The sequence below is a fragment of the Trifolium pratense genome, linkage group LG3, assembly GCF_020283565.1.
Source record: "Trifolium pratense cultivar HEN17-A07 linkage group LG3, ARS_RC_1.1, whole genome shotgun sequence".
NCBI classification, from domain to species: Eukaryota; Viridiplantae; Streptophyta; class Magnoliopsida; order Fabales; family Fabaceae; genus Trifolium; species Trifolium pratense.
This window is the reverse complement of record NC_060061.1, coordinates 4882044-4952892: the sequence shown is the minus strand read 5'-3', so window position 1 is coordinate 4952892 and position 70849 is coordinate 4882044. Positions and strand designations below refer to the sequence as shown.

At 32.1% G+C, this 70849-nt stretch overlaps 8 protein-coding genes across 9 annotated transcripts in view; 4 read left to right on the top strand and 4 right to left on the bottom strand.

The window, feature by feature from the left end:
• Positions 1 to 2648, bottom strand: part of LOC123915563 (inorganic pyrophosphatase 2) — a 3708-nt gene extending 1060 nt beyond the window's left edge. Inside the window, exons 1-4 of the mRNA XM_045966723.1 lie at positions 2630 to 2648; positions 1633 to 1915; positions 1181 to 1382; positions 1 to 79 (exon numbers count right to left, since the gene is read on the bottom strand). The exon at positions 1 to 79 is cut by the window's left edge and continues 1060 nt beyond it. Of these exons, the coding sequence (XP_045822679.1) occupies positions 1 to 79; positions 1181 to 1382; positions 1633 to 1895 (544 nt within the window). The 5' untranslated portion in view covers positions 1896 to 1915; positions 2630 to 2648. The remainder of the gene's footprint in view (positions 80 to 1180; positions 1383 to 1632; positions 1916 to 2629) is intronic.
• Positions 2649 to 14763: 12115 nt separating this feature from the next.
• On the top strand, positions 14764 to 19223 carry LOC123915561 (protein NDL1). Of its 2 annotated transcripts, XM_045966722.1 has the most exons (11): positions 14764 to 15775; positions 16836 to 16935; positions 17081 to 17178; positions 17284 to 17372; positions 17516 to 17576; positions 17678 to 17764; positions 17847 to 17924; positions 18008 to 18064; positions 18204 to 18259; positions 18382 to 18517; positions 18689 to 19223. In XM_045966722.1, the coding sequence occupies exons 1-11, from the start codon at positions 15716 to 15718 to the stop codon at positions 18908 to 18910; spliced, it is 1044 nt and encodes a 347-aa protein (XP_045822678.1). In that variant the 5' UTR covers positions 14764 to 15715; the 3' UTR covers positions 18911 to 19223. The 2 variants fall into 2 exon arrangements, with proteins under 2 accessions (XP_045822678.1, XP_045822677.1); XM_045966721.1 differs by having other exon boundaries at positions 15485 to 15775; positions 17081 to 17372.
• Positions 19224 to 20302: 1079 nt separating this feature from the next.
• On the bottom strand, positions 20303 to 26440 carry LOC123915559 (xaa-Pro dipeptidase). The gene is made up of 15 exons (XM_045966719.1): positions 25838 to 26440; positions 25698 to 25758; positions 25465 to 25560; positions 25227 to 25376; positions 24662 to 24793; positions 23943 to 24070; positions 23490 to 23532; positions 22936 to 23019; positions 22732 to 22773; positions 22394 to 22464; positions 21747 to 21800; positions 21531 to 21636; positions 21128 to 21196; positions 20814 to 20957; positions 20303 to 20653 (listed from the first exon to the last, which is right to left on the bottom strand). The coding sequence occupies exons 1-15, from the start codon at positions 26017 to 26019 to the stop codon at positions 20513 to 20515; spliced, it is 1503 nt and encodes a 500-aa protein (XP_045822675.1). The 5' UTR covers positions 26020 to 26440; the 3' UTR covers positions 20303 to 20512.
• A 4948-nt stretch (positions 26441 to 31388) lies between these two features.
• Positions 31389 to 33649, bottom strand: LOC123915560 (1-aminocyclopropane-1-carboxylate synthase 7-like). Its single transcript, XM_045966720.1, has 3 exons — positions 33366 to 33649; positions 33000 to 33271; positions 31389 to 32515 (listed from the first exon to the last, which is right to left on the bottom strand). Exons 1-3 carry the CDS (start codon positions 33534 to 33536, stop codon positions 31651 to 31653), a joined length of 1308 nt encoding a protein of 435 aa, XP_045822676.1. The 5' UTR covers positions 33537 to 33649; the 3' UTR covers positions 31389 to 31650.
• An 8886-nt stretch (positions 33650 to 42535) lies between these two features.
• Positions 42536 to 45151, top strand: LOC123915558. Its single transcript, XM_045966718.1, has 3 exons — positions 42536 to 42689; positions 43584 to 43770; positions 44578 to 45151. The coding sequence occupies exons 2-3, from the start codon at positions 43589 to 43591 to the stop codon at positions 44762 to 44764; spliced, it is 369 nt and encodes a 122-aa protein (XP_045822674.1). The 5' UTR covers positions 42536 to 42689; positions 43584 to 43588; the 3' UTR covers positions 44765 to 45151.
• A 1392-nt stretch (positions 45152 to 46543) lies between these two features.
• LOC123915557 lies at positions 46544 to 50315 on the top strand. The gene is made up of 3 exons (XM_045966717.1): positions 46544 to 46702; positions 47211 to 47397; positions 49898 to 50315. The coding sequence occupies exons 2-3, from the start codon at positions 47216 to 47218 to the stop codon at positions 50082 to 50084; spliced, it is 369 nt and encodes a 122-aa protein (XP_045822673.1). The 5' UTR covers positions 46544 to 46702; positions 47211 to 47215; the 3' UTR covers positions 50085 to 50315.
• Positions 50316 to 55669: 5354 nt separating this feature from the next.
• LOC123915556 (probable caffeoyl-CoA O-methyltransferase At4g26220) lies at positions 55670 to 57217 on the top strand. Its single transcript, XM_045966716.1, has 5 exons — positions 55670 to 55750; positions 55845 to 55924; positions 56083 to 56227; positions 56643 to 56774; positions 56863 to 57217. The coding sequence occupies exons 1-5, from the start codon at positions 55682 to 55684 to the stop codon at positions 57151 to 57153; spliced, it is 717 nt and encodes a 238-aa protein (XP_045822672.1). The 5' UTR covers positions 55670 to 55681; the 3' UTR covers positions 57154 to 57217.
• A 437-nt stretch (positions 57218 to 57654) lies between these two features.
• LOC123915555 (40S ribosomal protein S15a-5) lies at positions 57655 to 59532 on the bottom strand. Its single transcript, XM_045966714.1, has 3 exons — positions 59187 to 59532; positions 58155 to 58315; positions 57655 to 57999 (listed from the first exon to the last, which is right to left on the bottom strand). The coding sequence occupies exons 1-3, from the start codon at positions 59314 to 59316 to the stop codon at positions 57901 to 57903; spliced, it is 390 nt and encodes a 129-aa protein (XP_045822670.1). The 5' UTR covers positions 59317 to 59532; the 3' UTR covers positions 57655 to 57900.
• Positions 59533 to 70849: the final 11317 nt, after the last annotated feature.

Sequence of the window (70849 nt, the reverse complement as noted above, 5' to 3'; positions counted from 1 at the left end):
CACCTGCTCCATCTCCAACGTAGATGAATCTTGCTTCACTTTCAGGTAAAGAACCTCGGATTCGGTCTATTATCAAACCCTGAGATGGAATAGAAGACAAAATCAAAAACATTGAAGTTGAAAGGATCACATGACATGATGCAATATATAGATTTCAATTTGCAAGTTGTATATATAAGCAGGAATTTCACTAGCTGGATGGAGAGTAGAAATTTTGATACTTCCTGGACCATTTTATCAACTGTTTTAGTACAAATGCTTTAGCTTGTGTACTCAACTCAACTATGAAATATGCAAGAGTAATTAAGTGCTTAGATTCATGCCAAATTAATGTTAAAACTAATTTTGTTTTGCCTATAAGTAATTTTGAGTAAAAATCTAAATTTTGATTATTTTGATATTTTCAATCAAAATTGATTTTGACTCCAAAACTTAGTTCAATTAGTAGTTATAATCAAGGTTTTTAAATAAAGGTTCGAAGCCGTGATCTGGGTCACGACATAACAGTTTTTTATGTTGCCGAAACTGCAAGGCAACTGCAATTGAGGCCGCATCGGCCACATTTGACAATGATTATCTGCAATATCAAGAATCGTGGCGTGATTGCAACTGTTTACCCGACCACTTTTGAAACCCTGGTTATCACATAAAATCAATTTTACATACAAACATAATTGTAGTTCTTTCACCACAAGTCATATGTTTTGGTTCAAGCAGCTCAAGCTTCGCAAACATAACAAACTAGTAATACAAAGAGTCATTTTGATTTGCAAAAGGTGGGACAGAACAGCACAAGACAGAACATGACAAATATTTAAGGTGTTGAACAACTTTTTGTTGTGCACAATGTCCGGTGGACAAAAGGTCATTTTGGTATCTTAGGCATCTTATTATACTTGGGACAAAAATTTGTCATGTTGTTTAGTGAGCGACAAGAATTTCATCATTCCTCCCAATTTGTACGCCTCAGAAACAATTTTAAAATTAAACATAGGTACAACTTAAATTGTCTTGTTCAGTCTCTTTAATTTTTTAACAAATCAAATGCACTCAAAACTAAGTTCACTTCAAAACATGTTGAGCAAAACTAACCTAAACATACCCCAAGTCCGGAGAGTATTGACTAGCGAGGTAAAACACCAAAGAGAATTGGTTGAAGAATAGGGAGTGAAGTATATACCTTGCACATATTTGGAGGGCAGAGTTGACAACCATGAGGAGGCAATGTTGAATCATGAAATGGAGTGACATGAAGGCAACCCTTTTCATCAACAAATGATGGGTTTGTATTGATTTCTGAAAAACATCCTAAAAGATTATGATGTTCAAGAATAGTCTTAATATAGAACATATTAGCATCACTGATTATCCTTAAATCACACCTGAAAAAATCAAATTAAATATTTTTATAGCACATAAAGTTAAGAAATACTAAGGAACTATGAATCACGGACACTCCTCAGATTATGAGTGTCCCAGTGTCAGACACGCGCCGGTGTCAGACACCGACATAGACAGTCATGATTACACTGAATTATGTCATTTTCTCAATGGGTCAGTGTTCGTGTTATGTCTGGTGTCTGTGATTGATAGCTAAGGAAGAAGAGAAATAGTGGTAATTGAAGTACGTACCCAAGAGATTGTGCAGATTTGATGGCGGAAGCGATGTTAGGATGCAAGAAAGCACGTTGAAGGCATTGTGCGATGTTATCTGTGGTGATTCCTTTGGAGTGAAGCTCATTCATGATGGTGTCCATGAGAGATGTCCATGATGGGATGGTGGAGCGGATTTGGTTGAAAAAGTCGGTGAGACCCAATTCGTTGATGACCCATCTGTCACTGTCGTCGTCGATTATGGTCCGATCAAAGTCCAAAACCACCACCACTTTCACCATTTTCGTAACGTGCCACCTATCTGCAACTCACCGGCCAAAGTGAACTATACAATCAATAATTATAATTAAGATTTTTTATATTCGCACCCCAAAAAATCTAGTTACACTCAAATTTTATTAAAATCAAAACTAGTAGTAATTCATAATACCAAAATTACATGTAAGTTGGGATTTGGATCCTGCTTTTTATGAATTCAATTACCTTATAACTTATTAGGTGACGGTTTTTAAAAATGAGTTTATAGTTTATTTTTTAAGCGCTATTTTAAGTAGCTTATGAACTTATAGTTTATCGCTTATAATTTTTTTCCAATTTTACCCCTGTGACTTGAAACAAATAAAATATTAATTGAATGTTTTTTTAATGTCATTTCATACTTATAAGCTATAGTCGCGTTAATTTTACTAAACACTACAAATTCAATCAATTGGCTTATTAGTTATAAAGCTAAAAGCTAGCTTATAAGCTAACTTCTATAAGCTCATCCGCTATAAGCTAGTTTATCAGTTATCCGCTATTTTTTACTGAACAGAACCTTATACTTTTTATTTAGCGTCAATCTAAATCATTCTTCTTTTTTTTTTCTTTCTATTTTAAACTATTTTTTTTCCTTCTTTATGAATATGAGGTTAAAGAGTGAGAGGATATAAATCCATGTAAATTGGTAGTCCGTTTACATAGTCTATGTAAATTCATTTTTGTGTGTATTTATGCATGAACTCAATTAACGTACCTGTAAGTTGAATTCACGCTTATTCCATGCAATTTAGGAACAACGATGTAAGAATATGTATCATACGTGTAATGAATTAATGTAAAATGTGTTTACATAACCGTATGTAGAGTAAATTCACACTTATACTAACAAACCCAAAAATAAACGTAAGAGTGGAACTCAAAATAACAATTTTTGAACTCAGAATCACATCTTTCCTACTTGAAAAACCTGCAAAAACGGAGAGAATGACAACGCGAAAAGGAGAACGGCGTTATGGGTGGAGCGAATGAGAGAAAAGGAGATGAAGGTAATGGCGAAAGGGAACAAACACATAATGAATGTTTTTAGAATACAATTGGAATTTTATTTATTTTAAAGAGTATTTTAGTCACTTTATGGTGTGATTAGGTTTTTGGGGTGTGACTAGAAAAATCATTGATTAATTGTACATTTTATTTGATTTTTTTTTTGTGTCTATAGACGAAGTGACAAGTATAATTGAAACTTACACGCACTGCGGGTTTATGAGTTTGAACTCGGATAAAGGTGTCCAATTTAACAATAGCATAAGGACAAAACTTATATGCATTGTTTTAGGTGCAACTTTTCCTGTTCATCTCACAAAAATATAGTTTTTGTATTTTTTAATTTAAAAAATAAAAAAAATGTTTTTAGATAAAAATAACTACTAAAAAATAAAAAGGTGTTCGATATTTTTATAACGAATACGAATTTTACAAAATCCACCGTTGGATAGAAAGTTTATATTGTTTAGATAATCCATTAATTTTTTAAAATTTTTTTGAAAATCATTTGATATGTTATCGAGACCCATCAAGATTAACGGTATTGAATAAAAATCCATAAACCGTTAATTTTGGCGGGTCTCAATAACATATCAAATGTTTTTTAATTTTTTTTTAAAAATTTATGGATGATCTATACGATATAAACTTTCTATCCAACGATGAATTTTGTAAAATACGTATTCGTTATAGTGTTTTCGGTGACTTGTGCATGGTGCACAACCTAAGTCATTTGTGCACCATAGACTTTGCCCTTCCTTATATTATATCTAGCGCATTAAGAAATTGTGTATATTATATTATGGCACTGTATTAAATTTGGTCCATAGCATAATTACATTTGAACTTTATGATGTTTTCTCTCTAGGCCTCCCATGTATATTTTATACCTCAAATATTCCAATTTTACTCTTGCTAAAAATTTCGGTTCGCATAAACCGAAGTTTTTTCTAGTTCAAATTCAGGGAAAATTCAGTTAACAGAAACCGAATTTTTTTTTCAAGAAAAAAAAATTCGGTTCGTAACAACCGAAGTTTTTATTAAAGAGCAAAAAAGTAAAACCCAATAGGAAAAAGAACCATAGAGAACCTAAAGAAAAGAGAAAACATCTAACTTTATTCCAAAGTGATAAAAGATTATCCAGAGTTCCTCTTTTGAACCGGACTTAAACCATTAGTCTCATAATAAAACTGTGTGTGTTATGAATCGACACACATTTTACAATTATTGTGGATGACTAATACACCATGTTTGCTTGAATAATCACGATCTCTCCACCATCTATATTTATAGGAATAATGTGCTATTATCCAAAAGTAATTATGATTTTACCTCTATCGACCCTTTCATTGTTGGACTAGCAAATTAGCAATTGTTCTCGAATTATATATTTAAATTTATACTCCCTCCGTCCAATTTTATAAGAACTATTTTACTAAATGATTATTCACTTATCTTGATTTGACCATATATTTCTAATAATATATAGATATAAATATTAGTATATAAGATATTGTTTGATTTGTTTTGACGAGTATTTTCAAAATATCAAGTTTTTATAATTTTTACCAATAGACAATTAAATATATTAATGATCAAAATTGTGTGTTGACATGATAATAGTCATGCAGATACACAAACCAAAATATTCCTTTTCTCTTTTAATAAAATTCATTGCATATTTCAAACATTATAAAAAGTTGATGTATTTGTACAAAAAAAAAAAATGACCGTGTACTATTTGATTAGGGTTGTAAACAAAAAAAAAAAGGGTAAATAGTGTTATACCCCCTGCAAAATAGGCAAGTTTTGCGTTACCCCCTGCAAAATATTTTTTTGAGATTACCCCCTGCAATGTCAAGATTCTTTGCGTTACCCCCCTGGCTTAACAAGTGGGCATATGACATGGAAAAATCTTGACGTGGCATGACACGTGGAAATTAATTTATTTTTTATTTATTTTTAATTGCCAACTCATTAATTAATGTGGGTTTTTAATTAAAAAAATGAAAAAAAAACTTAAAAGTTGTTATATTTTTATGAACTTACTTAAAAAAAAGTTTTGTTTTTTTTTTTTTGACTAAAAGTTGTTATTATATATATAAAAAAAAATTCTTATATATATATATATATATATATATATATATATATATATATATATATATATATATATATATATATATAATAACTAATAATATAGTAACAAAAAAAAAACGAAGATGAAAAAAAACTAATAATAATAATAGTAACAAAAAAACTAATAATAATAATAACTAATATTATTATTAGTTAAAATATGTGATTGCAGTTTTTTTTTTTGTTATATTAGTTAAAATATGTGATTGCAGTTTTTTTTTTTTGGTTACTCTATTATTATTAGTTATTATTATTAGTTTTTTGGTTACTATTATTATTATTAGTTTTTTTTCATCTTCGTTTTTTTTTTTTTGTTACTCTATTATTAGTTATTATATATATATATATAAGAATTTTTTTATATATATAATAACACTTTTAGTCAAAAAAAAAAAACAAAACTTTCTTTTAAGTAAGTTCATAAAAATATAAAAAATTTTAAGTTTTTTTTTTCATTTTTTTAATTAAAAACTCACATTAATTAATGAGTTGGCAATTAAAAATAAATAAAAAATAAATTAATTTCCACGTGTCATGCCACGTCAAGATTCTTTCCATGTCATATGCCCACTTGTTAAGCCAGGGGGGTAACGCAAAGAATCTTGACATTGCAGGGGGTAATCTCAAAAAAATATTTTGCAGGGGGGTAACGCAAAACTCGTCTATTTTGCAGGGAGTATAACACTATTTACCCAAAAAAAAATTATTGTTTGGGTATAAATGTAATATTAACTTTTTATATTTTAAGACAAATTAATGGTATTGATTAGAGTTGTGTTGTGTCTAAAAAAATGGATTAAAAATGCTTATAATTAGGATAAAAGAATATGCGTTTGTATCATGATCATATATACATGACTAGCATATGCATGCATCACGCATGGCTTATGCAATGTTCTCGTGTATTCAGCCTCCCATGTCAATTTCAATCACTTTAAAGTGCAAATGGCGCAAAAGGTAAGTAAGTAGGTTAATACGATGATAGCAATTTTACCCAATAATATTTAAAACAATTTCATAGTTCTAAAATATCACGACCATATACTAATTAAAATCTCATAATATAAAACATATTGTTTTGTTGGTAAAGATGTCACTGCCATATGTCCATCTTTAAAAGCAATTGACTTCTTTTATGATTAGTCATACATTGAATGACAATAACCATCAAACTCAAAATTGACCAAAAGACAATTTTCTCAATATATCGAAACTGCTGATGCTAATTTTATTTAGTTGGAACTATTGTGTCATTTTTTATTATTTTATATATATATATATATATATATATATATATATATATATATATATATATATATATATATATATCTTGGTTACCAAATAAGCCATGTATGTTTTTCATTGGACTCAATATACTTAATGTGCGTATAAATGATTATTTTTTGTTAAATAGTTTAATGAGGTGGTACATATTTTTCCACGTATATTAATTTTGTTAATCATCATATTCATGAGCCATATATATTTTAATGGGCAACACATTTTCAATGATTTTGTATTTTTCACTTTAGAGATGATTGTTGGCATAGTATATAATTTGCAATCAGACTTATATAAAAAAGAAGCCAGCACAAGGAATATTATACACAACTAACACATTCTGTAAAGCCAATTACATTCAAAATATTTCACCATATATTTTTTCATAATATATATATAGTATTAAGGTTTGGTGAGACATGAAAAGAATATTGGAAAAATGAAGAATAATGCATAGTAATATATAAAATGGAAAAGCCAAAAGGAATGTGTTGTAACATGATTAGGGAAACATGATTAATGATTGGAGTCAAATGAAAGGCAAGCAACCTACCATTTTTTAACTTCTAAGCCCCTTCTAAGTTACACACGTCCAATGTAAAAAACATGCCAAATTCCTTACAAAAACTACCAAACAAAATATTTAAAAATTTATTAATTACTTGATAGAAAGAAAAAGGAAAAAGAAAAAAGTGGGGACATTTTGGAGAAGTATCCAATGACAGGTGTACATGCACAATAGAGTCAAAGAGAAAATGATGGGGTCGGTCAAATTTCCTTTTTCATTCTATAGTTTTAGAGGGAAAACAAAACAGACGCACCCCGCAAATTTCGATCACTTTAGATTTATCTTTGTGCTATAGTAAATTTTCTTCACAATCAGTGTCCGACGTATTGATCTACCAAACTGTTTAATCTGATTTGAAGTCAGCTTTAACATCAAGTACTTTCAGTATTTTCTCAATTGCACATGTAGGAATTGAACCGTAATTATTCATATTAAGTCTAATGTTAATCACCATTATATCAATTAATAATTGTTTGTGCTATAGTAATTTTTTTAACCAAAGTAATACAACTTGTATGAAATAGAAGTAACCTAATTATTGAAATTTATTTAGATTAATTGAAATAGAATTAACGAGGAGGAATCATCTGCAACAATTTGAATTGAAATTCCTACCGAAATATTTGGCCAAGAAATTGGAGGATTAAGAACAAAATAGTTTGATATTGGAATTGGATGAATTAGTATGTTTGAGCAAATAGTTATTAAAATGGTTAAATAAATGGTGAATTCTTCAGTACACATATTATGTGGATGTGTACCGGTACACCGCTGATGTGGTTAACAAGTAATACAGTAATTAATGCAGATTTGTAAAAAATAAAAATTAATGCAGATTTTGTTTCTTTATTAAGCTTTTTTATATTAAACAAAACTTTTTAATATTGGCAAATGTATCATTCCACAATAAATCAAACCATGCATCATATCTTTCAACTTATATATGATTTTCAACAAATTCAAATATTTTAATATTATTCTAATATCTTATAAAGAATATTATTTTAGTATTTTGTATTTTCTTAAAAATTAAAATATGGTTTTAATAACTTTTTTAATTATTCAAACAAAAAAAACTTTTAAAATTATTAATATGATTGATCCAACTACGATTTTAATATTTCAATATTATTACCTTTCAATTTTTTCTAATATTATTAGTTTATAAAGATTAATTTTTCATCTTCATAAGATAATGTCATGTTTTGATCCCCACAAAATGTTTATGCATGCAGTTTTGGTCATGTTGTAAAATTGATGTATACTTCTGATGATTTTGCAAATATGCATAGCGCATTATAAAAAGTTTGTCCAAAAGTAAGGAGCACAAAATTTGATTTCTATGTCAAAATATTCGTTACTTTTATCTTGATATTTTGATTTAGAAAATTCATATTTAATTCGTCTCATATTAAAAAATACTAAAATTTTGTAAATGAACTTTTGATATTGTTCTAGACATGCTTAATTATCGAAATTTAAATTCATAAGTTATTGTTAGTCCAATTAAGTGATATTGAACGACTTGATTGAGAAAAATTGAATTCTTTAATAAAGTAAGTATAATTAGTTAAGTTTGCATATGAACTATGTTTCAAGTTGAATGGTTTGATCTAAATTTTTTTATTTCTATTGACACAATTGGCATTATTAGTCGAGACTTAATAGTCATTTCATTTGAAATAAGTTTTTTAAGTCATATAGTTAATCTAACTAGTTGAGGTTGAATTGTTTGATTTTAGAATTTGAATACTTAAGTGTTTCTCATTCCCACTTGGTCAAGTTGAATAGTGAGATTGAGAATGTTTGATCTCCTTAGTTCCTTTCGGTCTAATTGGTTGTGACTTAACAATCCTTTCATAATAACTAGGTTTCTGGTATAATAATTCGTCCAACAATATGAGATTGAACTGTTAGTTAGAATGTTGAAATTCAACTTTTTAAGTGTATATCATTTTAATTAGGCCAAGTTGAATAGATTAACTGAGATGAATTGATTCCCTATGTCACAGTTGAGAAAATTAGTTGAGACTTAACACTCATTTCATATGAATTACGTTTCTTAGTCATAGTTAATCTAACTAGTTGATGTTGAACTGTTACATTGTCGACATTTAAATTCTTAAGCGTTTTACATTTCAATTTAGTCAATTTATTTCTTTAGTTCTTATCGGTAGAATTGGTAGCAACTTAATAATCTTTTATGATAACTAGGTTTTTGATTCACAGGTAATCCAATTAGTTGACATCGAAATGTTATATTGCTAAAAATTTAAATGTCTTGTGACTCGGTCCAATTAGATGGTATTGAATTGTTTGAGAAAAAATTAAAATCAAACACGTACAATACAACTGAAGTTGTCCTGTCAAGTCCCTTAAGTTTTAGCAGATCAAACGCACCCTTAATCATAGTTGGTAGAATTACTCTTTTTTTTTTTTTTTAAGAATCACAAACTACATGAAAACCTCAATTGTCTAATAAAACTGGTTGAGGGCTTAAGTAAGAAAAGCCCTCAAACTTATTAGGGGGCTTCTATGGTACATATGAAAAAATTCAATCTACCGGTACATTAGAAAAAAAATTAATTTATAATTATTATTAAATTAAAAAATTATTTTCCGATTATTGTATTTCAGAGATAATAATTTCATAAGAAAAGACACAATTTCAATGTTTTATAAGCAATACACAAACGTTTTTACATTTTTTCATAAAAAATCAATATTGACTATTATGAGTGATAAAAATTTAATTTTATTTATAATTTTGATGAATAGTATTTAGTTATTATAATATTTTAAATGATAAAAATGATTTCTTTCGGAAAAATATTCATTTACCAAATAATTTAATGATCTAATATATCGGAAAAATATTCATTTACCTAATAGAGGTCTGGATAAGGTTCAATTTGAAAGCGACTCGCAGGTGTTGACTGAAGCAATTTGAACGAGGCGTAGTGGTAATTCGGAATTTAATTTAATTGTTGCTGATATTATCCAAATTATGTTATCGTGTATAAACTTTAAAGTGAAGTTTGTTAGGAGAAAAGCGATTATGGTTGCTCATTCACTTGCTCGGGCGACCAATTATTGGGCTAGTTTCCGTAGATTTGAGATATTTCCCTTATGTATTGAACATTTACTAGTTAATGAAAGACGTTAAGTTTGTTTGATTAAAAAATTTGAAGGAATATTTTTTGTAATGGGTACTTTTGGTAGAAACTCTCAAATATATATTATACAAAAAAAAATTATTTGAGAGTTTCTACAAAAAAATATATATATATATTTGAGAGTTTTTTTTTTTTAAAAAAAGTACCGTATATATAATATTTGAGAGAGATTTTTAAAAAATATATAACATTTGAGATATTTGAGAGTTTCTACCAAAATTACCCTTTATTACAAATATTTCCTCACCTCCCATTTCCTCCATCTACTTCGAACCAAACATACCCTAAAGGAAAATGCTACTCCATCCGATCCTATATATAAGAAAAAATTTATTTTTTAGATTCATTGTAAAATTGATGTATCTAGATAACATTATAGTCTAGATACATCAACTTTATATTGAATTTTTAAAAAAAACTTTTTCTTATATATAGGATCAGAGGGGTATTTAGTAAGAATTTTTTGATGAAGAAAGAGAAGAATGATACCCACAACCTAAAACAAAAAAAATCCAACCGCCGGAAATTGAAAAACCTCGAAATTGCATATATGAAATAAAAATATGAACTTTACGAGAAATTGAAAGAAATGCTTCAAAACGAGTGGTGCTATAAGTATAAAAAATAATAGAAATTGATGAAAAGCAAAAAAAAAACACATTAAAACCGTTTTGTCAATTTCACAAAAAAAAAACCCTTTTGTAAAAAAAAAATCATTTTGAAATTTTTGTAAATTAAAAATCTCATCTCATCTCTTTTTTTTACAAAACATCTCTTTATTTTGACAAAAGGCAATTTAGGAAATTTCTTCAATTTCCATTTTAAAATTTTTGTAAATTAAAAGAGTAATTTAGGAAATTTCTATTTAAAGAAGTCTTGAAATAACATGTTAAATTATTATTACATGTGGACCAATTAAAATTATACACTTTAACAGTGTACCGGTACACGTCCACATAAGATGTGTACCGGAGTGCTCACCTAAATAAATTGTGCGAACATAGCTTAATTGGTAGAATATAATAGGTAGGAATTGGAGTTTTAAATACACCTATTTATTATTTTAACGAAGGTGAACTTTTAACAACTAAACTATATGAAAAGAAAAAAAAAGTTAAATAGCAAAAGATTACGGTACTGTGAAGGAGGAAAACATAAAGAATATACTAAATGTTTTCTATAAATAAAATATGGAGAATGTTAACTTGTGCCCTTAAGGCACATGTTAAGGAAGCAAAAATAGAAATTATTAAATGCTAATTTGTGCATTTTGACTTTTGAAGCATTAAATTTCTTGTATCATTAAATGTTGAATTTCTATTTTGGTATATCTTAACATGTGCCCTAAGGGCACATGTTAACAAGACCCATAAAATATAAACATAACTATTCACTATCTTTGTCCTTCAATTTTGAATGCAACATTAACTATTTTTTGTTTAAAGTTGTCTATAAATATAATAAAAGATTACAGTACGGTGAAGGAGGAAAACATAACAAATAATTATTTTTGCCCTTCAATTTTCAATAACTCTCTAATTAATCTTTCAGTTGTCCAATAATAATTACTCCTTTCATTTACTTTTGGGTCTTATTAACATGTGCATATATGGCACATGATAAGGTATCTTAATATAGAAATTTAACATTTAATGATACAAGACATTTAATGCTTGAAAAGTTAAAATGCACAAATTTTAAGGCATAATTTCTATTTTTACTACTTTAACATGTGTCATATATGCACATGTTAACATTCTCCTTTACTTTTTAGTGTTACTTTTGACTACCGTACACCATTCACATAATTTACTTTTACCATAATTTTTTATTAATACGTAAAACCAAATGTTAGCAAATATATAAAGATATTAGCGATCATAATTGTGCATTGACATGTGCACATGTACAATAGTCAAAAGCGACACTTAAAAAGGTACGGAGGGAATATATTTATAAGATAATTTTGTTCCAAAATAATTGTTATTTTCACTTTTAAATGTCACATTAATTGTTTTCCAACAATGTTCTCTAGCTAATATAATTTATTTTTTTTCACCATCGATATTCGGCCCACTTAACCGTCTAATCTAATTCAGAATCAGTTCTGACATCAAATGATTTAAGTTCCCTCTTATTATAATTATGAGAAATCGAACTCTAGTTCTTACTACCAAGTTCAGTGCCAAAGTCAATCATACTGAACCAACTAATGATTGATTCTCTAACTAATATTATGTGCATTGTATCATTTTTTTCAACTTTGCACTTATGACAATGAGAATCAACCAAAAATTAATGTGATTAATTTGGTAAAATTGTTATTCATTTTCCTTTAGGACCCGTTTGGTGCACAGGATAAGAGACAGGATTGGATAACTGTATAATATCCTGCCGCAATCCAGTGTTTGGTGATACAGCAGGATATGATAAGTTAATTCTGAAGCTTATCCTATCCTGTCTCTCTAGTTATAATTCTTATCCTGAATTTGAGCTGGGTTACCAGCAGGATAGGATAAGAAAAAAAAATTACTGATTTATTTTATAAAATATATTTTAAATTACATAAAATAAAATTAATAAAATATAAATAATAAAATAATTAATTTTTAAATATATATGTGATTTTCTCACAGGGGTAATTTTGTAATTTATATATTCTAAAAAATCAAAATTTTACTAAAATTACAATATTTTAAGAATTTAATTTATATGCACCGTCAGTGTAAAGTTATTTTGCACATTCGTCCAATAATATAACGACACATCATGTATGGTAATTAAAAACACGTGTCACATTCATTAAGTGATGTGGCAACGCGTCATTGGATTTATGTGTAAAAAACTTTTACACCGACGGTGCACAACAATTAAACTCATATTTTAAAGTAAAATGATTATTAAAAAATGAGTTTAATTGATATGCACTGACAGTGTAAAATAGTTTTACACCATCGTCCAATAAATAAACATCATTTTGTCATGTCATGTCAAGAAAGTAGGGTGATGTAGCAGAAAACATAGTTAGTGTTGATTGACAGTGTAAAATTATTTTACACTGTCGGTGCATATCAATTAAATTCTTAAAAAATTGACAAATAGGGATATTAATTTAAATTTTATAAAAAGTTAAATATAATTCTTTTGCAATAGTAGTTTTATTATTTACGTATGAGATATATCATATATTTATTTGGCTTATCTAACATGTACTATATTATTGAGTTATTTATTTGATCATGATTCATATGAAAAATTAAACTTGATTATTTTTTCATGATTTTTTTTTTAAATTATATAAAGTTATTTGATTACTTATTTATATTTTTTATTTATAAAATTCAAAGTATTACAAAATAATTTTAAAAAAATAACAATTGTTTTACGAGAGTAATTTTTTCATTTAAATATGTTATATATCTTATCATATTATTATGAGCAAGTATGTATTAAAAACAAAATATAATAGTTATCATGTTTGTTATCCTGTGTGCACCAAACACAGGATATGATAACTGAGTATAACTGTTATCCTGCTGTTATCATATCCTATCCTTATCCTGTTCTATATCATATCCTGTCACTATGTCATCCCGCGCACCAAACGGACCATTATTTTATAATAACTTCTCTCGTTAATATGTGTGAAATAATCAACTTACAATACTATTAACCAATCTCAATTCAACTATTTTAATTCACAACACTACTGATGATAATGTCTCAAGTAAAAATATTTGAATACAATTAGAAACACTCTCTATATTAAATTAAATATAAATCTAAAATATATCTATATATTGATTGATTCACGAATAATCGATTGAACTGCGATTCAATCTAAATCCAATTAAACCTAGTTCAATATAGTTTCCAAAATCGATAATTGGTTGCAAATTTGCGAGCGAATCAATCAACAAATTGACCCGATTCTCAATTCAACCGGTTAAACCAACCCGTCCCGTCCTATCGAATTCCAAAACATCATTTATTTAGCAGAAAAACGACATCGTTTACAACTAGCTACGGTGAAAAAAACATAAATAAAAGATGTAGGCAGTGTTTTAAAAACCGGACCGGTCATTGAACCGGTGAGGGTGCTGGGTCACTGGTTCATTGGTCGAACCACTAGGTCACTGGTCGAACCGCATGACTAAACCGAATAAAACCGGATAACTCGGTTGAATAAACCGGTCTCTATAACCAAACTATATAGGTATTAAACCGGATAACTCAGTCTCTAAAAAATCATAACACCTAAAAAATATGAAAATTTTAAAATATCATAATTTCATAAGTTTATTCTTTAAATTCAAATTCTAAATATAATCATCACACATATAATAAAATAGTACGAAATACAAATTCAATTTTTTTTTTTGGTTGATATTCAAATAAATTTTTAATAAAGTCTATTTATATTTTCTAATATAATTTAATAAAAATATAGATGGTGTAAGAAAGGTAAACAAGTTTTAATTTTTTTTTCCTATTATATTCCCCCCACTTTTTATTTTGTAATATATATATATTGTAATTATACTATATAAAAGTATATAGTGATAAAAAAATAAAAAATAAAGTACCCATCCCTTAATATGTTTTCCTTTAATTTTTGAATAAAAGTATTCATCTCTTAACATATTATTATATATGGGCTTTGTTTCAAAAATAATATATGGGCCTAAAAAAACCCAATGCCTATCTTTTAAAATAAGACAACCCTAATCTTCTTTTTTTCTTCTAGCCGCCAGCCACTTCTTCTTCCTCCATCAGATTTCACTTCTCCCTTCTTTGTTTCTACTTCTTCTATTTTCATGACATACATCATTAATACTTATGAGAAGTACTAAGATCATCATGAAACAAAGAGAATTTTGACTATAAAGTTGCAAGATTAAATCTATGTTACACTTCTAATCTTCACTTCCTTTGTTTCTATTTAATTTCTAATAAATCTGTTCAGTTTCATATATTGTTCTTTTTTTAGAAAACTGAAAAATTCTTCTAAATCTTCACTTCCTTTGTTCATTTTCTATTTAATTTCTTCTCCATGTTTTGACCGTAAAAATGTTTGGGTTATACTTTTTTTCTTTTTTTTTTTAAATATGCATTTAAACCGGCCGGGTTTGAAAACCGCCGAGTCACCGGTTTTTCCGGTTTTGTCCGGTTCACACCGGTTTGATTACATGTCCGGTCCAGTTAACGAACCAACTCGGTGACCCCTCCGGTTCATGGTCCGACCGGTTCGACCGGCCGGTCCGGTCCGGTTTTTAAAACACTGGATGTAGGTTGCATGTAAAATTCAGTTGGTACGGATAGGGAATCGTCGGTGGTTGTTAACCATAGGTTAAAAAATAAAAATCAAAGTTTCAAAAATTATTACAATAGAAAGAGAAAGAATCGATTTTTGACATTGGCTTCGTATATAAGCCATTAAAACCATACATACGAGAAAGAGAGGTTTATATTAATTTCTCCAAGAACCTGACACATAAACAACAACAACAATAACAAAAACAAAAACACACGCACGCACACGAGAGAGAAGAGAGAGAGAGAATTGTGGTGGGTGGAGCCTTCTTTCTTTGAAGTTCAGAAAGGGGTTTCTTCCATCATCAAGAGCTTAATAACCATGGCAGAATCAAATGATTCCGTTTCAGTTGATATGGAAAAGATCTATCTTGGTGGAAAGGTACAATCTTTAACTATTTTTTCATCATTTTTTTTATGGGTTTGGGTTTAAAGGTTGAGTTTTTTTTTCATTTTTGAGAATGGGGTTTATGTTTTTTTCTTGTTGTTTCAATTGGGTTTTTGAAGATGATTAAAGGGTTGTGATTTTCTTGTTTCAATATTGTGCTGCATTTTATGGTTTTTGGATTATGTTATTGATTGATGAATGAAAGGGAAAATGTGGTGAAAAGAAATCAAAAGTCAATGGGATTTTTTAGTTAGAAAATAGAAGAGAACAAGAAACGTTTTTTTACTTGGTTGTGTTGACTCTTGAGAAATTAATGAGGTTAACCCTTTTTCTTTCTTTAATCCTTTTTGTTTTGTTTCATTGAATGTAATTTGTCTTATTTTCTCAAAATTTAGTGGATCTGCTTGATCCTTTTTTTGTCAAATATTCTTTCGCACTTCCAAATTTCTCCATTTGTGAATTTTTCATTTGGTGGTTCTTTTTTTCTCTTAGGAATTGTAAAATTTGGATGTAGTAGTCTTTTTGTTTTCTTCTTTGAGGTATATTTGATGCAATTTTGGGTGATGTAGGAAGTTTTATTTGTTGCCCTTTAACTTTAAAGTTTATTTAGGGGTGATGTAAATGCTTTTGTTGGTTTCATTGAATGAATTCAAAGTCATTCTTTTCCTTTAAAAAGCCTAAGATACTGTCTTCTCTTTTTAGCTGTCTTCAACTTAATTTTCTTTCTGGAGCTTGCAATTATTGGAATGATGGAATCTGGAATAACTTTGTTTCATTATATTGTTTGATAGTGATATATTAATGTGCTTTTGCTTGTTAGTTTGGGTTATCCAATTAAAGGGTAAGGTCACATTTAGAAAAAACTAGCTTGAAAAAGTTCCACTTAGGAATTGTAACATTATCCAAATGGAGTACACACATAATGAAGAATATTCTTTGCTTTTGAAGAAGGTTTTTAATAATTTCTGAAAGTCCCGACTTCAATTTTCGTGCTTATATTCTGTATAGTTTTTCTGTGTTTATGCTATATTGAAGTATGGTTTTACCATTTCAGGAGCATCATATTCAAACTGGATGTGGTTCTGTATCTGTCATAGTCTACGGGGATCACGACAAACCAGCGCTGATCACTTATCCAGATTTAGCGCTAAATTGTAAGTGCATTATATTCATAATATTATTTTTCATCTACTTTTTCTTGTGGAAAATGTCAACATTTAGACTCTGATGTGTAAGTGCATTATACATTATATATATTCGTATACGAGCTGATGTTTTACTTGCATGGATTGGGGGCAGATATGTCATGTTTCCAAGGATTGTTTTTCTGTCCAGAGGCTGCTTCTTTGCTGCTTCATAACTTCTGCATATATCATATTAGTCCTCCTGGACACGAGGTTTGTAACTCAACTGATTTGAATCTATTCTTTATTGAATTTAGAACTGAATATTATTATTTACCTAGTTTGTCTCCTCTGGAACTTCAACAAGAGTTCTTGCAGTTAGGAGCCGCTGCGATTTGTAATGATTATCCTATCCCTTCTGCTGAAGACTTGGCAGATCAAATAGTGGAGGTCCTCAACTATTTTGGGTAATTGAAATATAATTACAGCGCTTATAATTTTGAGAGCAGATTCGATATTCTAAAGCTGGGATTCGGAGACCATTGACATTATTTTGAGAGCAATTTTTTTTAAATTGCTATATTTATTTATGTCATGATTTCCTATCCAGGCTTGGTGCTGTGATGTGTATGGGAGTAACGGCTGGTGCTTATATCCTTACTCTTTTTGCAGTATGTACCCTTTTAACTTTGATGGAAAGATATATAATATAGGTTAAAACTGCAGTAGTGAACTTTTTGTTGATGTGTTATTTTCTGGTATGTTTTTACAGATGAAATATAGGGAGCGTGTTGTTGGTTTAATACTTGTATCTCCCGTATGCAAAGCACCATCTTGGACTGAATGGTTTTATAACAAGGTTCGTTTTAAATCATTGTTGATTGTCCTTTTATGAATTCTTTGATATGATGACATAACCTGTAACCACTAATAATTTGCAGGTCATGTCAAATTTGTTAAGTTTCTACGGCATGTGTGGATTGCTAAAGGAGTGCTTGCTTCAGCGGTACTTTAGCAAGGTATTGTAACATGAGGATATTAACCCTTTTGTATCCCCTCTTTTATTTCATATTAGCTGAATTTCGTTGCTCCACTTTATTAGGAAGTTCGCGGTAATGTTGAAGTTCCAGAATCAGAGATAGTTCAAGCATGCAGAAAAGTTAGTGCTACGCTAATTTAGTTTCTTTGCCCTGTACCGCTCTATCGCTTGAACCTGACTTTTATTCCTTTTTCACGCTTTCCTCGTTTGGTGTACTCACCTTGTTTTTTGTTGGTTCTTTGTCATTTTCTTTTTTCAGCTGCTGGATGAGAGAAAGAAAACAAATGTCTTGCGGTTTCTTCAAGCAATTAATGAGTAAATCTTCTACATATTTACTTCGACAATTTTTTATTTATTTTGTAAGCGTCCGCACGGTCTTACATTAAGATGTGAATTCACAAACTTATGCACTACAACTTTGTTTTGCTAACTTGTAGGAGGCCTGATATTACAGAAGGATTGAAAAGATTAAATTGCCGTACACTTATTTTTGTCGGGGAGAGTTCTCCTTTCCATTCTGAGGCTCTTCACATGACTTCAAAACTTGACAGGAGATTTAGTGCCTTGGTTGAGGTATGTTTAGATGAATTTGAATTAAGCATGCACTGTCCTGCAAGTTGGCAGGATAGTCCATGCCTTAGATTCGTGTTTGTGTGTAGCGTGTCTGAAAATTGTGTGTATCATTATATAGTTAGTGGATTGGACATTGATAAACATACAAAAAATCGATTATGATGTTTGCAGGTCCAGGCTTGCGGATCGATGGTGACAGAAGAACAACCCCACGCAATGCTGATACCTATGGAGTACTTTTTTATGGGGTATGGGTTGTATAGGCCGTGCCACTTCAGCGAGAGCCCAAGGAGCCCTCTTAGTCCATCTTGCATCTCTCCGGAGCTTCTTTCTCCGGAAAGCATGGGATTGAAGTTAAAGCCAATAAAGACGCGTGTTTCACTGCAAGTTTGATATTGTATCAGAAGAAAAAATAGTTTTAATTTTTGTAATTGGAACCAGTTTTTTTTCTTCAAATTTTTTAATTGTTTTGAGAGGAGGGATAGAGAAAGAAAAGAGGTATGGTAGAGTTTGGAAGGTGGTGTAGATAAAGGGGAATGGAGAGAATACATGAAATATATATTAATAATAATATTTTAGGGAGATGTTGAGTTGAGTTGCCTTGATTCATTTGTAGTGTGTCTTGAATAAAGGAATCATTGAGCTGTATGTATCTGTAAATCCAATTGGACTCTAGCTTTATTTATAATATTTATGGCGACCAGCATATCATTGACCCCTTAATAAGATTTTCTTTAAGATGCACATGTTTGGCCATAACTTAGGGGAATTTCTTTAAGATTTTCTTTAAGATGCACATATAAAATGATCATACTTTAGTTACTGCTGATGGGAGCAAATTCATATTTGATTGGATATGGTGGTGATCATACTCAACAAATTTAATATTTTGGGTTATATCCCTAATTAAATTAAGTTTCTGCATAAAAACTGCAAAACCAACAATGAAGACTAATTTTGCTCTTTTTTTTTTTGTTAAGTAGTCTGGTGGCTAGAAATTTTACATATAATATGGATATGTGGGGTGTCTGTCTGGTGTTCGAACCCCGACTACTACATATATATAATGCAATGTTTCTACCAACTGAGCTAAACTCACAGTGACAACTAATTTTACTCTCTAATGAGGTTAACCGCGGTCAAAAGAAAGGTGTTTTTGACAAAAATTTAAACAGTGGTTACATTGGATCACTTTTATTTTTTGAAATGATTACTATGTCATCGTACCAGTGTTGGTATGTGGGCAGTGCTTCATAGCACACTGCAAGTCCCTGTGCTTTACTCCAGACAAGATTGACAGAAAGCAATCAAATACTCCTTACTTTTGCATGATTCCTATTCCAATCAAGGGAAAAGTCCAAGGACATGAAAAACAATTGGTCTCTGAGCACTTATAGAAGAAAGAATCTGTCATGCTCCACTAGATCAATTCATTGGAGTTAGGGACAATGCAATGCACAATGGCCAAAACATCTTTTTATTTGCATCATCACTTTATGAGCGCATTTGGCCCGGGTTTTTAAGGAAACTATTACATGTTGTAACTTTAAGATAAAATGTGGTGGCATTTTTCTAACTGAGAAAACAAACGTACACTAAATCTAATTATTTCTGCACTTGTAATTTGAGGGGCATTTGAACCTTGAGAAACAAAGATAATTACAATTTATTTTATAACGTTAATTGTTAGTAGGTTTGAAGTTTGAACTTCCTTCTTAAACTTTTTGAGGTGTTGCAACTCAACAATTTGATCTACGCTTTGCAGACAAGATTATAACAATTGGGTTTGCAATAAGTCGTTTGTTCTTGAATTTTTGCATGTAATCACATCACAAGGTACAATGATTACATTAAGCATTTTTTTCCCGGATGCTACAAAGGAAATGTTGAAAAAGTGTAGGTGTAGGGCACAAGGGGAATTATTTCTCATAGTTTAGAAGGAAAAGAAATATGAAAATGACAGCTGTTCACGTCTGCGATGCATGCAGTCACCAGTCAGGCTTTGCTTTCCAATCCATTTTCAATTTTAGTAGATGTCTTCTTGACCGGCCATGGTTCCCCTGTCATCACTGCCTCAATCTCGTGTATTTCCCTCGGACACTTGGTCATATTGTAGCAACCAGCGGCAGTAACAAGCTGAGTACATCATAAAGAAAAAAATAAACAGATAAGCTCATACAGAATAGCAATGCACTTTTGTACCATAAATTTATGTGTGCGTGAGTTTGTGGTGAAAATATGTATCCTAGGGCAAAAGATAGAAATGATAGGTTAATAAGGTTAGCAAGTGGAATACCACATCACTCTCAATTCGCACACCACCAAAACCAATAAATCTGGTAATCACTTCCTTGTTAAAGAACTTGGAAGTTTCTGGATTATTCATGGCTGGAAGTAACAAAGCTTCAATGAAGTAGCATCCAGGCTCCACGGTAATAACCTAGATTGAAGCATAAAAGTAAGTTACCCTGTCATCAAGTTCATACTTCTGCTTCCATATCACAAAAGAGAGTATTAACTAGTAGAGATCGATGCAAAGAAAACCAAACTCAACTAAGGCAACGAGGGTTAAGAAATTATAATATTGACTTATATATTTCTGTAACTAACCATTCCTTCCAGGAGCCCACGGGCTGTACGCAAGGCTTTTAATCCAGGTTCCTTTCTTCTTTCCAGGCCCTGCAAACCAAGCCAACATTTACAATACATCATATGAAAAAGTATTTGACAATTAGGAGGTTTGATGATTTATGGAGAAAAACCGTACAAGGACCGGTAATGATAGTAGTTCCACAGTTAGAGGTAGAACTATATAACCTATCTTTGGACCAAATATATAACAGGACTTTTTTATGATTGTAAATAAACACTAACTAGCCTATGTTTTACATAAAAATATCTATCAAGTTATCAGTATTTTTATATGATGTAAAATCACATTTTAATCTTAAACACACATATCCTACAAGAGAGGGAGTAGTTTAGAATGTTTGCAACAAAAATTCAAAAATACCTTTGGGTAGCCTCCAGGGTCATGTGTATCTAAACCAAGTAAATGACCCAGACCGTGCGGCATGAAAACGGAACCCAATAGTGCAACCATCGTGTCATCAACATTGCTACACCAAAAATCAACAAACATGCATTTTACCAAAAAGATCATACAATTTTTATCAAGCTGCAAGTTTGCCTCTGGAAATGATAAAACAAAATATACAACTTAAGCTACCCCACAATAATGTGTCCTTTCTTTAGCGACTCCAGAATCACTTTGTGCGATAGTCTGCAATAATAGAGAGGAAATGAGCAGAAACTAGACAAAATATCTAGACACAAGAGTAAAGTAGAAGTTTCAACAGAATTTTTTTGAAGTACAAAAAATTAGTTGGCCCATCCCAGGTATATTTGGTTGACTCATTCAGACCTCATATCATCATTGTATAACTTATCATTGTCATCACTATAATTGATATTCAACATCAGAATACAATATAAAAACTACAAAGGCACTCATTTCCATGAAAAATCAACTCAACTACAATATTAAATGCCGATGTTATCAACTTTAAACATATCTAATGATCTCTGTTGATGGCTATATTTACTCTTAGGTTCCCCCATTAAAGACAGTAAATTCTCAATCAGGCTGTGACAGCTAAAAAAAGACTTGTGACTGGACATGTGCAAATTACTAAGGCTACAATTCTGTTATTTTCCTGTCCATCTACCAATATAGTCAGGATTCAGGAAACTTCACTGGAGTGAAGTACTGATATAGTTAGAAATTATATTTTTTTCCCAACTGATATAATTTGAAAACAAACATGGAAGATAACATTTTAGCAACCTAAAAGCAGTTATGGTACATAATCATACATGTGCATATCAACCCAGCTTACTCCAGGTTTCATTGAAGCGATAACAGCATCATGAGCATCAAGGACAGCCTGTAGAACATAGAAAGAGGAAAATAAAGAAATTATGAAAGAAATGCTATAAAAACTAGTAAATTGAGCTATATGAAAGGTTCATTAACTGAGCTATCCTAACAAGCAAATGAATCCTAAAATTGGTTGAGCTTTTGTAGGAAATTATTATCTGTGCTTGTGAGAATTTGCACTGCAGTTGTTTATACTGGTGCAGTTTGCATATTAAGTAAAGAGCTTATAAATTGTTTTCCTTCGACAGAAGAGGTTTCAATAGAAACCACTTACATTATATATAAGAGATTGGTCACTAGTAAACTTCCCATTTATCTGCACCAACAAAAAAAATAACATTGAAGTCAAGCTTAAAAAGATATTCCAGTTATTAGTAGATAAAAGGATAAGTTGTATGCTACAAATATACCCCTGCAAACACATCAATTAATTATGTATAAAGACCAAAATAATTTTTTGAATAACGGAAAGACTCACAGGGTAAGAGCATGTTATGTCAGACGCATAGAAGTGGTATTCAGCTCCCATATCAAGCAATGCCATGTCTCCATCTTCCAAAGTCTACAAAAGAGCGATGTTTTTAAAATGTATTTATCTCTATCACTATGTATATAAACACTGATCATCCCATAGAGACTTTAAGCTCATCTTATTTTGTCTCTTTCTAAAGGAAATGAAGTGCAATTTCAACACTTAATAAGTTGATTGGTCATATCCGAAATCACCAGATAATATAGTTTTTTTTCCCTCTGTTTACAAGAGTTGCTCATTTTTTCCTATATTCCTGAACAAATTATTTTCTTCCGACTGATGTAAAAATTACTAATGACTAGGCATGGGATTGATGAAATTTCAATGTAGAAAGTAAGTTGTGAATAGTTATACAGCCAACACAAAACCCTTGGAGTTGAATGGACCAAAGAACTTAGAAAAGTCACCAATCTTGAAAGATAGCCAATCAACCATATGGCATTGGTTGCAATGACACTGACCGTCAAATTCAAAGGGTGCAAAAAAATACTCTGACCTACCTTGTCATTAGGAGCTGCTGCATGGCCGTAATGTAGAACAGCACTGCATTAATACACGTGTTAGCCAGCCCATTTTGTGATGGAGTTTGCTTCTATTTAAAATTAAAAGACTATAAAACCTTATCCATCATAAAGCAGTTGTTAAAAATTGCAAACAGCGCTATGGGATGAAGGTTTCTACTATTTAAAAAGAAAGATATTAACTTTATATATGTCGGGTGGCGGCAGTACAAATTTACACAAAAAGAGTTTACGAATGCTAATAGTAAAGAATGCTAAAACAAGTCTGAATGGGAAGAAAAATATGAAACAAAGTTTTTAATTTTTCTTAGGAAAAGTCATTCACATTTCATATGAATGGCCATTGAGCAAAGTTTTATTCAACCTGAAGTATCTAATCACATTTGTTTTTGTGACAAGTATGGTCACATTAGTAGGTATGTAAATGTATACCTATTATCACCAGTAGCACAGATACATGTATAGGAGCAATGCCGACATCCACCATACATGTAGGTGTGATGAAGAAAAATGCTTTCAAGCTGATACTCCTTCATGCCCACTTTAGCTTTTCTCATAACCTGTTTCATTGTAATGTTAATATATTGCAGTTATCATGTAAGCATTTTCGCAAAACATGTGGATAAGGCCATTAACAGTTTAACACTTCATCATTGATATCATAGATGATAGACCTTTCTATCTACCACCAGATAGTGTACCTTTGTGAACCCTGTCACTTTCGGATGTTCCTAACTTGACTAATTCAATCCTAAAAGTTGTGAAAAATGGAAAGTAACAAATTACATGAAAATAATACTCACTTTGGAACATTTATTAAAAGAAATGTGAAAAAATGAATACTTTTCCAAAATCAGAACTCTTTTCCATCCGTTAAGTTGTATACTTTAGCAACTTTTCCTTGGTCATATTATTATTATCTATGAAAAGTTGTTAAACTATTTTCCTTAGATTTATACATTAGCCTCATATTATAAAGATAATAAAAATTAAACTAACACAATTTTCTCTAAATTAAACTACGTAACTTAATTTCTTCTAATACCACACCGGCATCCACTACATGCATCCAACGAACATTTCACATAAATGTTGGGGAAAAGAAAGAAAGAAAGAAACAAGCAAAACTTTGGCATCTTAAGACTAATTACCTCAATATGAGCTTCAGAGCTTATATCATTTGCATACTGAATAAGTTCAATTTCCAGCTCTGACTTGATGACTCGACATTCGGTCAATATAGGATGCAAAGTCGTCAGATCCTTATCAAACTTGTCAATGCCCTATAAAATTGTTCACATCATAAATATACAACATTAATTTCCTAAGAAAGATGCTAGTAATAACATTTCATCACAAATAACACAATAGGATTGATTTGATTGGTAATGCTGAGACTTGATGCAATAGCAGTTTCAGGGCAGAAATCAGTGTAGCCAATTCAGATCATGAAAAATGGCGGTTTGTTCGAACTCCACTATGCTATTGCGGTATAGTACCGTTATATCTGCTATTTGACAGCAGTTCATACTAAATTGCATATTGTGGAAACAACAACGGTTTCTTAAAAATCTACTACGCTATTGCACTATAGTACCGTTATATCTGCTATTTGACAATATCATCCGAAATAATACACAACCTACAATTCGCAATGATAAAAAAAGGCTTTGATGAATAGAAAAAATAATGGCAGGATTATTAAGAATTATGAACCTGAAATTCTGCAGGTTTAGCAAAATTATTACTATCTGTGTTAAGGCCGTGCAAAAGAAAGAGTAATGGTTTCCCTGAACCCTGATAATGCTGTTGCAAAACAGTTACAATCTCGTCCGTAAAATAGGCTTTGGTAACCATATAGTGTTCCTGCAAAAGTGAATGCATCAATGCCTCAATTATGTCAAAAAACATAAACATGTGAATGGATCAAAAAAATCATCATTGTTTGAATTACCTTAAAATGGGAAAGTTTCTTGATTTTTCCCATCCAAACAGCATACTCATCAGGCAACCTAGGAGCAAATAGAATAGAATCGCCACTTCCAACATCCTTAAAAAACAATTAAAAATGAATAAATTAAAGTTCTTTCTTAATTTCAATTTTCAACAACTTAAAATGATTGTCTTAACGTGTATTATATAAAATAAAATTGAAGTATAAGATTAAGATGATTGAAAAGAACTAACAATAGCTCCATAAAAACCGGGTTCTTGAACTCCAAACAAATAAGCGAAGTAACTCTCTTGCCTGCAATTAGTGTTATAGTAAATCAAATTGGAAAAATTGAGATGAGAAAAATGAATTATGATTGAGGTTTGAAGGGTACCGGAAGAGTTCAAGGTGATCGGTGTCGTAACGAGTTTGTTCATCGCCACCTTGAAGGAGAACGAAGCCGTGAAGAGGAAGAGAAGATTGAGAGAGGTGTTGGCGAATGGATTTGAGAAGCTTCTCGCGATTTTTGACATGAACTTCATAATTCACTTTCAGAGGTGATAGTGAGGAACCCATTGATGCCGATCGCTAAACTCAAAACTAGCTAGTCAGTGTTTAACTATTTATTAGTCATCTTAATCCAAAAAAATTATAAAAAATGCAGTGGTTAATTTTTATTTTTTTTTATTAAATGAATTTAATATATAAAATAATTTTACACTGACATCTAATAAAAAACATTTTTTTTATGTCATACGAGTAGAAACCACCATCTCGTAAGCAATTTATTTATGATAAAATCACCAAACTTAGACATACTTTCTCTTTTGCTATGGAATCTTGCAATGACATTTTGGAAATCAAGCTCAATTGCTCAAAGTCAATATTTTTGAGTCGTAAATCATGAACTTGATTTAACGCGAAAGGGAAAAAAACATCATTGAAGGCGATGAATAGAACTCATATAAGAGGATGAATGTTGCAATCTAAACCACTTTATTCTAAGACACCAAAAAATTTAAAATAAATATAAATAGTACAGGAGGCGCAGAAAGCTATTTCCTGAATTAAAACATTACGAGGCCCATAGAAACATTACAAGCCCATATTCTTGTGCACGTATTATCACTTGATGTTTTCTCTTTAAGTCCCCAACGTATTTTTTATACTCAAAAAATTCAATTTTGCCTTGATAAAAATTTCGGTTCGCATAAATCGAAGTTTTTTCTAGTTCAAATTCAGCAAAAATTCGGTTAACAGAAATCGAATTTGTTTTTCAAGGCAAAAATATTCAGTTCGTAGAAACCGAAGTTTTTATTGAAGGGTAAAAAAAGTAAAATCCAGGAGGAAAAAAGAATCATGAGGCCTAAAGAGAAAACATCTTACGACTTGGATTACATCATCTCTCGTCATTACACCCTTGTATTTTTTCTCTCCCTGATTTTGTTTTATAGTTGGATGTATCAATTTTTTATTTTTTTTAGTTTTAGTAGAATAGTTCACCAAATTTGTACCAAAAAAAAAATTCACAAATTGTCTCTGCGAAAGGTTATCAAATTAAATATGCAAGAGCTGGATTGAAATTCACAACACTCTACTTATTTACTTTATAAGTAGAATTGAATTTTTTTTAGTAAGTAATCTAGTAGTTAGAAATTTTACCTTAAAGGTGAATAGGTGGAGTGTTCGAAGTTTGAACTCCGACTCCTGCATAATATATGTGATGTTCCTACCAACTGAGCTAAGCTCACAGAGACAATTTGATCATAAAATTTTATTAATATATAAAACCAAATGTTAGCAAATAAGATATTGTTCAATTTGTCTCGACAAATATTTCAAAATATAAAATTTTCATAATTTTTTATAATAGATAATTAAATATATTAGTGATCAAATTGTGCATTATCGTGCATGTAATGGTAAAAATGATACTTAAAAATGAACGGATTAATGAATAACATATAGTCCTTTGATTTATTATATCTTAGCCCATATGGAACAATTAATATTTAGGTGTTGTGGCAACTGGCAAGTGTAAGGTAAGCTAATGCCTTAAGAAAAATAGAAGTCGAACATTTTATAAGTGAGAGAACCCATAAAACTAATGTCTTAAGAGTGTAAAAGTTTGATGTTCAATTCGCTTGTGAAGTTATTCTTAAATATAATATGGATGATCTCCGACCGACCCTTCATGACCCAACATGGCTCTATGAAAACCTTTTGACAAAACCCAGCAACCACCGTCACAGACTGACTCCACACCAATGGTAGGAAATAAATATCTCAGTACTCCATCAAATATCTTTATCTTGGGACGCATTAGACCCCAGTTCTTCTTCACACCAGCTAGCGTCTGCCTTTAAGCATTGGATGAGTTTTTCATCTTCTTCTTTTTCTTACATTAAATGTTAAAGAAAAAAAACTTGATATATTAATATCATCAAAAGGATAATAAGAACATGTAGGACCCAAACATGATTACTTGATAGCTCCATGCAAACTTAAAGACATCCGTAGTTCCGTACTGATTTTAATCATTGTCGTACATGTATATATATAGACTATAGTGCTATGGATTTGTTGGAAAACACCTATTAATGAAGGTGTTTTGCAAGTTATTATAACTAAAAAGTGATTAAGTACTTTAAGATGAATGTTGCAAAGACACTCATTCTAAAAAATATGGAGACATAAGTTAGTAACTCCTATAAATATTTGTTAAATGCACCTATTGATATTTACAAAAATGGATTTTAACAAGTTGTAACTAAAAGTGGTTAATCAAATACACCTTGAAGTAAGTAAAATGCTGCTAAAATACATCTTCATAAACAAAAGTGGTTGTATTCTAGCAAATTACACACCACAATGAATTCATCTAAGTGATAAAGATTTTAGATCTCTCAAGCATACGACTATGTTTTATACTTCTGCTTACAAACATAATTTGATTGAGCGGAAAAACTCACATTATGTGCCACAGTTTTTCTTATGGATATTAGTGATTGCTAATGAAGATGCATGGAAACTTATTGTACCTATGCCATGTTAATAAAAAAAATAAAACGCTAAACAGTACTCTCGAATACTCATTAAACATATTAATAAAAAAGTTTTGTCATGAAACTTGTACATTCAATGCCTTAAAAATATAAAATTTATCTTTTATATTAACTTTATCTTTAATTTATTTTTTAGTATGTTTAACAAATAGCTTGAGGACACTGTTTAGCATGACCTAATATAAAAATTACCCCCCTCTAGTCCTTAATATAAGAGGAAGTTTATTTTCTAGATACATTGAAATATTAATGTATTTAGTCAATGATGCAGTCTAAATACATTAATAGTTCAATGTATCTAAAAAGTGAATTTCCTCGTATATTAAAAGATATGAGAGAGTTCTAAAATGGAATACTTCTATTATAGTTTTAACTTTCAATTATTTGTATTTATAAAAGGATAATATTTAATAAAATAAATGGGAAAAAATGATGAGATTTAGCATCTTCCTCGAAAAACTAAAACTTTTGAAATGGGCCCATATTAGCCCACCAGAGGAGGAAGAGGGGGGTGTTATTTAGGTACGGTCACTTGTACCACACACCTGGAAGTGGAACTCACACAAGTCACAACACTAATGTCAATTTCTTTGCTGAATCGACCACCCAACTGAAAACTTCGGTGCCAAATTTTACCATATTCGTTCGTTTTTTTTATTTTTCTTTTTTCAGTCTAATAACCTAGCTGCTATATTTGTACACTATAAGTTGGAAAAATTGGAGAATTTAAGTTCCTTTAATAATGTGTTTAGTAGTTGAGCTACCATCAGTTCAATTTTTATTTATTTATAAAGAAATCTTTTTGACTCCTCCTCCACATTATTGATGCAATCCCAACACTCTTTAATGCATAAATAAATTAGTTTTTTGTCAAGTAGTCTAACGATTAGAAATTTCAGCTTAAAGACGGATAAGTGAAGTGTCTGTGGTTCGAACTATGACTTATGCATTTATAACATTATGTCCCTACCAACTGAGGTAAACTCACGGAAACGAATCAATTATTTATATTATCATGTTACATTAAATTGTTATTGCATATGTGTATTCAAGATGTTATTGAGTTAGGTTCGGTCCAACATATTTAGAAGCTTAAAGCAATTTCTATTATAAGGTGTTTAAAAAGAATTATATAAGATTTTATGAAAATAAATTTAAAAATAATCTAAATTATGTTGAGGCTAAATTAAAGTTGAACAAAAGTCAAAGAAAATATAAGGTCATATTTATCAACTTAACTAAAGAAACACTTGTAACAAAATTGTATTATATATTTATAATCAAATTAAACTAATTTTTTTTAAACCTTTATTTGGCCTAAAATTTTGATTGTTTTGGTCCTTATACTGTTCAAGGACATTATAGAAACCGTAACATCTTATTTTCTACTTTTTATCGAAAATTGAGAATAGAAAACGGATGTCCTAAGGTTGATGCTCGACTGGTTGAAGAGGGATGAAGTTATTATTAAAAAAGTGAATAAAGTTGTTCATGTACTTTTGTCAACAAAAAAAAAGTTGTTCATGTACTAGTATTTGCAAAGACACCCACACCACATTTCTAACTAGTTTCTAAATTCTAATATATATATTATTTGTTGTACCGAGTATATTCCAATTAATAAAATGCTATAAGTTCATTTTCATAAAAATAATGTATATAAAATAAACTACACACTCTTCTTATCTTCCAACAATAAACTATGAGACATTTCAGTTTTTACTGCCCTATGATCAGCATTCATTCATTCATAATTATACTATTTTTTGCCGTTGAAGATTTCATTACACACCGACAATATATGAAAACCGATCTTAATTTCTTCCACATTTCTTACATAACACTAAGACGGCAACCCTGCATGTAATGTCATATATTATACTATATACTATAATTGGTCAGCGTTAGCTTAAAGTTTGGTGGTGAGATTATATTAATTTATATAATCATCCATCTTTGTAAGTCAATAGACGTAGGGGACCATAACTCATTTCTTTTTAATTTCAACACCACGCGCGACACTACTAAAAAAACCAAAACTATTTTAATCAATTAATCACCTTATAAAATCAATTATACCAAAGATGAATTTGTCGAAGTGATAAGAATCTTGATCTCCTTAAACATGTGATCAGAAGTTTGATTTCTGATTCATGCGTTAGAGAAAATTCAGTTGGGATGAGAGAACCAACCTTATGTGCCCCATAGATTCACCGATAGAGATTAGTCATCGCTATCGACGGTGTAAACTAACCAAAAAAAATTCAACTATTAATCAAGTTATTTATCCATATAATTAATAAATCTGAGAGTGTGACACATCGACTTTCAAATCAGAGTTGAATAAGAAGAGCTTTTTATTTTTTTAAACGAATATACAACCTTAATATGAAGCTAAAAGCCATATAAAGTTTGATTTTTAATGCTAGTTGTTGTGGACAACCCACACACGTGTATACACACCTTTTTGACTATTAAACTATCTTTTTTGTTTTTGTTTTCATGCTATAGTGAAGTATATGAACTTATGTTTTAGCAAATTGAGAAATTTATTTTTGATCAGGCAAATTGATGAGAAATTTATAACCAATTCAATTGAGTGAGAAATTTTGATTTTGAACTTATGTTTTAGCAAATGTGAGCGAAATGTATGTGCCACCAACCGTTGATCAATTTTGAGTTGTTGTTAGCGATACACACAACTTAGAGAAGTCCCTTAATACATTTCAGATAGTTAAAGACTACAAAAATGTTTGATATACTGAAGTGTTATTAAGTGTGCAAAACTTGCTCTTCGCAAAAACAAAAAAAAACAGCTTTTGAAAATTACTTATTACTAGTACTAATTTATATGAAAAAAGGTAGATATAATTCATAGACTTAAAAAGCAACTTAACTTTACTTCACTTTAATTAACAATGATACAACAGGAGATTACAAGAAACTTGCTTAATTAAAGCAAGCAAACAAGAACAAGATACACACACTTCAGGTGAATCTCTTTTCTTACAACTTCCCTTACATATATATTACTAATAAATAATTTACCAAAATGGCCATGATTAACCATTTAAAAAAATACAAATAATAATATATGAATTAATAAACTTTGTCAAATATAGCATATGCTATTATTCTTTCTTTATATCATCTTTGTCCTTATTCTTCTAGCCATGAAATTACGTATTCTTTCCAATGCAATTTCAAGAGTATGTTCACTCATATTTGCAAAACACACTCTAAACCAACCTGGTTGATCACAATGACAAGAACACCCTGGTGAAATATTCAATTTCACTTCATTCAAAATAACATTCCAAAGTTCTAATTCACCTTCTTTAGTTGATTCCTTCAAAAGTGGATTCATATTCATCCAACAAAATAACCCTGCATTTCCTTTCAAACATTCAATTCCAACACTTTTTAAACCTTCAATAATCATTTCATATCTTTTCTTCAATCTTTCCCTATTAATCTTAATATATTTCTCAGTAAATGTTTTGTCTGATAACATATTAGCCAAAAATTGTTGTGTTTGTGATGATATTAAGGTAAAACTCGACATTCTTCTCGCGGTTGTAACAACTTTATCATTGTAGGAGTAAATTGTTCCAACACGAAAACCAGGAAGACCGAGATCTTTCGAAAGACTATAAACAATGTGAACTCTCTCTGCTTCTTTGTACTTACGAGCTTCGAGAATCTCGGCTACACTTACGAATTCGGAGGAAGAGAACACTGAGCCAGAGTAAATTTCATCTGAGATAAGGTGGATATTTTTTTGTATGACAAAGTCAAGAATTTGTTCTAGAATTGAACGTTGAACTGTTGCACCTAAAGGGTTTGAAGGGTTTGTGATTAGTACTCCACTCACTTTCATGTTAAGTGATTCTGCTTCTTTGTAAGCAGCTTCTAAAGCTTGTGGTGTAATTTGGAAATTGTTTGAACTTTTGCAATGAATTGGCACTATGTTTACACCAGTTCTCCATCTTAAGTCTCTATCAAATCTACAAAAGTACAAGAAAAAGATAAGTACAAATAATTCATCTATATAGATTATAGTTTATACGCAATTGCATGGTTACATGCTATAGCTTAAAAAGTCAAATGAAAAAGAAATTAACCTAGCTAGGAATTTTTTTTGATGTAATGTGTGAAATTCTATCACGTGTTATTCGGGGCAAAACTTTTGTTAAAATCAATATACAAAATTGTCTGATTCAATTGAATTATTTGAATTTATCTACTAAAATAAACATGTAAAAATATCTGATAAAACTTTTTATGACACGTCCACGTCTTATGACACACCCATAAGTTTTTTCAACTAATTTTCATAAATCGACTCTCCCGGAATTTATTTTATCTTTTGTTATTGAAATATTTTATGCATAATTAAACACTTATATAATAAGTGTTTATTGTATAAGTACTTAATTAAGTTGTTTATCAAAAAAGGGTGAGATTATCGATCAGGTGCTTGATTCTTACCCTGGATAATAAGGGGTAGGAACAAGCAAAGCGTCTCCGGGATTTGCGAGAATGAAGGTCAAGAGCTCATTAGCAGCAGTTGCTCCAGCAGTAATGACTATTCTTTCAGGATCAAATTTAGCTCTACCACCTCTTATTTGTTCCATGAAACTTGCCATTGCAGTTCTAAATGACTTAAGTCCATGATAATCTTGAAATAATGCATTTTCTCTGAAACCATTATAATCCTCTGGATGCTCTTCCAAATACTTTTCAACCAAATCAAATGAAACCTGAAAAATACATTAACATACATTAGATTAATAATTAATTAGTGTCTAGAAAGAACTATACTATATATTAATTGATATATATATATAAACTTACTTGATTTTCTGCTAATCCCATTTGTATAACTCCAGAAGAGTTAGTTAACTCATGATAAGGATTTTCATCATAGGCTTTCCATCCAGCAAAATAAGGTGAATTTTCTCCATGAGTGTCAGAAATTGCAATGTTTGAAAGTTGCACACATGATTGTTCTATCTCAATACCCATATTGATTAATTATTAGAAGAAGTAAATTAATTATGTCAATAGTAAGAGAAGAAGAAATAAGGAATATATATATATGAAAGAGAGAAAATAGATATATAGAGAGAGTGTTGAATGATCAATGAAATGAAACCAATCTCTATATATAGACTTTGAGGCATGTAAAGAAAAATATCATATAGTATTATTAATTATTTAATTGTTCTTATCAATTGTAACAAATTAGAGTGTCACACTTTTACCATGAATTGGTTTTTACATTTATCTGATGGTGACTTGTAGTGACAACTGTACAAGGCCAGTTCACGCGGAAAATATATATGGTTGTTGTTAGGGGGTGTGGATTTTTCTTGCAATTTAGTTTAATGTACCCCCCCCCCCCCCCCCCCTTAAAATGTCGGTTTAATGGATTCATGTTTTATACTAATATACAAATTTGTTTTAATTAAATTAGTTTATTGAATTCAAGTGGTTAATAAGTTTTATCAAATGATGAATCGTTTCGAGAATTCGAGTTTTATTTCTAAGTGGAACAATTTTTTAGTTATACTTTATTTATTTCACGGTCGAACTCTGAATTATTAGGTCAATTTCTTATAAATTGGAGAGTTGAAACAAGGGAAATTGTTTTAATTAAGTTTGTTTATATTATTTTATATGGTTACTACATTTTGGTCACAGACAGACATAATAATGTTGTTTATTAAGTTGTTGAGTTGAGTAGTACTCCAATTAATTAAAGAAAATTTCATGTTATGATATGAACCTATGACTAAACCAAATCTCTTTGAACTATAGAAGAAACTTTCAAAAATTCCTTTGTGTAGTGATAAGAAGCAAATGATTGGTACATTTAAGATGTGAATACGTGTGGGGATTTTGGGGGAAGTAGTTAAGTTTTTTTTTTTTTTTTAAAATTTTCTATGAGGTGACTAATGACAAAGATATGTTGAAAAGATATTTGAACAATATTTTGATGTGCAAATTAAGTTCTCCACTGATCTTCTGACGTACCCCACAGCAATAGAGAGAACTACACACTTTTTTTTTTTACTCAAAAAAGAATCTAAGATAATGAATGAAGCCATTAACAAAACAACACCAATTAACTTCAAGCTTTGACATTAACATCATTTCCTTAAAATCATTTCAATTTCATTTTCATTAACATAGTTGCAATTTTTGGCTTGTAATAAGTTTTCTCCTTAAAATCTTTTCAAATTAATTTTCAATTATCATAGTTGCAATTTTTGGCTTTCAAGTTACTTCAATAATAATAATAAATATTTTTTTTACCGTAATAATAAATTATCTTATTCAAGACATATTCTAGTATTAAATGTGAATAGTTTTTTGTCGAAATTTAAATACTACTTCGTCATGTTTGTAGAAGTTGAATATCTTCTGCTAAACTTAATCGTACATATAGTATATTTGCAATTTTTGTTTTGTTTTCACTAATTTGGTTCGGAGTCAGTTATGACTTATGACATTAAGTGGTTTTAGTCACCTTTCGATCGTAGTTGCGGGAGATTGAACTGTTGTCCTCCCTATCAAGTTCAGCGTCAATCACAATCAGACCAATTAACAATGTGTCACTTGTGATAATCTACTTAAGAAGGATAAACCAAAAAATAGAATTATATTTGCAATTATTATAAATGATTTGTGAAATGTGATTGTATGATTTATAAGGCTTTATCTTTTGGCAAATAAAAATGGAAGGCAATCATCAATTGGGTACGTACCAGTACAACTATATGAGATAAGAAATATGTTTCACATCAATCAACATCATTCATGTGGAAAAAACTCCCTCAACCTCAACAATGAGATGAGACTATGAAAGTTGGCTACTTAGAGTGTTAGTACGTAAACTTAATTATTACTCCATCAGTTTTTATATAAACAAATTTTTATGTTTTAAGTTTATTTAATAATTAATATATCTGATCAATTAATGTAATTTTATTTCTATTTAAAGTAATTGCGTTTCGTATATTTTGTTGCATTTATTTGAATTATCAATATTAAAATTGACAACTTTAAAGAAACATGTAAAGATGTTTTAACCCTCAAATGAGGCTACAACTTAAATAGAAATGACATTATCATTTTATTTATTTTTTAAAACCAAAGGTGGCCAAATTCTAACTAGTTATAATATCAAAATTACAATAATTATTAAATTAGATTTTCAATGATTCTGTTTTTATCTTTCGCGCGTAACTGCAGAGACTAATCCCCTCGAGATAACTGAGATCCATTTAAGGGGTTGACCTCTCCCAACAAATAATTCTCATTACACACCGGCCGGGAATCGAACCTAAGATCAAATGATTAGAGAACTCAAATATTTACCACTTGTGTCACACTATGTTGGTAAATGATAATATCATATTTGACGGAACAAATGTTGTTTGTAAAGTTAATGATAGTTGATTAAATTGGTAATTTTTGGGGTAAAGTGATATATCATATTAGTTATAAAAAAAAATTTGTATGTAAATTATTTGCTAGTCTAAAATGTGAGGTGTTTATGAACATTTACAAAGTGTCTTATTTATAGTCTTCGTCTCCCTCTATTCCCTCGCTAAATTATGATACATTGATACTTGAATTATTATAGTATTTGAGTAATTTTTTCCTTCACTCGGAGGATATCGTCTACACGACTCATGCAAAAACATCATGTTAATAATTAGTTTTTTTGCAATAAAAAATATTTATCGACAAAAAAATATTGACAAATTGTAAAATCTTATTGAATTATCATTCTGTGGAATCAAGAATACAATTAGAAGGTAATAATTGGTTGGACTTTTAGAAACATGTAAAATAAAATGATGACGAGCAAAAAGACCCCTATAACTCTACAAGAAAAGATCCACAAACTATTCATCAAAAAAGACAGCAAGAAAGTCTTAGATCTACACTCTAGCTAATGACAATCTAATCTATACTTTATGTACTAAATCCAATTAATGTTAATAATTAGGTGCTAGAAGCTTTGAATAAATAATTGCCATTTGAGTCCAATATTAATTAACTAGTTAAGTATGTTTTGACTTAAATTAAAAGAAATGGTTTAGGTTGTACCAAAAAAAAAATGGTTTAGGTAGCACAAGCTCACAAAAAAGTATTGTATATTAGCATAGGATAAAAACACACATCAGTTTCCGTGAGTATAACTCAATTGTTAAAGACATTGCGTATTCTATGTAATGTAAGGTTGAAGTTTGAATTCTAATATTTTCACTTGTTCACCTTAAAAAATAAAAGTTTAATCACTAGACTATTTGACAAAAAAAAAAAAATACACCATAAAACAGTGGTGCGCTAATTAGCTCTATAGAAAAATTATTTTTAAGAAGTAAATTTTGCCATGAATTATAAATGGACGCACACAACTTTAGAAGGAGTTAGGAACTTAAGATATTTGTCGAGATTGTGTTGTTTTTTGTGGATTTGAATCATTTTATTTTTTACAAATGGATCGATTTCAAATTGAGATATTCCATTAGTAAAAGATAATCTTGAAAAAAATGAAACATATAATAAGCAATGATTGTGGAGCTCAACACCATGAATATCTATGTGCTATAGAATATCAACTCTAGATATGCAGTTCTTTGTGGATACTATACAGTTAATTAATTATATATGATGAATCTTAATGTAAGAAAAATATAACTTGGGATCATATGTGACGATTATGAGGAGACTTGGGCCTGTAGGGTTAAGACAAGTATCATGCAAAGAGCTCACAAGATATATTTATAATTATTTAATTTGTTGGTTTTATAATGGAGTTATTGTCGTGGACAAGTGCACGTATATTTCTTTCTTAGATTCCCTTCTCTTCCAGATAAAATAAAATCTATAAAGAAAAAAAAATTAGCATTATTGGAAAACATTGAAACTGATTTCTTGGGCTATTTGATGAAAAAAGTATTTTAAATTTTTCATAACTTGTTTGATGAACTTTTTTCTAAAATTTTTGGCTTTGAAAACTGTTTCAATTGTATTATTGTTTTCAAAACTGAAATAGGAAAATAGATTAAATGTATTTTGATTTTTATTCTAAAAAAATAGTTATTTTGATTTTTAGTATTTTTCCAAAAAATGGGAAAATTGTTTGTTTTCATTACAGGTAATATATGGTAAAGAAATTTTTAGTCACCACGTTTTTTCACACTTGAGATGTTAATTAGCTCATCATTGTTGAGAATATAACATTGTAATATTATAAGGTATACACTTCGAATTTCAAAATTTTAACAAAAAAAAATTGAAAATTAGTTTAGTACTCCTATTTCACAATTGCTAAAGTCATTAGGTTTGGTCTAGATTCTAGTGGTAAGAGATTTGGTATAGTATGCATACATTAAAGACATTTGATGTAATTTTTTCTTCTTCCAATTTCACCTTAAATTCAAACTTTTATATTTATGATGATATGATTTTGTCATTATTTACTCATATAAAATTTAATTTTCTATACCTAAACCTATATTCTATACATCTATGCATAAAGGATATGTCAAATTTTGAGGTGACTTTTTCCTTTCAACTTTGCCTTTCATTTAAAATAGTTTATTACACATTTGTCCTTAATTATAAGACTCAGTTTGACAAAAATGAACTATTCATTTATCTTGTTTTGACCGTATTTTTTTAATAATATATAAATGTGAATATTAGCATATAAAATCTTGTTCAATTTGTTTTGATGAATATTTTCAAAATATTTAATTTTTATAATTTTTAATAATAGAAAATTAAAGATATTAATGATCAAAATTGTGCATTGTCGTACGTGCAGTGGTCAAACAGAATCTTATAATTATGGATGGAGGTAGTATTTCTAATTGTGTATCGAACTAGTTTTTCAACGAAAATATATAGATTAATTTCCACAGTGATAGAAATATATCATGGACGGGATTATTCCCTAGTATTATAAAATCCCTCAATTATAGCAGTTTTCAATGTCAACCGTAAATATGCAATCTTACGATTATGATTGTGGAATGTTGTTTGAATCTCAACCGTTCATTTCAACTATATATGATGGTTCAAATCCGATATATTTCATACATTTATATAGCATTAGGTAAGAAGAAAATATATAGATAGCAATTGGGAACTCGTGTATGTCTTCTTCATCTCAATCTCTTAATATTAGTATATGATTTGAATAAGATGTGAAAATGACCACTATTATAGATGAATCTATAGGAAGTTTACTAGAGTGCTTCATTTCATTATATTTGGGGTCTTCTCCGACACAAAGTACGTTCGTTTTCTATGTTGGAAGTCTTCAAAATCAACGAGCACGTACGTGCGATATGGGATCTTTACATAATTGTTAACAGCTAATATTGTCATCTTAAAAGTGAAAGGCCCAAGATTTTGACACTTGATGATGGAGACATTATTTGATTGAACAACACTAACTAACTATCCACATACAAATAGAAATTGATATATTTTAAATAAATTCATGTTCCATATGTTGTTTAATTTAATTTGCTGTATATTGCCTGGCTTGGCCTTGTTTGGATAGTGAAGTACTAAACCGATATGTTGTTTCGTACACATTTTTTTCCATAAAAGACTTTTATTTTATATATTCAACAAGTACACAACTCTTTTTTTATTGAGACTTTATATACAAGTACAACTTAATAATCATAATTATCCAAATCTCTTGTCTACCTATATTTAGTTACTTACACATATTCAACTTTTTGATTTTTATTTTTTTATTTTATTTTTACATTATTCGATGACTAGCATACCTTGTAAGACTTTGCATGTACGTAGAAATTAAAGAAATGATAAATTATATGAAAGTTATTTTTTTAGGTAAAATTATATGAAAGTTAATAATGAAAATATTGGAAAGAAAATGAAAGTACTCCAATATTAGATGTCACTCTCTCTTGATCGATTCTTTGATAAAGAAATGACAAGAACTTCTGTCCACAAAGTTATGGCCGTGTGACCCTATATCCGAAGGGACAAAATTTGGAGTCCTTGATAGTACACATGATCATTTGATTATGGATGACAATTTTCTCTTGTATTTGGTGATCGTGTATTCTTAGAGCATGGTCCCAATATAATCAAAATCACAATATTTTCCTCTTTTTCTTTTATTTTAGGTGGTTAACACACAAGTGTTCTCCACTTTAATATAGGGTATTTGTTGATGGAAAATATAATAAGCTAGTGATCAGAGGTCCTTAATTAATGAAGAAACTTATTTTTGGGACCAACATGAAGTAGTCTCAAGTGTATGCATCAAGGGACTTAAATGAAAAAGAATTTTTTTTAAGTAACCAAAATAAAATCTAAAATTAACTTAAGGAACCAAAAATATAACTTTTACTTTAATTTTTTTTCAAACAAAATAGGAGTACCTAATTAGTATTGATATTATTGGAGATGGTCCTGGCTTCTCGACTTTGAACCTCAAAACCAATGAACTTCTTCTTGACATAAGTTTTTTTTTTCTTTAACTTTGATGAATGGTTTGTAAAGATGACCAGAACTTCGGTCACATGACCATATAGATATATTCACATAATTTTTTATTATTTATGAAATAATTAAAAGAATAAAATAAAAAGTTCAAATTTTGTGAGTGCGACTAAGAGAATTATATTTGATCACCTGATCATATAAGATTAATTCTGTAAAGAGATACTTTTGATGGAGAGAATAGATTAAATTGATTGATGATGCATAATTTTTTTTTAAACAATCGGATAGTCTACTCAGCACAAGGTGTACCGATATAAACGATACGTAATTTAAATAATTAAATTATATAACTTTAAAAAATTTAAGTGTGATCAAATTATTATGGAAATTTCGAACATAAATCCTTAAGACATAGATCAAAACTAATAAAAAATCATTTTTTATTAAGTTGATACATGTCATTAGAATACAAGTTAACAATCACACTTAAAATATAATAACCTTAAAATTTTGAAAAGAAAAATGTTGATTTTTTCAATTAATTAAGGAGTGCTAACATGAGAGAAATGAAACCTCGTAGAAGCCAAGAGTGTCCCAATATTGATGCAACAATTCCTCCACCAGCTTTTAACTCCAAGTGCCCTTTCAAAATCATCAGCCAGCTAACTATTTTATAACATCATCGTGGCCGTGACCCTCCTTCGAGAGGGTATGTAATTGGATTTATCCTATTTATTTGGGGTGGGTATCCTACTAAAGGTCCACATATAATACATTCATTGCAAATTTAGAGCTCCACATTTTACAAGCTCCTCTAAACGTGGAATTACAAGTCCAGTCTATTCAATCCAAATAAATATGAATCCAATGAGTTCTTATGCAAAAAAAATAAAAAATAAGTTTTTCATAATAATAGCCAATGTATGAGACATAAGTGAGGTAAATTTTGCATCATGTACTATTGGATCAAATGAAATATTGGGAGATTTATTGATCTAAAACACTATTGTAAAATTTGGACCTATCATCACATCCATAATAATAAACAACATATTAATTTATGTAATCAAACAAATATGAATGAAAATAAATTAAAATAGAGTTCATAGGAACTTATCTCTTGTGGTGTAGTAGTTTGATGTCATTCGCATAGTAAACAACCACATAATCATAAACCTGCAATACCTGAGGCGTGCTGATCGCACTGTCCTTAAGGATTTATCCGCCTCATAAGCGCAAATACCCAGGATTCAACAGGTCCTTCTCGGATATGAATCATATCCGAGGTGACAGAACTAGCAAGAATTAATAGAAACCGGGGATGTAATCCAGGAAGATAACACCTCAAATTTTACAAGAAAGAGGAAAACAATTTCTCATATTTTATCAGTGTGATTTTGATCTCATATGAAATTAAGTGAGCCATAACCATTTGTTGTTGAAAACGTGAGTTTTCTAATAGTCTACGCAAGATTAAGAATTATCTCTACACATATTATTTGGTTTCTATATTCTTATATCTTCAAAATCATGTCACATTGATGAGCCATAATTTCTATTAATTAGCAAAAATTAAGTATAATATCAACTGAATACAAAACGTGTATATGACCAAGTAAACAAGTTTTACAAATCATGAATTAATAATAATATCATAAATTAATTCTTTTAAAACTATATATAAAATATTTTTAAATAACTTTAAAATAAATTATATGTACAAAATGTACAACAAACACATATGTATATGATGTAAATTCTATTTTACTTATACACAATAGACAAAATATAACATCTATAATATAATAATGTTATTTTTAATCGAGTATTATGATGGTATGAGTATCTAAGTGGATATTCGGGATTTCGGTGCACATATCACTTATATGTGCTTACCATGTGTTTGGAATCAAATTTTAAAGTAATTTCTCGTATCTTGTGTCATTCTTGCTACAAGAACATATAAAGTAAATTTTAAGGGCAATATACTGGATGTTTCATCGTTATTTGAGACAATCAAACTTCATTCTTGATTGTGGTTCACTAGTCGGTATGGGCGTATGACTTGTACTCATTTTCCTTTTTGGTGTTTAAATCTTATGTCTTGTATTCTAAGCACTTAGTTTAGTGCTATTTGTTGTAAGGGTTTGAGTACCCCTTATACTCCCTTATAATAAATTTTTACTCTTTAACTCCTTTCACCCTTAACTTAAACAAGTTGAGTTACCCACTCATAATTGTTTTTTACTTTCTTGGATACAATACAATGGAGCTAATGAAGATGATACTTAGAACCTCATGCATACTACAAAAACCACGCATCACTAAACCAAAATTAGTAGCTTATAGCTGACGTTTTATAGTAGGAAAAAAGAGTATATTTTCCCCAAAAATTAATGAACAAACGAAGCGGTGTATTAGAAAAAAATGTGGCGTTAATAGTTATGACTATATACTTTGGGTTTATATGGCCCAAACAATCTAGTCTAGACCAAACTGAAAAAGTGTCTATCAAAATAAAACTAAAAAAAAAAAAAAAAAAAAAACAAAGAATCGCAAAAAGACTCACATAGAGAGAGCCGCAGTATCCTTGAGTTGTTGCAGCGTCGCGTGGTAACGGCGGCGAACAATTTCCGATTACTGCACTCTCTTTCACTCGACAAGGTATCGTTCTTCGTTCTTCTTCCGATTATCAATTTTGCTGAGATATTTTTTTATCATGTTGCTGTTTTATGTATTACTCTTCAGATCTGCTTTATTCGATCACATTCTCTTTGCTACTCACAATTTTGTTATTGGTATAACGAAAATTGGTTGAATATTTAGGGTTTTGACTTTGCTTCCACAGCCTAATTTCATATTATAAGTATGTTTAGATTAGCAAAACAAACTCTTAGTGAAATTGAAGTAATTCACCGCTGTTTATAGAGTACACTGATACTTCAATTTGCAGAATTTTTTTTTGTTAAGCATATTGTTTTGGCCCTGTTTGGATAAACAGCTTATAGAACAAATAAGCGCTTATGTATAAGCTTACATAAGCGATATTGATAGTTTCATATAAAATTAGCTTAAATTGTTTTTGTGTATGCTTTAAGCTATTTTCATAAGCTATCTCGGAGAACCTATAAAAATAAGCTGAAAAAAGCTTATCAAAATATCATAAGCTGTTTTTACAAGTATTGATTGCCAAAAAGTCTCACAAAACTTATGCCGTTAGTTAAGTTCAAGTAAACTGATCCAAACAGGCCCTTTGTCCGTGACTTATGGTGTTCTTTATTCTCTTGAATGCTTATTTGTTTGAGTGAAGTTCTTCCCTTTTCACAGAAGTTCATTAATTGTTTTCTCTTATGCTCTTTTTAAGTTCTAATTTAAGATAGAATCAAATGGAAAAGGTAACTAACAACAATGCAAACCAAAAAGCCATATTGTTCTCAATATCATTAGAAGATCATCAACGAGCAGAATTATATAGGATATCAAGTATAATTAATATGGATCAGGAGTAGTGTAATATATTGTTCACCTTAGATCTTATTGTAGATTGGCCTTTTGCAGATTTGATGGCGGCCAAGTTGCAGCAGTTGACGTCCAAAGCGTGTCAAGCATCCCAATTTATAGCCAAGCATGGAACATCTTACCACAAGCAGCTGTTGGAGCAGAACAAGCAATACATTCAGGATCCTCCTACAATAGAGAAATGCAACCTTCTGGCCAAGCAATTATTTTACACTCGCCTTGCTAGGTTTTATTCTATCCAACTATTTTCCCCCTTTCCTTCGTAATATATTTAGCTGGGTTTAGTGTTTAATATTCTCTAATTATATATACATTCGCCATGATTTATTGATTTCAAATGAATTTACTGACATTCTTTGTTGCACTTTGATGTCAGTCATTTCTCACCATCTATCTTTCCCTTTAATAAAAAGGGAGAAACCCCTGGAGTGAGGTTTCAAGTTTTGAACCTATTGTTCATTGTTCAATCATGTTGGTTGGAACGTACAGTTGAAATACAAATTAGACACTCCGATACTAAGACTGTTATTATGATGATTTTTTATTTACCCGTCTGGACTCTGGAACTGACTGGACTCTTAAGCCCTGGAGAACTAAATTAACTACTATTGACCATTTTTAGACTACCAATCAATCATTAATTGATGCTCTAATTACGAAAGTTGGAGTTGGCTTCATAAATTTATATATAATATGCCAAAACATAACAGTTTAGCAGTTCTAGAATTAAGTACAAGGGACAGTGAAGTAAATAAAACAACTATTTCCCTTTAATTATTATTTTTCTACATCACAGACGTCTGTAAGACACAAATTTTACAATTGTGATTAGTTAGTAATAACAGCTTGATGAAACATGGCATTGGATCAAAGGTATTCATAGATAGATATGCTGGTTTGTGGCTGGTGTTCTTAGTAGCATTTCCTTTAGTTGCAACTTTTAGCTATATGTATAGTGAATCTATTCTATGCTAATTTATTTTTTGTTGCTTCTGTTGTTCCATATAAGTTATAACTCATCGATATTTTGCAGTATTCCAGGTCGTTATGAGTCCTTTCATAAGGAACTTGATTATGCCAAGCAATTCTGGAAGAATAGGCAACAGTTAAAGGTTGAAGATGCAGGTATCGCTCTTTTGTTTGGCGTGGAAGTCTTTGGATGGTTTTGTGTTGGTGAGATTGTTGGAAGGGGATTTACTTTCACAGGTTACTCTGTCTGAGAGTAACCACTTTATAATGTACGATTTAGCGGGGCTCTATACTCCAAAAGCCAGGAGTACTGTCATTTACTATAGCATTTTGTTGATTTTGGGCAATTCTACAAGCAATTTGTCATTCTTTTGTTGAGGGAAAAAAGGTTGAGAAACTAGTGATTAATAAGCCTCGGTAACCTCTTGTATTTGAAATGGGATGGACCACCCGTTGTTCTCTTATCATGCCAGAAAGCTAGCGGCATTAATCAACCGTATAATCATTTTCCTGTAATTTTTAATCATTTTTGCCATTGTTAATTAGTATCCATGTTTTTTTTTTTTGGTACATTAATATCCATGTTTTTTTACCTTTGCATGAAATATACAATGAGAATAAATTGCTCAATTTTCGTACTGTTTTCTTTGTCATGATGTTGAATTTAAGCTAGCTTGCATGTTACTGCATTATGTATATAGTGGTAGCCGGTAGGGGTAAAAATGAGTTATTTGGGAATTAAATTTGCCTCGATCAAAGAAACAAAATCAAGCTTGATATTGTAACCGATTATTTACATGAGTCAAATTCAAATTCTACGCACTTGATGTTGAGTTTAAGAATTGAATTTTTGGAACTATAGCTTTTTCATATACAATTTCATTGTACCCACTTTAAGTCAATTCATAACAACTTGTGAATAACGACACGGGTTCAGTGAAGTCAAAAATATACTGCATTGCAATCGGTTTCATGTGGACCGTCTGAAGTTTCATGTGGCCCGTCTGATCAAGATCAGACAGCCTAAATATTAAGATCAAATTTTATAATTAAAATATGATCTTAAAATCTAAGCCATATGGTCTTAATTAGACAGTTCAAATTTACTGACTGCATGCAGTCAACTGCACATGATCAAAATCCGGTGCATAGGGCCACAATACTAAGTTGAACAAATCAACTTATGTTTGTTTTTGTGTAAAAAAGAAGAATATAATCAACTTATGTTTGTTTTTATGTAAAAAAAAAATGAAGAATATAAAATGCATGGCAAATACAATATGTAGCTTTTAATAAACCATGGCAAAAATGTATAGGGATGTGAGAATTTAGGGACCAAACTCATTAATTTTTAATACTATCTGTTTTTTTTTAAAATATATAAAAAGACAAATAACTTTTTAGATAAATCAGATACAAAAAAATACTGAAGGTATATGTTGATGCCTTGCAATAAGTCCAACCAACAAAATATTGATCCCATGCTTTCGTATTATGTTTGAACTTCCGACATAAGTTTTTTTTCTTCTTCAAAGGTCTTGCAAACGAGTACTCTTGAAGCACCCTTTAAATATTTTATTTAAAGAAATTGTTTATTAAAAAAGTCAAGCATTTAAATTTTCAATGCATTGACTCTATATTTTTTATAAAAAAAAACTACTATTTAAGATTATTAGAGTGTCTCGAAAGTGTAACAAAAAAAAGTGTCTCGAAAGCACTTGTTATTTTTTTTTAAAAGATAACTTTCAAAATGTAAAAACAAGAGACATAATTTTTTATTTTTTTTGTCAAGTAGTTTAGTGGTTAGAAATTTCACCGGTAAGGTGGATAAGTTGGATGAACGGGGTTCGAACCCCAGCCCCCGCATATATAATGTATTCCCTGCCAACTGAGTGAAACTGGGATAGAGACATAATTTTTAAACGACCAGTAACAAAGAAGTAGTATTGTAGGATGTATTAGAAAAAATGTGGGTACTAATAGTAAGTCTACATTGCCACCTAATCTCGCTTCATTTGGCCCAAACAGTCCAAACCAAAATGTTCAAGAGAGTAATGAAATTATTAAAATTAAAAGAAAAAAAAGAGAAACAAGGTTTAAGAGAGAGAGAGTTGGAATTGGAAGACGCAAATTGAGCCGCATCCTTGCGATTTCCGATTACTGCACTCATTCACTCACTCCACAAATTGGTAACCATTTTCCGTTCTTTTCACTTCTATTGAATTCTGAATTATTATTCATCTTCAGATCTACGCAATCTCTTTCATTTTATTCGATCTCATTCCAATGATAATTGTATTATCCTTCAAAGTTTTCTTAATTGTATAACCAAAAATTTCCGAATATCTAGTTAGGGTTTTGAATTTGCATCCAGATGTAACAGCATCAAACTTCATATTGATCATTAATTAATTAATACAATAATTTACAATGTTTAAGATGTTAATTATGGTTATTAAGGAGTATTAGAATATATTATTGACCTTAGTGTTGTTGGTGTTGTTAAATAGCGGCGATATAGTGTAGTGGAATTTTAACAAATTGCTGCTGATGTATTTGGTCTATAAATATACCAGATACATCTGTTATTCAATGAATAACACGATTAGGATGTTTGATTGAACAAATCACTATTTTACGCGATCTGCAATTGACCATACTGGTTCATTTGATTAAGATGTTTTGTTTCATTTGCAGATTGAATGGCGTCGAAGTTGAAGGCTTTGCAGTCCAAAGCATGTCAAGCATCCCAATTTATATCCAAGCATGGAACTGTTTACTACAAGCAATTGTTGGAGAAGAACAAAGAATTTATTCAGGAGCCTGCTACAATTGAGAAATGCAACCTTTTGTCAAAGCAATTACTTTACACCCGCCTTGCTAGGTTTTGTTCTATCCAACTCTGTTCATTTTTGTGTTAAAATTCTATTATCACTCATGCTTGTTGGCCATCATATGTTCATTTTTATTGATGTTGTCGATAATTTTTTACTGTTCATCCTTTCCTTTATCAATAAAGGAGGAAGCCCTGGAGGGCGAGTTTGCAAGTTTTAAAAAAATGTTGTAGATAGTCAAAGTCATGTCACGAAGCAGCTAACTTTTGTATTTCTTTAGTTCTACCTCCAGTCCTAAATATATGGAAAAAGTTGGATCAACAAAATTTTATGTATTTGGAACAAAGTTTGGACCAAATACATAAATTTTTGTTGACCAAACTTTTTCTTATATTTAGGACCAGAGTTAGTGATTAGTAATAATAATTGCTAGCCGTGTAAATAAAATAGTCGGGTGATCATGTTGATGATGTCTACCTCGGACTTTCAGATATAATCATAATTCTGATCCAATGTTCAAAGGAATACGTTAGCATTGTTACACAACCAGATCGGACTGGTTGGTCCGGTCAGTTGGCAGTTTAATTGGTAGCTGATTAGATGTTCAATCTGTTAAGTGTGAAAAAAGGACAAAACTTTGTTACAGTGCTATAGCCATTGTTCCTACTGTTCTCAACTAAAAATGTTAATATAATTGTAACCAACAATTCCGAAAGGGTGTACAAAAACTGCCTCTTAAAAGAAAACTGTCTTTCTGTGAGAGGACAGTAAGAACATTACTTATGGTACTACATCAAAGTTCAGTCCAAAAAAAGAAACGACGGATCACAAAACTGGTATAGAATAAGTCAAGCTTGTCCAAAACCCGACTATAGCCTTCCCTTAAGTTTTCTATATATAGCGAATCATTGAATCAGACCAGTCAATGAAAATAGAATTAACAATAATAGTTTACAGCCTCTGTTTTTCGTTTCCTCTCTGCAATTCTTCTTACCCTTCAAATTCAACTGTAAATCACTGCATTTAGCAGTTCAATGAGCAGTCTGGTTTCAAAGCATTGCTAGAACTGACTGACTGGATTCTGAAGGGACTTATAATGACTTGTGGACTATCCATGATTAATGGAAACCCTGATTACAAAGTTGGACTTTCCTAGTCTTCAAAAACTTACCAGATACACCAAACAAGATAGGATTATTCTTATGAGTTATTTTTCTACATTGCCGTAGCAAGGCATGCCTATTTTGTAAATAACAGCACTTCAATGAGAATGTTAAGACGTACACATACACAAGACAAGATAGGATTAAGAATAAAATCGTTAGAGAGAAAGTTGGGCGGTTTCCATCATAGAAAGGATGGTAGAGCTAGATCTTAGGTGATCTGCGCATGTTTGGAGAAGAACTATAATAGCATTACTAAGGAGGGTAGATAAAATAAAGGATAATTCAATAGTCAAAGGTTGAACGGGATCAAGCGAAAGTATAGGTAAGACCATTAAGAGAGATTTAGCGTTAATATTCTGTGATTGGACTTATTTCATACATGGCATTATGCATCATTTGAGCCATGTAGTTTACCCCATCTAGTTGTCAGGAAAAAACTTTGGTTGCTGTATTATTAACATCTAATATAGGTCTAGCATACTTTGCTTTTTCAATTAAGTGTGTTTGGGTGAATGATTTTGAAAGAAACTGATTTGGTTAATTGAGCTTGAATTGAAGTGATTTTTGTTTGAATGTTTTCTAAATACAAGCATGATGTAAGAATTGGTGCCAATTTTTCGACACAATGCAAAAGTTACTTTTCATCACTTCTAGTTAAACTAAGGTTTGGAAGCAAGAATCAACAATTCAAAGTAACCTAACATTTATTTTTTACTAAAATCCCATTTGTAGGATTTAAAATCAATTCTGATACTTTCTAATGTGAATCCAAACACACATATAGCCTGCTTGTTTTAGATTCTTGTGATCCCCAAACGGATGCTAATTGGAAGGAGTGACAAAGGAGCTTTCCCAAAAATGCCTTAGGAAGTGATTTTTTTTTTCCTTTGCTGTGGTTGGTATAAAACAAAAGGACTGCAAGTGGTACTGAGTGTGAAAATGCATGTAATTTTCTTGATCATCGCAAAATAAACACTCGACATGACTTATGAAGTTTCAATCATGTCATTAGTGCTGATAACAAAAATATCCTTAGATCATTTCTGCCTGAAGCATCGTTGTCAAAGTGTCAAACAACTTGCTGTTGTAGTTCTTGTGCTGAAGCCTGTTTCTGTTTGATGTTTTGAACTTTGAATTTTGCTTATGCACTTTGTGCAACATATCTGCACTTTGTCCAGCGTCATTTTCAGACTAGTTTTATGCTTATGAAATTGTGCAACATATCTGCACAACAATCTTTAGTGAATTAGCTTAACATTCTTGGTGAAATGCAAAAACATATTCCGCCTGGTCAAATGTCACATACATCTGTCAAGTATGTTCTAGTTCTCAGTGCTTCTGCTTCTCTATATGTATATAACTCAGTCTAGTTTATACTTTGCAGCATTCCAGTTCGTCGTGAGGCCTTCTGGAAGGAACTTGATCATGTCAAACAATTATGGAGGAACAAGCAAGACTTAAAGGTTGAAGATGTAGGCGTTGCTGCTTTGTTTGGTTTGGAATGCTATGCATGGTATTGTGCTGGTGAGATTGTTGGAAGGGGATTTACTTTCACTGGTTACTATGTCTGAAAATAGCCACTTCCAAGTGTAGATTTTTGCAGTCCTATATAGGCGTTATGCCGTTTTATACACTCGAATATGGGCATTCTGTTATTCTGATTTTATTTTTACTTTGAGAAAACATGTTTGAGTAACTAGTGGTTAACTTGGATAAGCCTCAATAACCCCTTGTACTTGAAGCGGGAAGGACCTTGTGGTGCAACTTTTCAATGACGATGATTGTCCTGCAATTTTTTAAAATAATTGTCACAAATTTTTGAAATGATATTACTGTTTCTTTTTTGCTTGGTAAAAAACATGAAATGAGTTTTCTCTCATTTGTACAAGTTGCTCTTACTCCCTACTTTTCAGCTGTCCCCTCCTATGATGTTAATTATATAAGGAGGGATCAAGTTCAATGTGGACCTTTTCTTAAAACAAGATTAACTATCCTTACTACAAAATACCAAAAACCGTGTCACCTCTAGGATGTAAATGAATATCCGTGGAGGCAAGTAGTATGATATATGTGTTCGCTCCGTTTGATAAATGTGAGATTTATATCGTATCTATTTTATATTTGTGCGGATATCTGTTAAAGAGGAGGATAATGTGTGAGTATCTGTTGAGATACTCACACATATCTAGAGATATATATTGATGATAATTTTTTCAAAAAAAAAAAAGAAGTAATTCCACCGCGTGTTTGTGGTGGATTTTATCCGCCAATATCCACGGATACAAATATTTTTCTTTACTGCACACACTTCTCCAACATGCTTATTGACCTTCAATTAAATGAAGGTACCAGCAAACTCTTAAAATCTATAAAGAATGTTTTTTTACTAGTGTAAACAAAGCATATGTTTGTGAAAATGGTATTTCAATTTCTTTGTAATTATCTTTTCTGTCATATTAACATGGTGTATATGTAGCTGACGCTCGAAGGAGCCAACGTTGTTCCTAAACCATTATTGTCTTTAATTTCTTTAACCTAATTCTTTCGTTTCCATCTCATGTTCTTTGTTGTTCTTGCAATATTTCTTTGAAGACATCATACCCCAATTTTTAAGTTCAATAAAGTTTATTTAACATGAACTCATGTACATCTTTGAGACGATCTGAGTCAAATTTATGACGATATTCCTCCAACCAACGTTGATATGGTGAGAAAATGGAGATAGATGTCAATGATGTGATGAACCAATACAATTGTGATGATATTCTCTTCTTTTTTCATATATTAACTAATTAAGGTTTTGCTTTTAATCAAAGTTTTTTTATGGCGTTGTTTTCCTACATATATATCAGTATGCTACATTGCTACTAGTACGTAGATACTTAGATTATTTTTCAAATGTGTGTACATATTGATATGTGCGTGTGTGAAAATAAATTATTGACAATATCTATAATGGTTGCTAGCGCTAAAAGAAGTTTTCAAAAATAAAATTGTTTAAGATTGAACTTTATTATCTGTCTTATTTGTTGATAGTGGAATTTTAGAATTTCTTAATTATAAAACTTTGATAAAACATTTTGCAATTCAAAAGGGAAGAAGATTAATTTAAAAAAATTAGCAGATTTTATAATAATAAATTACTTTAATTATTTTGCCTTAAGCTCAACAGTTCCCGTAAACAGCCCTAACACAAATGCATTTGAATATATAATTGAGAATAAGGGTCTATCTTTGTTGACCATAGTACCTATGGGTAAAACCGTAAAAGTTACCTGCCATATTCGAATTAATTTTTAAGTGCAAATATAGATAGATAATATTCATCTGAAATTTTACAAATCAAACTCAAGCAAACACTCTCAACAAGTTACCCATCACGGTGAAATTATAATTTTGGAGGACGAAAAACATATTTCACTCAATATAAAAATAGAGTTCCACAAAGTTGAACACGTGAGAATCACATCCCTGACCCTGATGTTCTTAAAGAGTAACAACACATCATAAGGCTATGAAATTTTAATAATTTCAAGTTAAAGTTTCTATAAACTTTTATTCAAACCTTCTTAGAGATGTTAATTTATCGATGTGAGTGGAGATCTTCATTTTTTCTCATTTAACGCTCACGTGTGGATATTGTTTATTTGTAGTACGGTGACAAAAAAGTTTGAGAATTGGAACAAGATCATCAAAGTATATTGATATTCACTAAAAAAAATATAGAATCAACAATTTGGAAACAGGCTTTTGTTCCCAAAATTGTCAAATATTTTTAAGTAGGTGAAACACCTAATTTGGGAGCAGGTTGACCTTTCTGAACATTTTAAGTGGTCATTGATGAGAAACAATAATAATAATTTATGTAAGTATGACCAGAAAGCTTGCTTCGAGAGGCTGCTGACATTCTTGCCTCTGTATTTGATAGTCGGGTAACCGATCGATGAACTAATTTTTGAACAAAATTTCTATGTGTCTGCTATTTGGAACGAAAACACAATGACTACTGCAGTGATCTTTAAAGTGCATGCTAACGCTAATGTTGTTTTCGCGGAATTGCCTTATGATGTGTTGTTACTCTTTAAGAACATTGGGGTCGGGGATGTGATTCTCCCGTGTTCAACCTTGTGGAACTCTATTTTTATATTGAGTGAAATATGTTTTTCGTCCTACAAAATTAGTGGTTTTTAATTTTTTTACCACTAGTATCCGGCTCATTGGACCGTCTAATCTGGTTCGGGGGTCAGTTCTAACATCAGGTGGTTTCAGCCCTCTCCCGATCATAGTTGCAGGGATCGAACTGTGGTCCTCCCTACCAAGTCCAGCGCAAATCACCACTGGACCAACTAATGATCGATAGTGAAGTTTTGTTTTCGTCTCTATAAAAATCATGCATTTTCATTCATACAAATTTTTTAATTGAATTTATAGTCGCTAATGGGCAAAATTTTGACTTTTTTTAACATAATATGAATTTATATAGGTTTAACATTATATATAAACATATTTTGAACATTAAAGGATTATAACGTTGATATTAAAATAAACATAAATTAGTCATTTGGGACGAAAAATAAGGAAAAAAAATTGTAGGAATAAAAATATCTAATTTTTTATAGGATTGAAAATCAACATTCACTAATTTTATAAATACGAAATAACACCCTTTTATATATTTTCCCCAACAAACAAACATGCTTTATGCAAAAGGTCCTCCAAATAGAGGTAATAAAATAAGAGAGATTAAATTAAATGCAAGAGAATAAGTGAAAATAAATATTGGAAAAGATAAATGTTGATTTTTTCCTCCTATAATTTGGGACAGAAGGAGTAACACATAAATATAATAAGGGTTAAAAACTTAGAATAGTAACAGGATAATAGTTATACTCAGTTATCATATCCTATGTTTGGTGCACACAGGATAACAAACATGATAACTATTATATTTTGTTTTTAATACATACTTGCTCATAATAATATGATAAGATATATAACATATTTAATTGACTAAATTACTCTTGTAAAACAATTATTATTTTTAAAAAAATATTTTGTAATACTTTGAATTTTATAAATAAAAAATATAAATAAGTAATCAAATAACTTTATATAATTTAAAATAAAAATCATGAGAAAATAATCAAGTTTAATTTTTTATATGAATCATGATCAAATAAATAACTCAATAATATATACATGTTAGATAAGCCAAATAAATATATGATATATCTCATACGTAAATAATAAAACTACTATTGCAAAAGAATTATATTTAATTTTTTATAAAATTTAAATTAATATCCCTATTTGTCAATTTTTTAATAATCATTTTACTTTAAAATATTGTAATTTTAGTAAAATTTTGATTTTTTAGAATATATAAATTACAAAATTATCCTTGTGAGAAAATCACATATATATTTAAAAATTAATTATTTTATTATTTATATTTTATTAATTTTATTTTATGTATTTTAAAATATATTTTATAAAATAAATCAGTAATTTTTTTTCTTCTTATCCTATCCTGCTGGTAACCCAGCTCAAATTCAGGATAAGAATTATAACTAGAGAGACAGGATAGGATAAGCTTCAGGATTAACTTATCATATCCTGCTGTATCATCAAACACTGGATTGCGGCAGGATATGATATAGTTATCTTATCCTGTCTCTTATCCTGTGCACCAAACGGGCCCTAAGATTCTTATTTAATACACGGAGAATTAGAAAGAATGAATTCAAAATATATGTATGTAGTTGGTTGGTGGTATTTTGGTGATTGATAAACATGTAATTAGTTGGTCATATTTTTGTCGAATAATATACATGGTTCTAAGAGTCATATTTAATATGAGAATGAAAAAAAAAATTAATTGTGTATCATTGATCAAATATTTATAATTTTAATTTAATGACAGAATATTTTTGTTTGCATCTTTCTTTTAATTAATATTTTGTAACACTTAAATTTATAATACAAAATAAATTCTCAATTTTAGATTAAGTTTAAAATTAATTCTCGAGCAAGAATATTCAAATTTTATCATATTTGATATATTTTACTTACCTTCCGGTTGATTTTTGGTTATCAAAGCCTCTTTTTCCTTGAAAAATTGATGGATAAAATCAAAACTTAAATTTCAATCCAACTTTCAAAATACTATCACTATAATATGCAAAAGAATTTTTGTAAGAAAAAATAAATACAAATGATGTTAATGAAAAAAAATAGTAACAAAAAAAAGAGTATGATATTTATCAATAATAGATATTTGTTCCATATATGTCACCGACAAATATGTGTCTTATATTTTTTATATTAACAGTGACACATTTCTTTTGTATTTTATTTTGATGGCCCGAATGACTTAAGATCTGCGCGCAAATACAGAGATTAATCCTCTCGAGGTAACTGAAATCTATTTAAGGGGTTGACCTCTTTCAACAAATGTTTCTCCATATGCACCGGCCGGAGATCGAATCCAGGACCAAATGGTTGAGGGACTCAAGTATCTACCACTTGTGTCACACTATGTTGGTAATTTTTTTTTTTTTTTGACAAACTAGTAATGAAATGTTTAAATTAATTAATAATTGTTTTAGATAAATAGGAAAGTACAACATTTTTTTAATGCGTTAATAGTTGAATATGTAACACACTATCTAAAATGTTCAAAAAATAAATAAATTACCTGTAACAATTTAGCTAATTCTTAACACTTTTCTACTCTCCAGTCTCCACCAAGCCTCCTCAACACTTAGTAATGAAATTTTCCTATTGAAATACGTTGATAATGTGGGTAAATACATTTAGAACTAAATATAGTATGTATCATGTATTTGATACTAAAAATTTAGACGAAGTGACAAACCGGTTAACAATTTACAATTTCATAGATCAACTTAAAATATTAATAATATAAAATACTAATCAATAAATTGAGTATTTGTTCAACAAATTAAATTGGCTTGTCCTAATTTGAAGGCCATGAAAAGATGGTGACGAAATGAAAAACAAAAAACAAGGAAATAGCATTAATCATCCTTGGCATGCAAGATCCTAGAAATAATCACTTCATACATATTCACTGAAAAATCCATGCATATATATTCCCTTGCATTGATGCTAGTTGTTAATAACACGAGTGAGCTTCAGAGAAATAATGGACGATAAATCAATGCTAGAAGTTTATCCCAATCCAATTATTTTGCAGAGTGAGGGCTTACTCAAGGTTTATATATACATAACATAAACATCCCTTGTCATTTTTGTTCTGACTGTTAAGATTAATTTTTTCTACTTAATTAACCTTAATTTTGTGGCAGTATATACTAGAAACCAGTGTTTACCCACGAGAAGCAGAGACTCTCAAAGAGCTAAGGAATGCAACCACAAAACATCCTCTGTAATTATTCTTTAAATCATGCTAGTTATAGTAACACAACATAATTTGATATGAATTCTTTAAACCATGACATTATTATTATTATTTAAATCTTCTTGTTGAACTTGATTTCTAAAGCTAACATTAAGAAAATTTGTTTTATGTAATATTATTGCAAGTGGCTTCATGGGTGCTTCACCTGATGTGGGGCAGCTGATGGCGTTGCTCTTGAAACTTCTAAATGCAAAGAAGACAATCGAAGTAGGAGTTTTCACCGGATACTCTCTTCTCCTCACTGCACTTAACATTCCTCGTGATGGAAAGGTTTGCATCCGTTTTCCTCCTATACACATGGCGACTTCTAGGGTGGAGAAATATCACATAATGTCTATGGTGGACCAATGTGTGAAAATCGCTTCAAACTCTAACAATATTTGATGCCGTTTTTGCAAGTTTATGGTATTACTCGTCTTCATGACTGAGATGGTATTCAAGCAAGTGTCTATTTGGTAGAAAATGAGAAAAGAAATATTCGTATCTCAACTCAAATTGAATTCATTTTTCTTTTCAAGTGTCCCTAGGAGATTACATATGATACTTTCTCACCCCTAGCAATTAACCTAATACATATGTACATCAGTCACTCATGTTCATGGCATTATAGGGCAACTTATACAGTAATATCACAGAACAAGTCTACTTTTTTATGTTATTAGCTCTATCTGTGTGCCTGGTGCAGATTACAGCCATAGATCCGGACAGAAAATCCTATGAGATGGGACTTCCATTCATAAAAAAGGCTGGTGTTTTACACAAGATTGAATATATAGAGTCTCTAGCTTTGCCAGTTCTTGATAAACTCCTACAAGATGTAAGCAACTTACTTAGCAACTCCACATCTCTCTGTCTGAGTGAAGTCCCTGTGATGGTTTATTTTATTTCCTTCTGTTTTGGTGCAGCCTGCAAATGAAGGGACTTTTGACTTTGCCTTTGTTGATGCTGACAAAAATAACTACTTGAATTACCATGAAAGGCTTATCAAGTTAGTTAAGATTGGTGGAATTGTTGCCTACGATAACACACTTTGGGGAGGAACTGTTGCTTTGCCAGAAATGGCAGTTTCAAAACCAAAGAGAGATTGGAGAAGATGTGCACTAGATTTCAACAAAGCAATTTCAAAGGATTCTCATCTGGAAATTGCTTTGGTTTCAATAGGTGACGGACTAACTATCTGCAGGCGCGTTTGCTGATTTGATTTTATTCCCAATGTTGAGTTGTGATCAATAGTTCAAGTCATAACAAAGCACGGTTTAGATATAATTATAAAATCACATTTTCTTAATAAATAAATGTTCTCGGTCTAGCAACTTCTCTTATAGAGCAAGTATATATAATTTCACCGAATTAAGACCTGCCCATTAGTCCTAATTCTTTTTCCTTAACAATCAAAACCACATTTCTCTTTCATACCAGTAGAGATATTTCTTATTTTTACAATAAAAATTGGATGGCAAATTGTTGATTGAGGCCATCTATTTCAACAGTTAAAAGAGATTAAAATTCTGGTAAAATATTGAGCTTTCAATTGGCTAGGCATTAAAATGTCCACCAGGTGACAGGGTTGTAAAATAAATTTCAAAATTGGCTATCTACTTCTTGTCAAAAAAATTACATCTTTGGAAAACCAAAATAAGAAAACCAGTGTACAAAAGTGCCACTCTGTATTTAAAGTGGTTTAGGAACTAAGATGATACGATATCCAATCAAGTCTAGTCTATTATTTAACAGAAAGGGGACTAATTTCCACAAAGCACGAGATCTAATGCAACACGCTCATCATGCATGAACTGCCACAACATTCATGCACGACAAAGCAATAATACAAAACAAAATCTCCTTTGCTGAATAATACATTCTTTCATCAAATTCATTGTAAGTTTATCAGGAAAGTTAGCTGAACACAGTGGCTGACCAAAATAAAAAGGTAAAGGACAACTTTAGTGAAAGTAACCAAGAACCTGACCACCTACATTCCTTCTTGCGGCCTCTTCATGATCCAAAACACCATCAGGAGTTGTAATCACAACATAACCCCACTGCATCAAGATAAGAGAAAATGTAAAATATACAATCTTTTAAGAGAAAATGTAAAATATAAAAGCTGTATCTGATACAAACAGTATTCTCCATATTTGAAAAGGAGAAACTGCTATAACACTAAATTAAAACAAAACAGTAAATATTAACCAACCTGTTGTGTCGGAAGAGTGCGCAATCTGTAAGCTTCGATATCCTTTGCCTTGAGGTCTTGTCGGTATGTAAGGGCCTTGCAATCCTTAATTCTACCTTGTAGTTCAACTGTGATCCTCCCCACTCTATGGGGATCATAGACCTGAAAGTCCTTGATATATCCTATCATGATGATGAGTGACACCAAATCAGCAAAAATTTACACATGTCCTGTAGTGATAATCTAAATATCAAATGATTTTACTATGTTTAATTAGCGCCTTTCATTTTCATCTTACTTCTTAACTAGGTCAATTCAGAGGATTCTAGTCATGTTTATAGACAAATTGAGATACATAAAACAAGAACATTCTTCTACAAATTATAACTTTTGGAAAATAAAACATAAGTAAATACCCAAATTGATTCCCAACAAAAAAGAGACCTATTTGATTCATTAGCTATGAAGCACTGACCCAGACATGAACACGCCATTGATACCGATACGTCGACACCAGTGGTAATTTGAGAAAATAGAAGTAATTAACTATAATCATGTGCATAGGTATCAGGACACCGGAAACACCTTCAATCTAAAGTGTCGGTACTACATAGTCCATGAGAAATGGAGAAAATACCATAATAATAAATATCATTCAAATTCAAATTTATAATAATTTGAAAGGATCAAATTGTGTTTTATTTTTCACCACCAGTATCCGGCCTATTGGATAGGCTAATCTGGTTCGGGATCGAAGTTGCGAGGATCAAACCGTGGTTCTCACTAAGAAGTCCAGTGCCAATCACCACCGGACCAACTAACTAAAGATTGTTATTTTTCAGGACCTTAGGTCTCCAAATTTGGGCATTTACTCTAGTTTACTCTAGCAATAACAATAACATTATCCTAATGAAATTCTCTCCAAAACATATCAATCCAATAGAGAAGCAATACATATATTTCATACTGAATCAAATGAAGTAAAAACAAAATAAAACATGAGAAGATTGAAAACAAAGTGCAGTGAAGTGTGAATAGTAGTAAAAATATTACCGCGGTGTTTCATGATTTGGAGAAAGGAAGAAATGACGGTGGATATAGGCTTGAGCTCCACCATAGCTTTTCCTCTCCTCTCAGCATTCACCATACTCCTCAACGCATCATTCAGTATCCTTCTTCCCATCCCTCTCGATCTCGTTAAGCACGGTTATAGTTTTCACCGATAGTATCAAGCCAATCGAGAATTGTTTTGTTCGTCAATTGTGAAATAGCGGTTTCCCGGTAGTCGGAAATTGTTCGCCGCCGTTACCTCGCGACGCTGCAAATGCGCTTCAAACTTTCCCTGCGTTTCCCAACCCTTTTGTGAATGTTTTTAATTTTTTTTATTTCTCTCTATTCTGGAACTTGGATCTGGACTGTTTTGGGCCATTATTTGAGTACAGACTAAGTGGCAATTGGAAATTTCGTTTTGCACACCACTACCTTTCTTTTGCACCTCGCAATATGTCTTGGAGGTTCAAAGTTTTTAAATTAGCCCTATAAACATTTTTTATAAAAAATGATATAATGGGTTATATGAAATCCATGTGAGCATAAGGTGATTTAAACCCAAAAATCTCTGCTTAAGAAGTAAATTTCTAACTATCGAAATATTTAGAAAAACATGACTCAAGAGTCAAGACGAATGAATAAAAGATTTAAAAATCTTTAATAAAAGGAAAATTTAAAATCTCAACTCTCAACAAAAAAAGGAAAAAAAAAAAAAGAAAAAAAGAAGGAGAGGTTCATTTTTCTTCATTTTTGTGTTCTACGCTAATCCGAATCATCCATTAATCATATAATGATATTGACTACTAACATTAAATCGAAATCAAAGGCCGGGATCAAGCAATACCATTAATAAAAATTAAAGGTTGAGATTGAGTAATATCATTCTGTACCTGGACACCCAAACCTCTAAGACCATGTGCAATGGATTTGTTGAATATTTTTTTCAACTATTGAATGTGTGCAATGAGGAGGAATACTTACTTGGGCACATACCCAAGAGAAAAATATTTAGGCACACACTCATGAAAAGCAAAAATTTAAAGCAAAAATAATATTGTCACTGTTTACGTTGGAATTTGGTAAACAACCGCTAGTTTAAGTATTTAAACTCGCGAGATCAACTAGTAAATCTCAGGACAATTTTGTGTTTGTTCGTTTCAAGAAAACTGTTTGAAGGTTCGTTTGAATAAGGAAACGAACACTTAGGAATTAAAATATTTTAAAGCATACACGAGAAACTAATTCGAATCGCCTCGAAGTAGCAGTTTCTCAAGCAAGTATCTGGATTCAGACTTAGAAAAAATTACTGGAAAACAAATTGCATTGCATTGAATGAAAAACAATTACAAATAAAGATGGTTCACAAAACATACATTTCTCCTTCGAATTCCGTTCGTTCGATCGCTGAGTACTTAGAATTTTTAGAGAGAATATTTGTATAAATTTTGTGACCCTTGTTCAGAATGAAAAACTACTATAAATACTACTACTAAGTGGTAACTGTTTCTTGATCATCTGGACGCTCCTTCATTTGCCACGTCGACCACGTTCTCCACTTTCATCTTTCATTCCTTCAGCGCGCGCCAAGATCTTTTGGGCCGTTCGTTGTTTCTTTTTTGGGCTTGGCCCAACTATCTCTCGATTCGATTTTGCGCCTTCGATAGTCTCCTGGTAAAACCAAAACTATACGCATCCTCTACAACTCTCGAAACGCTTTCCTGCTTCGACATAGGGAGTTCTCGACACCAACTTTGAAAGTTTTGTTTTGATAATATAACCTCCAAAATAAATATTGGACCCACCAATTATATTTAATTGATAAATACCAAATTTATGTCCAACAAATTGCCCCCCAAAAATGCCATTTTCGACGGTGTCTATCGAAAGAGGAAGTGGCATTTTTGAAAGTATTAATGGATAACTTTCTTTTCCATTTATCTCTCCTATCGTTTAGGCTGCCATTCAAAACTTTGGATTGGCTCCAAAACTTGTTTTTTCTTTCCACCTGTCCAGGGGTTTGGACACTTGTCAACATAGGAAGTTGAAAAAATTTGCTATTTTCCTCAATCCGTGTGCCTCTATAAATAGCCAGATTCTTCCTTTATTGCGTTTTTCTCCAATTTTTGCTCTGTCAACTGTCATCTTCTTCTTCATCTTCTGCGATTCTTTCTTGAATTCTTGCTTCCAAAAGACTTCTTGTCTTCACTTTTCTACTTATCACCCAGTCATCAACTTTCTTTTCACTCGGATTTTCCTCAACCGTTGCAAACAACCTGTGATTCCCAAATTTAACCCTAATCACCATTCTTTCACGCCATCTTTATACATCAATGGCGTCAGATTCAGGTGTCAGAAAATTCCTTCCTTACGCCGGTAAGTGGACCGCCGCCACTCTTTCTTCTTACGATGAGGATGTGGTTCCAGAACCATCGTTGCGTCTGGACTTGCAAAAGTTTTGGGAAAGTCAATTAATCTTTCCTTATTCTGTTGATAACCTTGTGCATGCGTTTGGGGGACCCAAACCAAGTGATAAAAGCCGTAATTCCAAGGTTCTGTCTATCTTTCCTGTTTATAAACCTTGTGCTCCTAGGGTTTTCATTAGTGAACCCTATAATTTTAGCTATATCAAGGCGCCTAACAGAGTGTTTCGATCGGCTCCTTCTTTGAATGACCAATATCTTGGCTGGTTAGACAGGGTACAACGTGATAAGGCTGATATTTGGCAAGCCTGTGGTATTTATGACCTTATTCAGCTCTCTCGGACAGGCCTTAAATACCAGCAAGAGATGATTATTGCTGCTTTACACTTCTTTGAGTCTTCTACCAACACCTTCCACTTCGAATGTGGCATGATGACTCCTACACTGCTGGATGTTGCTGCCATTACTGGCTTATCGCCTCTTGGCGACACTTATGATCCTTGCAAAGCTTCCAACACCATCAAATTTGATTTTCGAAACAAGTCTTACTCCAAATACATCGTGGAAAATCGAAAGACTAGCGATGAAGTAAGTGACGAGGAACATGTTGCTTTCCTAACCTTATGGCTATCGCAGTATGTCTTCTGCACTCAATCTCTTCAAGTAGCCAAGAAATTCATCCCTATGGCTATTCAATTACATGAGTGCCAGCAATTCAACTTCGCTCGGCTTATTCTTGGATGTCTTTATGAATCCATGAGGGATGCTTGTGAACATCTGAAAAGAACAGGTGATGGATCCACCTTTTTAGGTGCTGGCCCCTTCTGGTTACTGCAATTATGGCTAACTGCCACTTTTCATGCTGAGCTTGACCTTTTCTTGCCTGAGCCATACTATGAGGAATCAAGAACACGTCGAGTCGAAGGCACGAGGTTGGCGAGAATGGTGCCTAGGGAAAGAGGTCTTGGTTATGATGTGGCTTTCCAACAGTATTTTAATACTTTCCTCAGCCTGAAGAAGTTCAAGCCTAGCTTTGCTCCCTTTGTGGATAGGCCACTTGGTCCTCCTTGGTTTACTCACAGATTTCCTTCTCCACCGGAATTCGAGATGGTAACCAACAGCATTTGGAATGCTTACTTGATGCCTACAGTCTTGTCTTGTCGAATTGGCTTGACCTCTGGAGATTTTGGGTTAGTTGGCTACTTCCCAAACCTGGTGTCTCGCCAATTTGGCTTAACTCAAATACTCCCTAAGAGCATATACTTGGAAGAAAGGGAGGTTTGTTTAGGCAAGCATGGCATGACAGAACCACAATTCCATTCATTCTTGAACCACTTCAATCAGCCTTCCTATGAGCTTACCCCATTCGACTTCGCTCCCTCACATGCCTGCACTAGGGAATTTTTTACCTGGTGGTCTCGACACTATGAAGGACGCCTGGTTGACAAGACTGCCTTACTCACTGCTATCTCTAATGGGTTCGACTCATCTATTTTGAACAAGATTAAGTCGAAATTGAACGCCAGAGGTATTCTTTTAGTTTTACTTTTACTTGCATCATTTTACCTTGCGTGCTTTTCTCTTATGTGCACTTCTCCAATGCAGGGAGTAAGTCGAAGGCAGGTTCTAGCAATTCTAGCAAACCTCTTCCTCCACCACCTAAGGTTGAACTAAAGGTAGGCCTTTGCCTTTTTTGTGGCTTCTCACACTTTTGTAGGATGTCCATATTAACTTTGATATGCCCTTTCCAGATTGCTTCGCGCAAAAGGTCTCATTCAACTGAAACTCCTTCTGTTTCGAAGAAACAACGACCTATTCCAGCCACTTGTTCGAGTGCTCCAGATAAGGTATCCATTTAGCTTAAGACTTCTTTTTCTTTTGTCTTGAATGTGAACTTACTGAACTGTGGCCTGTAGGATATTCCTGTCCTTTCGACTATCCCTGAGCAGACTAACGCTGCCACTATTCATGATCTCCCTCATAACGCTGAACCCATTACTGATGAGAAGAAGAAAAAGAAGAAGAAGAAAAAAGAACACCAACCCAACCAAGAAGGTACTCCTGAACACAAGTCCTCTGAGATTGAGGCACAACCTGATACTCTGGCATCACCTGAGGACCCTCCTTTAGAGCAATCGGAGAGGAAGAAGAAGAAGAAGAAGAAGAAGAAGCACAGAAAGTCTCCTGCTGCAGCCACTGTTGTCGAGGCTTCTGCTACTGCAAAAGAAACAACTTCACAGCCTGAAGCTTCTGCTACCCCTCAAACCCAAGTAAGCCATTCTTATTTCTTGTTACTTCTCCAGCTTTTGGCTGTGTTACTCATTCTTTCATGGTTTTATTTGTTTCAGCCACAAAACTCTGCTCAAGTTATTTCTCAGGATGAGCCTACTCCTAGCAAAGCGGCGGAGGGGGTGGTCGAAGGACCAAGCGATGCACATCCTGAAGATGTTGCAGAAAAAATCCCATCTCCTCAGCCTGTCGGAACGGCCATTCTTGCTGAAACCTCATCACCACCCAAAGCTCCTGGCTCGCCTCACCACGCTTTCGAAGATGATACCCTTAAGCCTAGCAATGAAGAGGACCAACTCGATCAAAGCTTACCACAACAGAATCCTTCGACAAATCCTGCCCAAGTATTGGCTGATAATGATCCTCCAACCAACTTTCAAGCTGACCCCATTGCTAATACTGAACAAAGGCCAACAGTTGATGGCGAGCACTCCACTACCAATCAACCACAACCAAGTGGGTCAAACCATGAGTCTAGTTCACCCAGTGCTGGCACTTTCGACTCTGAAGATGGGGACTCCTATATTGGTGATTCACTTGGTGAAGAGGGAACTTCCGTGTCGAAGCCATTTCCTACTGTTGTCTTGCCAGCTGAACTTGCTAAAGAGTTAAAAGATTTAACTCCCGTAGATGCACTTAGCAAGCTTTTATCAAGCTATGGCACCTCTAGCTCCGCTGTTGAGGACACAAAGGGTAGGGAAGATGTACTTGAGCAAGAACAGTTTGAGCATGAAATCAGGTTCAGGAGAGAAATTCTTAATGGGGATATGCTGGGCTTGCTTGAGCGTGACTCTTCTATATATTACAACATCAAAGCCCTTTTTCGCAAGCTGCAGAACCCAAAGACTGACGAAGCTATGTTCCTTCTAGTGACTCAGGCTGAAACCTTTTTAGAACAATTCGTTAGTCAATCTCAGCTCCTAACCAGGACTAGCAGCCTTTTGACATCTCTGCTTGCCACCCAGCAACACCATTTCGAGCAAGCTAATAGTTGCAATGCAGAGGTCACAACTATCAAGGCTGCCTCTGATGAAGCTCTTGAGCAACTTGTGGCTTGTGAGAACAATATTGCTCAATGGCAATCTGACATCGAAGCGCTAAAGGCAAAGATTCGACAAGAGGAGGCTAAGATGGAAAAGCTAGCTGCAGTGGCTATTGAAGCACAAAAGGTTAAGCTTGATGAGCTAGCACGTGAAGGTATCCAACACTACAGTGATGGTCTAGCTGTCCGGAAGCGAGTTGAGCACCTTGCTAGTGATAAGGAAATGCTACAACGTAAACTGGCGTCCATTCGAACTCAGTATTACCAATTTCAAGCGGCCAATCGAAAGCCTCCTTCAACATCCCAACAACAACCTTGACTTTATAAATTTTCCTTTTAGTCTCAAGTTTTTTTTTCTTTTGGATGTCGTAATTGTAAATCTTTTAACACTAGCAACTGTCAAACAATTTCGTACATGCCTTTTGAATGCATGCCCGTTTTGGCTTTTTAATGCTGCAGGTTCATATATTGGCTGAGTATTTTATTCCTTTGTTGTTGTTTGCTTTCCTTCTTTTGGGTCACTCTCCCAAGCCTTATTAATGGCACTTTGTAAGGAATGAAGCGAACATGTTCCCAAAGCAGTCAACATAATTAACTACATGGCTTTGAGCATTAATGCAATGGCATTTCCTATGCAAACTGACCGTGGTTAGTTGTAACTGCCTAGCTATTAACGCGTATTAATCCTTCTATAAATACCCACGCCTTGCAACTCTTTTGTTCAGCACTTTGCACCAATTAACGCATCAACACCTCTCCACAAAGAATGGATAACAAGAAAAATCTTCCTTCCTCTTCCCCGGGCTCAAGCACACCACGTCCTCTTGGAAGGGGACGAATCAAGATTCCAGCTTCCAAACCTCCACGCACTAGAATCCTTCGCCCTAGGCCGGCACCAGCCAAGGTAGTAGAAACCATCATTCTCTCTTCTGGTTCTTCAAGCTCTAGTTCAGATGATGAAGATGAGGATTACCTTGAGTTCCTCAGTACCCTAGAACCTGATGAAGAATACCCAGGAACTCCAACTCCTTCTTCTGAGGATGAAGACTCTCAGATCTCAGAACTTTCCAATTCTGATTCAAAGGATGAGGGAACTCGGGTTCAGGGTAAACCTTAAGTGTTTATCTTTCAACATTCAACCATTTCTTGTATTTTCTTGAACATTCTTGAATGATTGGTTGTATTGTTGATTTTGTATGAATAAAAATTGATTCTTGGCATTTTCTTTTACCATCTTGCAAATTTTATCCTTGCGTTATTCATTTTTTATGGTTATTTCTTGCAACATTGGCTTGTATTTCTTTAAATATTTGCCATTCATATTGACTGAACGTCTCTCAGGAGTTAACTCTTCAATCTCATAAGCTCCATTTGACAAAACTTGAGAAATCTTAAATGGTCCTTCCCAATTGGGTGACCATTTTCCAAAGACTCGATCTCGTCTGTCCATGGGGAGGATGACTTTCCAAACTAAGTCTCCTACGTCAAAGAGTTTGGATTTAACCCTTTTGTTATATGCTCTAGCAATTCGTTCTTTTTGTCGAATCAAAGCATCTAACGCCTGCAACCTTTCCTCATCCACGTCTGTTAACTCATCTAACATTATGTTCTCATAGTGATCAGGAGGTAGTTCCCATTGCCTTTGTACTCGAATCGACTGCATCATTATTTCAACAGGTAACACGGCATCGTGACCATATGTTAGTCGAAAAGGTGTCGAACCTGTTGACTCTTTAGGGGAATTCCTACATGCCCATAGGACTTGATCCAAGGTCTTATGCCAATTCTTTGGCTTTTGGGCAACGTGCTTCTTAATTAAACTAATTATAACCTTGTTGGCTGCTTCAACTTGGCCATTTGCTTGAGCATAGTAAGGCGTCGAAGTCATTAGCTTAAAACCCAATTGTTCAGCAAAATCTTGCATCTTTCGACCAACAAACACCGTTCCTTGGTCTGTAGTGATCGTCTCAGGAAGCCCAAACCTATAAATAATATGGTCTTGGATAAAATTGATCACTGTCTCCTGATCCACATTTGTCAGGGCAACAGCCTCTATCCATTTGGTAAAATAATCAATCCCAACTAGTATATAACGTTGGTTCTTGGATGACGCGGGCCTTATCTCACCAATTAAATCTAAAGCCCAGCCTCTAAAAGGCCAAGGTTTGATAATCGAATGCAACTCACTGGCAGGGACGTGTTGTATCCCCGCGTGTTTTTGACACTCTTGACAACCTTTCGCATATTCTATGCAGTCCTTAAGCATGGAAGGCCAATACAAACCCTGTCGAAACAAAAGCCATTTCATCTTGTGGCCTGCTTGATGGGCACCACAGGCTCCACTATGGGCATTTGAAACTGCTACATACGCTTCGTTTTCATTTAGGCATTTCAACAAAACCCCTTCAGGAGTCTTCTTAAATAGTTCATTTCCCATGATTGTGTAATTCAAGGCTCTATACTTAACCTTCCTATCGGCTGTACCTGTTGGATTTTCTATGTATTTGACAATGGGTTGTCTCCAATCCGTGTCAGCCAAATTGTCAATCACAAAGACTTCAGTCATTACTTCATCAAAGTGTGCATCAGCCATTTCGGACTCCCTTTCGCCATTTGGTTCATTTGCCCCCAGCTGATAGGGTATTACCTCACATGAGATTAGTTTTTTCTTTAATTTCAACTATCTCATCTAATTTTTTCCCCGTTACCTTATAACCAGAAGCAATTTGGGCTAGGTCATTGGCTTCTTGGTTTTCGATTCGAGGCACGTGTTGAATGTCACATGAATCAAACCGTTTTAGTAGCGAGAAGGCAATGACAAAGTATTTCATCAAATGTTCTTGAATGCATTTGTATTCCTTTGTCAATTGTTTTATTACTAACTCAGAATCTCCTCTGATTTTAACATGTTTTGCCCCCAAGTCCAAAATAATCTTTAGACCTACAATTAAAGCCTCGTACTCGGCTTCATTATTGGAGCATGTTCCATTAATTTTGTACTTAAATTTTGTTGGAATCTTTAAAGGAGAAATGATTAAGATTCCAACTCCTGTACCATGTTTGTGCTTCGAGCCATCGAAGTACAACATCCAAGGTTCATGTTCTACATATGTTATTGAGGTCTCAGTCACCGAGTGGTCAACAAGAAAATCAGCCACTACTTGACCCTTTACAGCCCTCAGGGGTTGGTAAGTCAATGAATATTCAGTTAAGGCTAAAGCCCATTTCCCAATTCGACTATGCAAAATTGGTTTTAACAACATATGCTTAATGATGTCAAAATGAGAATAAACATAAACATGAACTGGTTTGATATATTGCTTAAGTTTGGTACAAGAGAAATACAAACATAGACAAAGCTTTTCAATTGGACTATATCTAGTCTCAGCATTATTCAAGATTCTACTTAGATAGTAAATAGCCTTTTCTACGCCATTTTCATCCTCTTGTGCGAGCATGCTTCCAATAGTCGAATCTGATGCTGCGATGTACAACTTCATTGCTTTGTTTCGAATAGGAGGCATTAAAGTTGGAGGCTTCGACAAGTATGCCTTGATATCATCGAACGCCTTTTGTTGTTCCGTTCCCCATTCAAATACATCACCTTTCTTGAGCCTCAGCAGTGGAGAAAAGGGGTGAGCTCTACCACTTAGGTTTGATATAAACCTTCTCAAGAAATTGACCTTTCCTAGCAAAGATTGAAGCTGTTTCTTCGTTCCTGGAGGTTCTGTCTCCATGATAGCCTTTGTCTTATTTTGGTTAATTTCTATGCCCTTCTTATGCACAACAAAGCCAAGGAAATCTCCTGCATGTACACAAAAAGCACATTTCAGTGGATTCATTTTTAATCCACATTTTCTCATTCTTTCGAACGATTTTTTAAGATGTTCGATATGTTCATCCTGGGAAGCGGATTTCACAACAATATCATCAATATAAACCTGCATAAATATTTCGATAAAATCATGAAAAATTAAGTTCATAGCTCTTTGGTATGTTGCCCCAGCATTTTTCAATCCAAAAGGCATCACCACCCACTCATAGGTGCCTAAAGCACCAGGGCAACGAAATGCGGTTTTTGGCACATCATCTTCATCAATAAAGATTTGATTATAACCTGAATAGCCATCTAACATACTCAAATATTCATGCCCTGCTGCTGAATCAACTAACATTTCGGCTACAGGCATGGAATATTCATCCTTAGGTGTAGCATTATTCAAGTCTCTAAAGTCTATGCAAACCCTAAGTGATCCATTTTTCTTAATAACAGGAACAATGTTAGCTAACCATTCCACATACCTGGTTGTTCGAATGAACTTGCATTTGAGCAACCTTTCAATTTCTGCTTTGATCTTTGTCATGATTTCCGGTGCAAACCTCCTTGGAAGCTGCTTTACAGGTTTCTTATCTGGTCGAAGGGGTAGCCTATGCTCCACAAGATTTCTGCTTAACCCAGGCATTTCGTTATAGTCCCATGCAAAGCAGTCTCTGTATTTCTTAAGCAACTCGACCATTTTTTCTCTTAAGGTTGGGTCTATATTGGCACTAATGTAAGTTGGTCTTTTAACAGAGCCATCTCCAATATCAACCTCCTGCAAAGGGTCTTGGGCTTGCATTCTCTGAATCGAACTATGTGGATCTTTCTCAAAACCCAAAGGCTCATCATCATAGATGCAATCTAACCTTTGCTTTTTCCCATCATTTACTTCACTAGCCTCCAAGGCCAGTTCGTCCCTTAAGTCATCGTTGGCTTCGACAGCCATATTTTCTTGAACATTAATGGCCTCAAGAGCCATTTTGATTCTATTCTCGGCTGCGTAAGCCGTAATTCGATCCCATGCTGGGGACTCAATCATCAAACTCATCATGGTTGACCCATCCAGACACTGGTGGGTATGCATCCTCACACAAGGGTTTCTCTATGTCTTCCCTTTCCCAACAAAAGCCATGGGTTGGATGCAACTTAACTGAGTGGTATACATTTTTTGATACCACTTCATTTGGATCGAAGGCAGCATCTTGCTCACCACAAGGAGCAATCGAGGCCAGGTTTTTGTCGAAATTCTGTAAAGTCACAGTGCCTGTCTCTGAAACATATGCACTCTGATCTGCTTCTACGTTCTCGACTAAACCATCTTCTCTCCAGATGATTAATCTTTGGTGCATGGTTGAGGGAACAGCTCCAACACCATGTATCCATTCTCTACCTAATAACAGGTTGTAATTAGGTTTGGCAGCTATGACCATAAACAAGGTCTTTCGAACTGTACTACCAACACAAACTTCCAACTGCACTGCCCCCAGGGAATGACCAGTTTTTCCTTCATAGTTGGCCAACACCACATTGTGGGAATGAAGGTCTGTGTCATAGAGACCTAATTTCTTCAACATGAAGTGAGGCATGATGTTCACCACAGCTCCTCCATCCACTAAGACTTTATTGATTCCCACATTATTGACTTTTGCCCTAATGAACAAAGCCTTCAAGTGGTTCTGCATTCCCAGATCTGGCTTTTCGAAGACAGCTTTTTGCTCTTCGACACAACCATTTTGCATAACATAATAACACATTGGCTTATGATCAGCCAAATTGAGGGCTTCGAAGTCCTCTTCCAGCTCATTGACTTCAGTAGGTATATCATATTCCAGTGGCAGAATCGACACCACATTGACCATGACATCAAAATCAGACCCCTCATCCAGGAGATCATCATCCTCCATGTCATCCTCATCTTCTGCCCCTCCTTGGGCATTTTCAGCTATTGGCTCTTCCAATATTATGGAAAGCCTCTCCTTTACTGGCCTCTTGGCCATTTCAACCTTTTCAGCCTTCTGGGTTGCTACAGCCTTGCCCCCAGCCTCAGCCTCTTTTGTTGTCAACTTTTGTTTCCTCTGGAACCTTCGCCACTGAG

What these genes read in the sequence shown, in the direction of transcription:
- LOC123915560 (XM_045966720.1), bottom strand. Translation starts at nt 33,536, where the DNA reads ATGGGTATTGAGATAGAACAATCATGTGTGCAACTTTCAAACATTGCA. An exon ending in TGGGATTAGCAGAAAATCAA is followed by an intron (nt 33,272 to 33,365) that starts GTAAGTTTATAT and finishes TGTATTTTTCAG; the next exon opens with GTTTCATTTGATTTGGTTGA. An exon ending in CCTACCCCTTATTATCCAGG is followed by an intron (nt 32,516 to 32,999) that starts GTAAGAATCAAG and finishes GTACTTTTGTAG; the next exon opens with ATTTGATAGAGACTTAAGAT.
- LOC123915558 (XM_045966718.1), top strand. Translation starts at nt 43,589, where the DNA reads ATGGCGGCCAAGTTGCAGCAGTTGACGTCCAAAGCGTGTCAAGCATCC. An exon ending in TTTTACACTCGCCTTGCTAG is followed by an intron (nt 43,771 to 44,577) that starts GTTTTATTCTAT and finishes GATATTTTGCAG; the next exon opens with TATTCCAGGTCGTTATGAGT.
- LOC123915559 (XM_045966719.1), bottom strand. Translation starts at nt 26,019, where the DNA reads ATGGGTTCCTCACTATCACCTCTGAAAGTGAATTATGAAGTTCATGTC. An exon ending in AGAAACTTTCCCATTTTAAG is followed by an intron (nt 25,377 to 25,464) that starts GTAATTCAAACA and finishes TCACTTTTGCAG; the next exon opens with GAACACTATATGGTTACCAA. An exon ending in TGTGCTACTGGTGATAATAG is followed by an intron (nt 23,533 to 23,942) that starts GTATACATTTAC and finishes GTATTAATGCAG; the next exon opens with TGCTGTTCTACATTACGGCC.
- LOC123915561 (XM_045966721.1), top strand. Translation starts at nt 15,716, where the DNA reads ATGGCAGAATCAAATGATTCCGTTTCAGTTGATATGGAAAAGATCTAT. An exon ending in AGATCTATCTTGGTGGAAAG is followed by an intron (nt 15,776 to 16,835) that starts GTACAATCTTTA and finishes TTACCATTTCAG; the next exon opens with GAGCATCATATTCAAACTGG. An exon ending in TCCAGATTTAGCGCTAAATT is followed by an intron (nt 16,936 to 17,080) that starts GTAAGTGCATTA and finishes GATTGGGGGCAG; the next exon opens with ATATGTCATGTTTCCAAGGA.
- LOC123915556 (XM_045966716.1), top strand. Translation starts at nt 55,682, where the DNA reads ATGGACGATAAATCAATGCTAGAAGTTTATCCCAATCCAATTATTTTG. An exon ending in AGAGTGAGGGCTTACTCAAG is followed by an intron (nt 55,751 to 55,844) that starts GTTTATATATAC and finishes ATTTTGTGGCAG; the next exon opens with TATATACTAGAAACCAGTGT. An exon ending in TTGATAAACTCCTACAAGAT is followed by an intron (nt 56,775 to 56,862) that starts GTAAGCAACTTA and finishes GTTTTGGTGCAG; the next exon opens with CCTGCAAATGAAGGGACTTT.
- LOC123915555 (XM_045966714.1), bottom strand. Translation starts at nt 59,316, where the DNA reads ATGGGAAGAAGGATACTGAATGATGCGTTGAGGAGTATGGTGAATGCT. An exon ending in CCAAATCATGAAACACCGCG is followed by an intron (nt 58,316 to 59,186) that starts GTAATATTTTTA and finishes TCATCATGATAG; the next exon opens with GATATATCAAGGACTTTCAG. An exon ending in GCACTCTTCCGACACAACAG is followed by an intron (nt 58,000 to 58,154) that starts GTTGGTTAATAT and finishes ATCTTGATGCAG; the next exon opens with TGGGGTTATGTTGTGATTAC.
- LOC123915557 (XM_045966717.1), top strand. Translation starts at nt 47,216, where the DNA reads ATGGCGTCGAAGTTGAAGGCTTTGCAGTCCAAAGCATGTCAAGCATCC. An exon ending in CTTTACACCCGCCTTGCTAG is followed by an intron (nt 47,398 to 49,897) that starts GTTTTGTTCTAT and finishes TATACTTTGCAG; the next exon opens with CATTCCAGTTCGTCGTGAGG.